This window comes from Coffea arabica, chromosome 3e, assembly GCF_036785885.1.
Source record: "Coffea arabica cultivar ET-39 chromosome 3e, Coffea Arabica ET-39 HiFi, whole genome shotgun sequence".
NCBI lineage: Eukaryota > Viridiplantae > Streptophyta > Magnoliopsida > Gentianales > Rubiaceae > Coffea > Coffea arabica.
The window spans coordinates 16608221-16680309 of record NC_092315.1 but is presented as its reverse complement, the minus strand read 5'-3'; the positions used below and the strand labels follow the sequence as shown (position 1 = coordinate 16680309).

General features: G+C 34.9%; 1 protein-coding gene, 1 long non-coding RNA gene and 1 pseudogene across 3 annotated transcripts; 1 reads left to right on the top strand and 2 right to left on the bottom strand.

Annotated features, from left to right (window-relative positions):
* Window positions 1-12998: 12998 nt before the first annotated feature.
* On the bottom strand, window positions 12999-15883 carry LOC140038674 (auxin response factor 2A-like; annotated as a pseudogene).
* A 27723-nt stretch (window positions 15884-43606) lies between these two features.
* Window positions 43607-45043, top strand: LOC140004617 (uncharacterized). Its single transcript, XM_072044746.1, has 2 exons — window positions 43607-43744; window positions 44257-45043. The coding sequence occupies exons 1-2, from the start codon at window positions 43660-43662 to the stop codon at window positions 44772-44774; spliced, it is 603 nt and encodes a 200-aa protein (XP_071900847.1). The 5' UTR covers window positions 43607-43659; the 3' UTR covers window positions 44775-45043.
* Window positions 45044-60277: 15234 nt separating this feature from the next.
* Window positions 60278-71018, bottom strand: LOC140004616 (uncharacterized). Of its 2 annotated transcripts, XR_011812679.1 has the most exons (4): window positions 69737-71018; window positions 65681-65728; window positions 61124-61179; window positions 60278-60554 (listed from the first exon to the last, which is right to left on the bottom strand). It is a non-coding gene; the product is annotated as an uncharacterized lncRNA (long non-coding RNA). The 2 variants fall into 2 exon arrangements; XR_011812680.1 differs by lacking the exon at window positions 65681-65728.
* Between the last annotated feature and the right edge of the window lie 1071 nt (window positions 71019-72089).

Here is a 72089-nt window from a genome sequence, read left to right as displayed (position 1 = left end):
ACCTCTGAGAAGAGGTTTAGATAGATCGACCAAAGCTAACACTTTCAAATGTCTACCCTCCTTCCCTCCAGATTGTGGGACTAAAACCTCCTTAACATCAATAAAAACTCCTCCTATCTTTTTTCCAACCTCCTTAGAAAGCCAGTGAACTGGTAAGTTCCAGAGTTGCACCCACAGAGGTGCTGTCATGAAGGCTTTGTAATCCTCTTCTATACCTTCTACCCATCTTTTCAGGACTAACATCTGATTGTCTATAACCCAAGGCCCCCCTTCTACTATTCTGTGCTGATCATCAGGATTTTGCACGTTGAACTGGAACACGTTAGGTCCCAGTTCCACCACGGACAGATTCCTGGGGTACCCCCAGGCCACAGCCACAAAGTTTTTAATTCCAGTGAAATTAATAACTTTTTCTCCTATAACTCGACCAATAAAGCTGTTCTCACAAGCTTTCACCCCCGTATGAAAGTCCTCCAGCTCCAACGTCGGTCCTAGTAGCTCATTCCCTTCAAGGGAAAATTTCTGTAGGAGCTCCGTCAAATCTCCCTCCATGGTACAGACCAGCAATTTCACGTGGTATAACCACCCACACTCAGGAAAACCCAACGCAAAGCAGACAGCAAAGGGACCCAAAAAAACAAAGGATAAGAGTGGACCAAAAAGCTAAACAGAAAAAAGGTTTCAGCAAAGAAAATAGACAAATAGAGAAGAATAATGATCTCTGCTCACTTGTGCCGCATACGCAAGACAAAGGAAAGAAAGAACACTGACTCTCTTTTGTCCAGGCATTAGCAAAACATCAGTTGGTAGTGGCGCTTGATCTTCTGCCCTTCATGCACTGACTAGCTGTAGCTGATCTACGTACCTTTAACCTTGAATCCAAAGACCCTCATAGTTGATTATTGATCGATGGTTTCCTAGATGTAAATTTGCGGGAATGTGGAATTTTGAAACTATTTGAAAAGTGCTGACTTCCCACCAAAGAGGTGAGAGGGCTCTTAACCCAAGAGAGAGCACAACTACTTTAGAGTGAGAAAACCTCTACTATAGTGAGAGGATTATCTTAACTTTTTATCGACTGTTCTATCATTCTCTCTTATCTGAAACCGATAGAATATATTCTCTAGCTAATACAGTATTCTCATGCTTCTTTCCATGGTCAGCAGCTATAGAAAAAAATGTATGTCTAATAATTACTTGTTAATCATGAAATTCCTTAACTATAAAAGACAAGAGATGTACTTGCCTCTCATTTCTAATTCCATAAGTTCATATGGGTTCTTCATAGAAGAAGGATCAATGATAATCTCTTTATCACAAGGAGTATCATTTCATTTTCTTTTATAGACTTGTTTAATTCCATGGTACCATCTAGATTGACCATGAGGAAATAATAGAGGATATTGTAAAGGATCATAATAAGCATAATAATGCTGGACCTTGTGGCTGGTATTTGAGTGGCTATACACTAGAATGTAGGCTCGCCTTTCAACTAATTCATCAGCACTTTCAATCCATATTGCACCAACTTGAGAGGTAGAAGGAAGATTTTAAACACGTTGATCTAGCCCAGGATAACAAATAAGCACAATATTATGTTTTTCAAGGTTTGGAACATCTCTCAGATCTTTGAAGAACCTAGCATATCCATAAGCAGCTTTAAAGTGCTCTCATGCAGTTTGTCAGAAGCAGCAACCCTCTTTACTAATTCTTCATCAATATCAAAAAAATAGAGATGAATTCCACAAGGTCTATCCCCTCTCTGTGATAAACTATTGAGAAAATGATAAACATGGTCCTGAACATGACAAGTATAAATTCCTTGCGTATTCTTTGTCAATTTTGGATCATACTTCGCAGCAAATAAAGTGAAGGACAAGTTATTATTATAAGTATGGGACATTTTTCTAAAATGCTCACATTCTTCATCAGTCCCTATAAATAGTTGTTTTAGAGCATAAGGCATTGGAGGAGCAACTATAGAGATTTCCCCTTGTGAACAGCACAAGCTTGGAGGTTCCAGATGAAACCTCTTCGCTCCACATAATCAGGAGCATCAGGAAGCAATAAAGATTCTCTAGGAATTTCTTCAATTCTAGAGACATTTGAGCAACCATGTCTACCATTTGTTCCTGCAATTTACTCTATGTATCGGGTACAATGGGTAGGAGAAAATCTTAAACGAACTTAACATAAACGAAACATGGAAAAAAAATCTAAAATGGCATCAGCAATCACATTTTTTTGAATGGACTGGATATCTGGAACCGCAAATCTTAATAAGGTAGCAATAAGACAGAATTATCCTAGAGGAGAGGGAGAAAATTTTTTAAGGATGAGACATTGAACAGGAAAGGCAAGACAATTGGTGTGTATAATAATATCTATGCCTTGAGAAGCACCAGAAGACTGGAGATTGAATGTAATAGAAGAAGAAACACAGTCTTTTGACAAGTTGCTCAGAGATGGACCATTCAAAGAACCTAGAGTTTTAGAATTTAAGTTCTGTGTAGTTTCAAAGATGTTAGCTGTACCTTTACATTGTGTACTAGAGGTTTGTTCGTTCTTATCAGAAATTGCAATGTTAACCTCTGGAACGTGAGATCATGCCTTGGACAAAGCATTTGCATGCCTCCACTTACAAGGCTGGTCATTAAGCAAGGAATCAAAAGATACATGTTCTTTTTCTTTTTTTTTCTCCTTTTTCTAGCATTAGTCTCTATCTGACATTTACGACGCCGAGCTCTCTGATTGAATGGAGTCGCTGCAACGCGTATAAATAGACATCCTTATTTATATCAGAGTAGCGTATGAAGGACAATGATACTAAATGCTGATTAACAAAAGAAAGAAAACATGAATTGCTGAACGTAGTAATATCTCTACCTCGAGGATTGCTCAAAGACCAGGGATCGAATGGAATAGAAGAGGAAACATAATAGTCTTTCGACAAACAATTTAAAGATGGAGTGTTCAAAGAGTTAAGGATTGTAGATTTCAAGTCCTTCAAAGATTCAAACATGTTATTTACTTTTTCATTTTGAGAATCACGCTTTTGTTCGTTCTCATTGAAGGCTATAATATTATCTGAAAGGTCAGGCAAGACTTCTCGACGAATGTGCGGAAAAGGCTAATGATTAGAAGAAGGCTGAATGTTAGCCCAAAGGTGAGAAGACACAGTGTTTTTGACTTTTATTTTTCCAACACTAGATTCTGGATGACTTTTTCTATCATGAACTCTGTCATCCAGTGGAGCTACTGCAATGCACAAAAATAGATGGCCTCAATTGTAAATAGCATAGGAAAAGTGAAGCCATTAAAAGACACTGAGCCAATGCAGTGCTAAATAAAGTAACGGACACAGAATAGATGGGTAAAATACCACAATGGAATATATACCTTGAGGAGTAAAACCGCATTGTACTAAATGTGGCATGACAACAGCAGAAGGACCACTACTACAAGCACTGGGGCATGCAGGTGCACTGATGGACATAGAGTCCATTGAGTCTTGAACAAGAAGACTATCATGATGAGAAATATGATCCTAACTACTCCGTAGCTTGATATTTCCCTCAGGAGTAGAACCAGGAAAAAAGACACCAGTTTCTATGCAACCAAACGGCATCTCATGAACATAAGAGTGCGAGGATTTCTCTTTCTATTTTTTTTTTCAAAAGCCTGGCTTCATGCCTCCGACGTGAAAGTGCAGCCTTCTCATTCTGTGGCATTTCAGCATACCGTTTCCGACGAATAGCATTTCTATCCATTTGACTTAAATAACTAAGAACCACCAATGCCAAAAAATCAACGAACGGCAATTTACAACAGGCAAAAAAAAAACTATAATAAAATCACTGCAAAGAAGGAAAAAAAAACAACATATACCAACTGCGAAAAAGAACAACACAACATATACGATACAAGGAAATAAAAAAAAATATGCATTCATTCCAGCTTTACTGTAAAAAACTAAGAAGGCAAAAGAACAAAGAATAATTTTTTCATAACATATACGATACAAGGGAAAAAAAACATCCATTCATTCCAGCTTTACTGCAAAAAACTAAGAAGGAAAAAGACCAAAGGGAATTTTTTTTTAAAATAGCCATCCACGGCAACTATTACACGTGAGCAAACAACTATTACACAGATGAGATGCTTCTATACGAAGCAAGAATGGAAGAGCAAAAATGGCAACTAAACAAAGGATGTACAACAGAAGGAATAAGCAAAGAAGACAAAAAAAAAAAAAAATAAGCATCTGACCTGCAACGGAATTCCTGTCCCAACACATGACAAAGAATCAGCTCCAAAAAAGGATCCTCTCAAGAAGCAAAGGCCGGCAAATTCTACAGAGAAAAGCACATCACACGGATGTAAAACAGGCAATCAGAAGAATAGAAAGAAAACCTAAAAATAGAAACAAAAAAGCAGGAAGTTTTAAATGAGCTCACCACAAGTCCCAAAGCAAATACCCAGTAGCATTTACAAAGAAATGGAAGAAATACTTGAAGTTAGTTTACAAAAAAAAAAAGACAATGGTACAACAATGCATAGATAACAACAGTCCAGAACACATAAATCTGTAACAGGAAACTGACCAAGGGTATTTTCGTGAGGAAGACAAGATGAAGAGAAAAGAGGCCTTGAAAAGAACAGAGTACGAAGCAAAAGAGCAAATGAAACGAAGAGGAGAAATAGTACAATGTAGACTAAAAGCAAGCCTGCTATCGGTAGCAAGGCAAGATAAAAAAGGAAAAAAAAACACTAAACACACTAGGAATCATCATAATGTCTGCAAAATCCAGGATGCAAGACATCGGCAGAGCTCCTAACATCGTACGAACAAGAAGGAAAATCAGCAGCAAAGTCAAAGGAGGAAGTATAGTTTTAAAACTTCTACAGTAGGCCGGAAACTTTTTGACATCTATAACCCAAGAACAGAACTAATTCAACTCGTAAAAAAAGAACATAAATAAACATGCCAACCAAGGGCAAATAAGTTACCGATGACCCATCACATTCAGCCCAATAACCACTCCAATTTTCATGACAATTCATCACCAAAAGCCTGACATTAGGTAACGTGGAAAAGGGGTGAATTCTTAGTTTGTGATGGAAAAAAAAAAGAATTCTACAACGAGGGCGTTTCCTGGAGGGGTTTCTGTAAATGGGGGTCTTCGCATTCTGAAAATGCGAGCTCAGTGAGCTCGCATTCTGAAAATGCGAGCTCAATTGGAGCTCGCATTTCGGAAATCCGAGCTCAGTGAGCTCCCACTACCCAGCTCCCACTGTCCATAGACGACTAGAGTTCAACCGCTAGGAATCCAGAAGCATTAAAAGTATATTCAATTCCTACTTGCTGTTGTTAGTGAAGATGTCCCCCGGACTGCAGGCCAAATGGCATGCCAGGAAATGGAACCTAACTCAACACTAACAGGATACAAAATGGAGTCGGGAAGATATTATAAGTCGCGCAGGAGAGTGCATGAGTGACAAGTGTTCGTTTTATTAAGGAGAGATGAATATCAAACACTACTGCATGCATGCCACTTGTGTCCCCTTTGCCCTTTTTGACAAATGAATACATCAGCTCCAATCGCATATTTGCAGCTCTGCAGAGTCATATAGTGTACCCCGGCCGGAACAGAAGTTCCATTCTTTTCTGTGATCGAGAGACTCTGTAGTTTTTTTGTTGCTTTTTCTCCTACCTCTCTTTCGTGTGTACTTAATAACATCAATTATAATAATGCGTCTCCAGATTCCCGACTCCATACACTGGTAGTGTGTACATAGAACCGGGGGTTGGAACGCCCGCTGATCTATCATTATACTAAAATGAGCTACATACACCACCCCATTCCATGCTATGAACAGCTTGGGGAAAAGTGAGATTTATTAGTTGAATTGTTAGGAGCCTGGCCTGATTTATTAGTACATGAATTAGCCAGCTAGCATATCCATAAGCAGCTTTAAAGTGCTCTCATGCAGTTTGTCAGAAGCAGCAACCCTCTTTACTAATTCTTCATCAATATCAAAAAAATAGAGATGAATTCCACAAGGTCTATCCCCTCTCTGTGATAAACTATTGAGAAAATGATAAACATGGTCCTGAACATGACAAGTATAAATTCCTTGCGTATTCTTTGTCAATTTTGGATCATACTTCGCAGCAAATAAAGTGAAGGACAAGTTATTATTATAAGTATGGGACATTTTTCTAAAATGCTCACATTCTTCATCAGTCCCTATAAATAGTTGTTTTAGAGCATAAGGCATTGGAGGAGCAACTATAGAGATTTCCCCTTGTGAACAGCACAAGCTTGGAGGTTCCAGATGAAACCTCTTCGCTCCACATAATCAGGAGCATCAGGAAGCAATAAAGATTCTCTAGGAATTTCTTCAATTCTAGAGACATTTGAGCAACCATGTCTACCATTTGTTCCTGCAATTTACTCTATGTATCGGGTACAATGGGTAGGAGAAAATCTTAAACGAACTTAACATAAACGAAACATGGAAAAAAAATCTAAAATGGCATCAGCAATCACATTTTTTTGAATGGACTGGATATCTGGAACCGCAAATCTTAATAAGGTAGCAATAAGACAGAATTATCCTAGAGGAGAGGGAGAAAATTTTTTAAGGATGAGACATTGAACAGGAAAGGCAAGACAATTGGTGTGTATAATAATATCTATGCCTTGAGAAGCACCAGAAGACTGGAGATTGAATGTAATAGAAGAAGAAACACAGTCTTTTGACAAGTTGCTCAGAGATGGACCATTCAAAGAACCTAGAGTTTTAGAATTTAAGTTCTGTGTAGTTTCAAAGATGTTAGCTGTACCTTTACATTGTGTACTAGAGGTTTGTTCGTTCTTATCAGAAATTGCAATGTTAACCTCTGGAACGTGAGATCATGCCTTGGACAAAGCATTTGCATGCCTCCACTTACAAGGCTGGTCATTAAGCAAGGAATCAAAAGATACATGTTCTTTTTCTTTTTTTTTTTCCTTTTTCTAGCATTAGTCTCTATCTGACATTTACGACGCCGAGCTCTCTGATTGAATGGAGTCGCTGCAACGCGTATAAATAGACATCCTTATTTATATCAGAGTAGCGTATGAAGGACAATGATACTAAATGCTGATTAACAAAAGAAAGAAAACATGAATTGCTGAACGTAGTAATATCTCTACCTCGAGGATTGCTCAAAGACCAGGGATCGAATGGAATAGAAGAGGAAACATAATAGTCTCCTGAGCTCGCATTTCACGAATGCGAAGACCCCCCGACAGAATTCCTCGCCACAATCACCCCTTTTGTAGAATTTTTTTAAAATTCATCACAAACTTAGAAATTTCTCCGTGGAAAAGAGGAAAAAAGCAAGCCCAATCACAGATTGTTTGAACAAAAAGAACAATTACTATTATTATAATGATTACTCTCTTCAGTGGATTGCATGCAAGCAAAAATACTCGGCAGCTCACAAACGCACTTGGCAGCCCAACTTATCCTGTCAAGTGCATAGCTCATGAAGAACGACAACTTTTCAGCGAATCAAGAAGCAATACGTCAGCAGCAACCACACATCTTCGGACAAGTTCCTAAGCACTTAGTGTATATGTGGTTAAATGAACTGGGATTGGTCCCTATCTTGACCTGTAAGTCCTTTGCACCTTTGCCAACAAGGGTATAGCCTTGAATTCGATTGAAAACAAGCAACTGCCGTATGACAAATAATTTTTATTTGATCCTTATGTATCTAATAGAAGTATTATCATTACGTTTTTGATGTTGTTGCGTGTCCTCAAGTATATAGAATAATTTTTTTAACATTTTTTGTTGGCATGTTAAATCAAGGCTCAAAATTAAAAATTTTCATCTTATTATTTAGTAGTGTTTTAGTCAAATTAGGGTTTTAGTAATTCTATTGGAATCAAGTTATTGTAGTTTTATTGTTTAAGAATTAGTATCTTATTAGGAAATTTTTTATGATTATAAGACTTGCTTATCAAGTCATCTAGTTTATAAATAGGGAATCATATTATTGTGTTTAGTTGAGAATAGTGAAAGACTTGAGAGCCTTGTTATTATAGTGCGTGATTAACTTATTATTGTTGATATTTATACCTCTTCTCCCATACATTTTTATATGTGTTAAATTGACTCTCCATATACATTGATTTAACGAAATATATCTCCTGTATATCTCCCATATATTTTTGTTAGAATTTTGTGGATTCTACATTTTTTTTAGTATAGATGAGAGAAATCGAACTCGAAACTTTTTACTTACACTCCCTCCGTACCACTCAATCCATCTCCCCTCATGTTTATATAATAACTTATTGACATGGTTACATTGAATTATCTTATATAATATATGTGTGTGTGTGTTGTTCTTGTTTTGATCAATAAATCAAATATTGTTGGTTTTTGACCAAAATAAATCATATAAGTAACAATAATTTCTTTAACAAAATTTAACAAAGAAATTAACAAAAATTTCATACCTCAATATTATATTAAAAAATGCAAATAATTTATACCAGAAAAAGTTAATTTGGCATGGGTTGAGGCGTGGACTAGATTGCTCTATTTGAAACGATTCGCACCCCTACGGAGTATCTTCTGGTGTAGTAGGTTTCAGCACATCGCCTCTAGGATATAACAGCTCACCCTATCTCACTGTAGTCTACTCCAATTTACACTATTGGAGTAAGACGGAAACCTCACACAATACTGTTCTTTGCTCTATAAAATCCAATTATAGTGAGAGAAAGAAAAGTAGAAAATAGTTTAGAGATGGCTAAGTATATATTAGGTTTGGTTGATAGATACCTTTATTTGTAGGTTAAGAAATTATGAGTATTAAAATATTAACATTAAGAGGAATAAACACATCATATTTTAGCTACAAATTGAAATGTCTAGATTTATTGTATAACGGAAAAAAATTCACTAAATAAATTCATAATCCTAATCATTACATAGGTCACACAATTCAAGACATAAATCTTATTTGAAAGACATAAGTTACACTTTTGAATGGTTTTATTTGTAGTTGAAAATTCATTTAACATTGTAATTTATTGTGTTTGAATTCAAAATAAATATGTGATATTTTTTATTAAAATATCCAACAAATATAATATGGATAAAAATCAAATTTTTTTGGATAGAAAAAGCCTATAATATTAATGGATTAGTGAGTCAATATAAAGAGCGGACAGAACAAAACGTGGGGAAGAATCCCCCGGATGATAGAATCATCAACCGAACTAAGATACTCTGCCTTCTCATGGGCAACAAAATTAATACCACCATGCACCCAACTAACTTTCCGATTGGAAAAATTTCGCAATGCATTTGTTACATCAGCAATTAAAACTTCTATAGCTTTTGGCCATTAATTGTCTTATGTTTAGATTTAATATTTACTTTTATCAGTTCTTTTCAGCTTATACACTATATTCAACAGACAGGTCTTTTTGAAATCAATTATAAACCAAACGAATAACGAATCACTGAGAAGATTGACTTCGTTGAAAATATTTGTATTGCTTAATTAAGCTTAGGATTAATTCCACTTTGCACCCTTTAACTTTGGCTTGACTCTTACTTACATCCTTAAACTTTCAAAGTGGGAATATTTAACTCCCTAAACTATAAAATCCGTCTCACTTGAGTAGAATCCTTGATGGAATATACAAAACTAACAAAATAATTGGCATATTTCATTAACTTGTTATTGTAACTTTAAAAAATCAAATTTATTAGGGACATAAATGTAAATTTAGAGATTCCAAAGAATATTCTCTTAAAATTTTTGAAATTAAGTAACTTTTCTATTGGGTTATTATCACTTTACCCCTTAAACTATATCATTACTATCAATTTACCCCATCATGTTATCTTTTGGTCATTTTACCTCATAGGTAATTCAATTTAGCATGTTAATAAATTTTTAACAAAAATACTCTTTTATTTTATAATATTACTACATTGTTACTATCACCTTATCCCTTTAAATTATAGTGATATAATCACTTTACTCTCTAATATTATTTTCTAGATATTTTATCCTATCGTTAATCTAGAAAGTATGTTCAAAATTTTTTAAATGTATTTACCTTTTTATATATAATTAAAAATAAAAAAGTTGGAATAATTATTTTTCCTTTTTTTTCACTCTAAGATTCCTAAAATATAAAAATAAAAGAGTTTTCTCAAATTTCTTTTTTTCACACTTATTAATACTTTGAAAAGAAAAGGAGATAGGATAGAAGGAAACAGAAAATTAGATTTTACAAAGAAAGAAACTAAGGAAAAATCTAATATTATTGTATTACTTTAATGTTCTCGAGATTTTGATTGGAATTGGATAGTAAACAGAAAAATAAAGTAATTTTAAAATAATAAAAATATTGAATTCTTTCTTATTTGTATTTAAAAAAAAAAAGAATTGAGCTCTCTCTCTCTCTCTCCTCCTTCTCCCCTATTCTTCTATATATTTTTCAATATTAATGAGATTTTCAAAAAGAAAGAAATTAATGTTTTGACTTTTTTTTATACTGAAAAGGAGAAGAGCCACTCTAAATTTTTTATTATTTTTATTATACAAAATAGAGGGTACTATTTTCTAAAATTTTTTAACTTGCTAAATTGGTTTAATAGTGGGATAAATTGCCTAAAAGTAAATCTAAGGAGTAAATTGATAATGAGGTTATAGTTTATGGGGGTAAAATGGTAATAATTTTAAAGGTTAAACATATTTTATCACTTGAATTAATAAACTTTGTTAAGTTTGACACTTAGTCTTGGGGATAAAATGATCATAAAATAACGTTCAAGAGAAAAATTGATAGTGACACCAAACATTAAGAAGGTAAAGTGATAATAACTCTTTTCTATTTCTTTGTTTTCTTTCCCTTTCTTCCTTCTCCATTTTTTCCTTTCCTTTTCTTCCTGTTTTCCAAATCCAGATCTACCTTCAAATCAACCAGCACCTGTTCTTCCCCTTGGTACCCTCAATTTTCAATTTTCGGCTTTATTAGTTTTAAGGCTCAGCATCGACAGCCTGACCAGGATATCCACCCTAGCCGCCGCCACCACTTCCTCCCTAGTTAGCCACGACCAGGATACCAACCTCCTCCAAGGTTCCCTACTTGGTCTCCTCCTCCAGGATCCCCATAGTCGGGAGGAGTCACAAAGTGTCTTGGCTGCATTGAGGATAATAAAGCATACACGTTCATTGATGTAATCTGGGAATGACCTTGTCAAATAAACTCATCTGGGCCCAGGGATCATAAAATTTGAAATTCTAGATTTTGTACTAATGTGTTGCATGTGTTTTGTTTTAAAGAATACCAAATCGATAACATTATATTCAGGTCAAAAATTTGTCTTTTGACGTGTAAGTCCAAATCGGTGATTTTTTAGATGTCCCTGAATTATTTAAACACTACCTATTAATAGGTAACTTAATCCCAATCAGAGTTAGTAACTATCACAACCCAAGTCCCATGCCAGTAAAGGGCTGTACACTTAAATGAAAACCTTGTGGAAGGTGTATTTAAACTTTAAACTAAAGTAGGCCTTAGCATTGTTTCTTAACAATCCAAAGGTTGACATGTACAAATAAATTTAGTACATAATTGCAAATTTGAAATTTTATGGTCCTGAATTTAGGTTAATATATGTCAGAGAATAAATGTCTTACGGTTGTTAACTGATGTGGGAGTCTCAGCCAATTCCCTAACAGCCACCTGTGAGGAAATTGTTAGAACTACAGCCAAGGAGATGCAAAAGAAAAGAGGTGCCTTGGTACCCATTTTTGCTCGAGGAAAATTTATGTATTGAAAACTGACTTTGTGAAGGATGAGGGATGAGAAAGCTGGTAATAGATTGATCTCTATATATAGAAAAATCTATGCCGCTTTCCCGTCAAAAGGGTCGGCTGGGGAGCACACGGGATCCTCAGTGTCACTTTTCCTATGGCAATTCAGTGTCACTTCTATATTTATGCCAAGTGCCCTATTTATTTAATTTGTCATGTGTTGTTTATTTAAATTTCTTCTACCATCACGTGATAAGTGGATAGGCACTGGATTTGGCACAGAGTAGTGGCATAGAAGATCCCAACTGGGGAGTGAGCCCACGATGTAGTTGGCCGTTGAAGATACTATTGCTGTAATTGATGCAATTAAAGTCCACATTAGCATAAATTGCAGCCCCTTTACGGGAAGTAAGAGAAATAGAGATGGATACAAAGAGCATTTGCTCTACTTTCTTGCAAGGCTGAAGGGATAGAACTTGAGCATTATGAAGACAAATAAGATCCATGTGTTATATCCATCAATATGTCCTTAATCTAATTTATTCACTGAATTTGAAGTTAAAGATATAAGCCTATGATCTCTAAATAAGTAGACATATACATAAGTAAAATTCTGCATCGAAAGAATAACATAGTTGGCTAAAAGTTGAATTTGAAATTAGCTACTATGACCCACAACCTCCTGTGAACATAAGCAAAATAAGCCACAACCTCCTATTTATCGAGAAATCTTTATCCCCTTGTGTCTTCCTTCAAGCGTGAACATTGGCTTCAGATGTCAACATTTTTTTGTTCCAAACTAAATCACATCATTATAAAAAAAAATAAGGTCAAGAATTAAAGCTAGAATCTCTACTTTATAGCTACAAATCTTCCATAAGATGTCCCTCAAAAGGTGCGAAATATTGGAGAGGAAATCAAGTTATGCAAGTTGTAGCAACCATTGTTGACTGGAATTTCTTCGAAAATCCCTCAAATTTCTGGCCGAATTCTGGAAGGGATCCTCCCCTATTTCACCAAAACTTTCTACCTCAAATCCCTTCAGGAATCCCTCCAAAATTCCGGCTGGATTCTTGAATCAGAACAATAAAAGCAAAAACCTACCTTCCCTGGTAAGAACAGAAGAATCAGGAGATTATGGCAAAATGTTTGGTCAAGACCTTTATAGCCTAGGCACCGGAAGAGGATTAAGCGCAGGTTCAATTTTCCAGGGTGAAACCCTATCAGGCCGAAGAATAGTTGAAGTTTCATCCCATCTCACCTTAAAGAAAAGGTTACCATTTCAGCTCCATCACAAAAAACAAAAATGAGACAAAATGAAGTTCAAAGATACTACCTTCAGGCACCTCCACTTTGATTCTGGCCACCTTTTTGGATCAGCTTCTTCAGTACCAACAATAGCTCCAGTAAATCTCTGCTCTGGAGCCTGAGCCTCTTCACCTTCAAATCGTATTTTAAACCTCATTCCAATGGAGTAGCTGTTTTTCACAGACTTCATATACTGGTCAAAAGGAACAATAAACTCAGAGGGGCTCGTCCTGTAGACGACAAATAGAGAAGGAAAACCAGTCAGATTCTCAAGCAAATGCAATTCCACTAGCATCCAAAACCATTCATCAATCATGTTGCTTTAACATATAAAGGTGCATGTTGTGAAACATTCTAATCTTTGGCTTTGTCAGTAGACAACTTGAAACAGAGAGTGATACAAGTGACATGCCTAGGTTTATAATAAACTGTAAGCATTGTTTTAGTTTGAATGGCATGCCAAGCTTTTGCAAGCAGACCAAGATGCATGCTGAGACTGGACATGACTGACGATGGAGCATTTCCTTGCTGTCTCTTGGTTCGTCTCACCCCAACGCGGAGCTCCCCATTTTCACCTCTAAATATGCAATATTAATCAATTTGAAAAAAAAATAATTCTTGTGTAGAGGACGATAAGAATTTTGGGATGATAGCAAACCTGAGAAATATGAAGACATCCCCTGCAACAAGCCTTTTTGAACTAGCAAAAACACTCCCAACTGCTCTGAAGGTGGTGGCTTCGTGGTTGACCTGGAAATCAACAGAAAATGCTTTTCTAATCTGATGTAATACAACACGGTAAAATGGTCTACAGTCCAAAATGTGCCAAGTTTCTACATTATACCACGAAAGATATGTCTAAACCGCCACTCATTTCCATGCAAATCTTTGGCCACCAGTTCTTGATTAGGAGGGTGTTGAGACATGTCCTGTCATAGACAACCAAATAGATATACGCATTACAACCCCCAATTCCCGGAAAAGTACTAACAAACAATAAAACACTTCAAGCCTTGTAAAAGCACTCACTAGCATGGTTCAAAGTCATGGTCGCGGTCGCGGTCGCGGTCGCGGTCACGGCCCGGAACGTTCCATATCGGTCTCGGCATATCGGTTGCGATCTCGGTGAGACACAAATTTTAAAGTATTTAATATTCTAAAAATTGTTAATAATATAAAAAAGTATGCTAAATAAAAATAATTAAAAAATAGCAAAAGAAACGGCCAAGTCAATCCGTCGCGGTATATCTCGGCTGATTTCTCGTCTTGACTCGGGATAACTCGGAATGAGTCGGTGTGACTCGGCCGAGTCAATCCGTCGCGGTGACGACTCGGCCGATTTCTCGGCGAGTCAAGTATTTCGATATCGTTTCGTCACGGTATCGTATCAGTAGGGGTCGAGACGGTAACGACTCGGCCGAGACTTCGAACCATGCTCACCAGTGGTGGCAGACATTCATCAGCATGTCGTCTCAGCACTGAAAATCCACCATGAGTACTTGTATCAGATGCAGGAAAAGTCTTACAAAAAGAATGCAAATGGAACCTCAACGGAGGGGGTGGCACTGGCTCTTTCTTCACAGCATTCTCATCTTGCTGCCATTGACCATATAAAAAAAATTGAAAATTCCAAGAAAATAACCAATTCCAAGACAAGGTAAACATGCAATGAACATGGTTCCATATGGAGACTCACATCTGGCTCAGGCATCAGAGTAACTAGCGCAAACACCTCATCAGTGTCCGGTTCAGCCTGCATATGTTCATACATTTTACATCCAGTTATAAACCACACACACAAGTGACAAGTAGAACCTCAAAATTAACAGCTGATGACCTGATGGTCGAACTTGAAATACCTTTAATTGAACATTAATCACACGACAAAGGATCTTCCAAGGCAGATTATAAACAGGCATCGCCTGGTCTGCAACCTGATTAGTTGACGCTTCAACCTAAAGAGAGGAACAAAACCCATGACAAGTCGGCCTCCATATACAGCAGTACATTCACCCAAAAAAATACAAAAAGGACAATAAAGTTTCCGAAATATTCCCCCCTTTGAGCTGACACCAAGTATGATACGTAAAAAGTTACCAAAAATTAACAAAAAAAAAAAAAAATTCTATCTTTCAAAGCAGTGAAGCATAATAGGCTTGTAAATGAAGATAGGACATAAAAATGAAGAAACCCAGGAAAATTTTGTATGAATCTGAAAACAAAAATTGCTGATAAAGCATTTAGATAGATAAATGTAAATGCACGAAGACAAAAAAAAATGAAGAAACCTATGAAAAACTTGCATGAATCTGAAAATGAACATTAACGATAAAGCATTTGAATAAAAAAAATTAATTAAGAAAACCTGTTCTATGTGGCCTTGAGGAAAATAGTACACAAGCTCTTTCTGACGAGGCACTGTCACCAACGGCCCAGCACATGCCCGCCAAAGCTCCGTATACAGAGCCGTCTCAGCATCAACTGACATGGTAAAACAGCCCAAAATTAGAATCCACAAGAATCAGACCCGAAAATGACTTAGAAAAACGAAAACTCACGCCAGAAATGAGAGCAAAACTTCATGAATTACCTTTTACGGCACCGGAAACACTTTTAGCCACTTCCGGTTGCCCTCTTGGGCCATCACTTGGCTCAGTATATCCCTTGGTCGACACCTCTGAAGCAACCATTTCTACACCCTACTCGTTAACACAGATCTCTCATCCAAAAACCCCCACCAAGAAAACACTCAAAACACGAGCAAAAACTGCAAAAGCCAAAAAAAAATATATATATATATATTCCAGTCAAGGCCACCAAAACACTATCACTCAACTCAAACTCATAAACCCACAAAAATTCATCAACAAACCCACGAAAATTCTCCAAAAGACCACAAAGTTCTTTTAAGTTTTTCTCCCTTAATTCACCAGCTACCAAGAGTTCCAAAGAATTCACCTCAGAAGCAGCTCCAAGAATCTCAGAACTTCACAGCAGTGAGAAACCCGAGAAATTTATGAGAAATTTAGCTAAATATTAGAGAGAAAAAAATGAGGAGAGAGAGGAGGATAGAAATGAGAGAGCAAAGTTTCATGTAAGTGATGTGGAGAGCAGGAGAACAGATCAGAGGAGAGGAATACATATATAATCGAGTCGGCTCGTGAACTAACCAACTTAATATTTTTTAGCTCAAATTTGAACTTGAGTTCGATTTAATCAATTTGAACTTGACTCAAATTCGATATTGACCAAACTCGAGTCGACGTCGAGTTCGAACTCGAACTGCTCGCAAGCGACTTGATTTGTTTGCAACCCTAGTCCATGCCACCACCTCATTAATTTACCACCACCAGAATTGTAGCAGGATTCATCTCGCCCGATTCGTCGTTGTCTCGTTTTCCATTTTCTTGCATCACTTGAGATTCTCCCCTGGTAGTAGGTAATAGTTATCAATTCCAACACGTACACTGGCATTTACATGCCCATAGTTTCATTAAACTAGATATGGGGTAGAGACGATCATCAGGCGGACCATCCTTAAGCAATCCTCTCACAAAGGTGCATGAGAGGATTGCAATGGACCATGTGTAATGGGAGCAATAGTAAAAGAAAATGATGCCGTTTCACTAAGTGAGCAGGGAAACAAATAAAAAAAACATATGAGGAGCTAACGGGCTCCGTTAAAAAACCTCAGCTTCCATTCTAAAAATTTCCACTCAAATTAATGAGGCTCGACTATTCTTATGAAATCTTCAAACGAAATAGACTTTTGGTTTCCCTCCAAAAACTTATCTTGTGAGCATTCCTTCACAATTTTAGAGTATCGATAGAATAATATCCCTGTCCCAAATTGAAAAGTTTCAGATGAGAGCTTTTTGGAGTAAGTGTTGCAGAAACATGGTGTCACCAGTCAATGTACCGAGGGAATACAAGAAGTAACTGCTACGGGATAAGAATTTTTCATAAAAGCTACAAAAGGTGAAAGTTGGTGAGAGTTGAAGCAGAGATACACTCAATCGAATTGGAGTAAACCCCATAGGTAAGAATATTGCAAACTCATTGCAATATTTAGCTTGTTTTGTGACTTAAGAGGGATGAACTTACTTGCATGGTTTTGTTTGTACAACTTATTTAAGATGGTGTGACATGAATAATGAAATTGAAACTATGGCAGAAACTCCTAAACAAGGAAACCATATGGGTAACACAAGTTAGATACACTAAGAGCCAACTTTGGGAGAGGTATGCGCTGGAAACTTATGCATGCCAAGTGTTTGTAAATTTGACTTAATAGACGAATTAAATAACTTAGGAAGTTTATAGGCATATAAAATAATAGGGAGAGTACGAAGGTAATTGTCACTTGCTTTTTTGTTTTTTTATTCTTGTCGCGGGATAATAGTGACACCGTACAATTTAGATTGTATTACTAACTGTATATGGGCGCTCACATCATAGTAAACTAACACATACAAAGATAAAAGACAAGCAAACTGAGTCATTGTAAATTACATGAATGAAATAGGAAGTACAACAAAGAGGGATTCCTTCAAGATTACAAGGTATCTGAATGCTTGTGGTTAGCTGTACTTCTTGATCACAAATACTTTTTTGAGATAAAATACTGACGATTGAGAAATACACTCATGTATCTCTTAAGAGGGATTCTTCTAGGATTACGAGGTTTTTGAGTAATTGTGGCTAGTTATACTTCTTGATAGTAAATATTTTTTGAGATAGGCTAATGATGGTTAAGAAATACTCTTATGTATCTCTAATTAAGTGGGTTCTAACATGGTTTGGTATCTATATGCATAGAGAATCACATTGGAGCGAGAAATGAAAAAAGAAATAAGGGGTACAAGGGGGGAGGGAATTGCACACTTTATTAATTAAACATTGTTGGTTAGTACCTCATGTTAGAAATTTGGTACCTATTAGAATTAATTAAAAGGATTTCTTCTAAACTTAGTATGAGTATAGATTGTAGCTATATGTGTTACGTTATGTACATATTGTTTAGTTGGACTTACCTAGTGAAAGAAATTAGTTACAATTCAGTGTTCCTTGACATCATGTTGGAGAAGTAATATTTTATGTGAATAAATAGTGATCATGGAGTAAAACTGTTATGGTGTTGTAAATTAGTATTTCACTAATGCAATGATGTTAAAACCATGTTTGTCTAAATGACAATAGAAGGAAAATTTATAAAAGGATGGGAAGGAGAGGGAAGGAGGATGTGCACACAATATTAAATAGTAACTATTGTTATCTCATGCTTCTAACATTGTACCTTTTTGTAGAATAGTAGTATAATAAATGAAATGCATTTCTTGAAACTAGATGGGTATGAGTATAGATTGTAATTTGTATCTAGTAGGTCAAATGACATATTGTTTAGACTGCCTTTCTTATAGTGTGAAAAAATGGTTACTAGTTATCTTAATTAGTATGCATGCACATCTTGTTACATAACTATTACATTATATGACAGAACAGTGACAGTGTAGAAATACTTTGACGTGGTCATAAATGTACAATCAACTAGAATAATGATGTTAAATCAGGTCCAAGAGATTGATAATGGAAACCTTGTATGGAAAGAAATCTAGACATTAATAAGTATATATTAGTAATTTTTTACTCTTGTTTATAAGTTGGAACCTCGACTAACTGTATCAATCTAATAATTGAAGCCCACAGTATGAGAGTTGATTGGCATGAGTCTTTGTTTTAATGTCTATATGTTAGGCTGAATATACTTGTTGTTCAAAATGTTTTACTCATAATTGAATCTGCTATGACGTTATTCTTAGAACTAGTTTATCTTGATTTAGGAATGTTGAGAGAACATCTTATGTAATTGAAATGTAATTGTTTATCAAAATGTTGGTGCAGATGGCATGAATGAGATTGAGCAGTTCAACTATGAAAGAATCTAGAGAAGAAAAAGGTGACAAACTAAGTAATAGCAAACTTGAGGCACCATCAAAATCTTTGAATACATAAGTTGTCAATGTTTTTATGTTGCACCAATATGTTGGTAGGATAGTGAGATGTAATTGTTTGACTAATTGCAATTATGAGTTGTGGAATTGGTCTCGCTCTGTATTAATTTGCATAGATAAGAATATATGAAATTTTAGCCAAACTGATATGTGTTGAACAAGGTAAATAGCCTTTACAATTTGCATGAGTAGAGGCAAGATGGCAGGAAAAAGGACAGAGAAGAATCCAAGTGACAAGGAAGAAATATAAATAGGGGAACTACTGAGTTTGCAAAACCAATCCCATCATTTATAATTAGAAAGGAAAAGAAGAAATCAACTTGAGAAGAAGAAATGGAGCAAGTGAAACTCAATTAACAGAATTGTACAACTCTTTTACCTTCTTTTTACAGATTTTTGTTATCACAACATTTGTAAATTTCGATTTCGATTTATAGAAAATGTTGTGCAGTTGTAGGTAAGAATCCTTGTAGATATCATTATAATCTTCGTAGATTTTTGTTCAATTTGTAGATTCGTTCAAAGCATTGTATATATCTATTAGAATTGTTGTACATATTATTATAACTAGAGTGTACATTTGACTAATTTTTTTGTTTAATTTTTAGAAATATTTGTATATAATAAAATTATCTAACAAAGAGGCACTTTGTTATGTTTATAAACTTAACAAACTTCTCCATTCTTCATTTTAAGTCACACATCATCCCTCTTTATATATATGTTATTTTTATTTGCATCATACCTAATAAGCCCAAGAATATTTATTCAAAAGGCAATTAAATGATAAAAGTATGCCAAAATTGACATCCCAACCAACCCAAAGCTATTTGTTCAAAGAGCAATTAAATGATAGAAATATGCCAAAATTGACATCCCAACCACTTTTCTAAGACTTTTAGTTTGGGGTTTGATAAAAATGGAAACGAGTTACACTATGGTTGGGTGTTACAAATTTGTTTATGGGTAATTACTGCTTTTTGATATTGTAATATATTGACAACTAAAATCTTACCTAAAGCCAGCACTTTCATAATAGTGGTAGATGACTAGTTAAATTTTTGTTCAATCAGCATGTATATAACTTATAAGTAACCAAATGTCACTAGTTTTCATCAATGTGAAACAAAAATCTTTATTTTCTTAAATATATCATAAAATGGACTAAACAATTTGTAAGACATTAGCAATGGAAAGTCAATAAATACCAACATGGGGTACAACATCGGTATGTTACTAATTAGCAATAGAATGTAAATTTTTTTTTTACTAGTCGATAGAATAGAAGTTATTGCTTTGGATATATTCTAAAACATATCGAGCTAACAATAAAAAATTAACAACAAATAGTACTTAAATACTAACTAAATGTACAATACTTATAAATAGAATCTAAAATTAGCAATTTAACCTTTTTTTCTCTTGGACATTGTAAAATAGATTGAACATGTGGTAATGCATTAAGAACTAAATGTAAGTACATTCTAATGAGTGTTACGAGTCTGGCACAATTAAACTATCTAGTTATCCAATCTAATGTTTTTGCTCCTCCAACATTAATTAATATCCATTGCTTTGTCAAAAGAAGCTATCTTTGCCCATGACATGCTGCAAAGTAAGGTGAATAAGATATAATGTGTTAACAATTACAAACAAGGCTAATCAGACCCCAATTTGTACACCTATATGAACTCTATGTAACCAAAGAACAACTATACATTAAATTCATTCTTACATTATGTGTATTCATGTGACAGTGTGTAAGGGCTAATAACCAATTACAAATTCAAACAATAGACTAACTTTTGTAAATTTATGACCATGTAAGCATACATAACATATAGCATTATTCTATACCCACTAACAAAGTGTACACTCTACAGAGAAATGCTAATATCAACTATACCAAAGTTTGTAGAATACATTCCAACTTGTGTAACTACTTTTTGCTACGCTATATCTAATCTCCCTTTTATATATATACATGGTCAAGTTACTAACACCTAATATGATATACATTTTTGTAAACTGATTGTACCTCATAGATCACCCCGTGTAAGGTACTCACTGAAAAATAAGGACTACTCATACAAGTAAAATTATACATCTGCTATAGGGAGATGCACAAATTGATCAAATGGCCAATAACTATTCCAAATTTATGTGTACCATTGCACTACCTTTTATAGATATACACAGTCAAGTAACTAACATCTAACATAATGTATATTTTTGTAAATTGATTGTATCTCACAAATCACCCCACGTAAGGTGCTTATAGGCAAATTAATATTAGTCATACAAATAAAATTACACACCCACTACAAATTGCAAAGAGATGCACAAGAGGGTTAAAGCACCAATAATCATTCCAAATGTATGCATACCATTGCACTATGCATATGGCTACGATGATTAATTGCAATATGCATGTGAACAAATAACTGCATGTTCAACAATTTCTTTGCATTGTACTTGGTCGGTAACATGGTGTACATTATTTCAACCAGATTGTACATTCACTAAGTATTTATATACATGCTACTTATTGAAGTAAACTACATATCTACTAAATATTTAATGCACTCTCATAAGCACTAATGGTTAATTTAATAGGCGATTGGAACAAATAACCATCTAGTAAAAGCTTTTGATATAATGTTATTGATGAATAACATATTGTACATTCTGGTAAATATGGTGTACATCACACACCTTATCTAGGCCAATAACCATTTCAAAGTTATACATACCATTGCACTACCTTTTATAGATATGCACAGTCAAGTAACTAATACCTAACATGATGTGTATTTTTATAAACTGATTGTACCTCATAGATTACCCCGTATAAGGTGCTTATAAGCAAATTATTATAACTCATACAAGGAAAATTACACATCTACTACAGCCTGTAAGGAGATGTACAAGTTGATCAAAGCACCAATAACCATTCCAAAGGTATGCATACCATTGCACTATCTTTTACAGATATACACATTCAAGTAACTAATACCTAAGATGATGTTGGCAGAGTGGGCATTGTATGTGAGTGATGGTCACATAGTGTCACAGTTGTGCACAATAGGTTTCCGATAATGTACATGTTATTAGATGATACTTATGATGTATAGTCATAAGTGTAAGATTATGAGTCAGGCATTGCAGTGTTGTAATCCCTATTTCATTTGTGTAATTTATAATGACTCAGTTTGCTTATCTTTTATCTTTGTATGTGTCAATCTACCGTGATGTGAGCGCCCATATACAGTCAGTAATACAGTCTAAACTATACGGTGTCACTACTATCCTGCAACAAGAATAAAAAAAAAAAAACAAGTAACAATTACCTTCATACTCTCCCTGTTATTTTATATGCCTATAAATTTTCTAAGTCATTTAATTGGTTTACTGAGTCAAATTTACAAACACTTGGTGTGCATAAGTTTCCTGTGCATACCTCCCCCAAGTTGGCTTTTAGTGTATCTAACTTGTGTTACCCATACGATTTCCTTGTTTACGAGTTTCTGCCAGAGTTCCAATTTCATTATTCATATCACACCGTCTTAAACAAGTTGTACAAACAAAACCATGCAAGTAAGTTCATCCCCCTTTAGTCACAAAACAAGCCAAATATTGCGATGAGTTTGCAATATTCTTATCTATGGGGCTTAGTCCAATTCGATTGAGTCTATCTTTGCTTCAGATCTCACCAATTTTCACCTTTTTGTAGCCTTTATGAAAAATTCTTGTATGCAGCAATTACTTCTTGTGTTCCCTCGATACATTGACTGGTGACACTATGTTTTTGCAACATTCTTCCAAAAACCTCTCATCTAAAACTTCTCAATTTGGGGCAGGAATATTATTCTGTCGATGCTTTGAAATTGTGAAGGAATGTTCAAAAGATAAGTTTTTCGAGGGAGAACAAAAGTTTATTTCATTTGAAGATTTCAGAAGAATAATCGTACCTCATTAATTTCGGCGGGAATTTTTGGAATGGAAGCTGAGGTTTTTTAACGGAGCCCACTAGCCTCTCATATTTTTTTTTAAATTTTTTCCCTACACACTTAGGGAAACAGTGTCGTTTTCTTTTACTACTATTCCCATTATACGTGGTCCATTGCAGTCCTCTCATTCCTTTTTGTGAGAGGATTGCTGAGGGACGGTCCGCCTGATGACCGTCCCTGCCTCATATCCCATTAAACCACTTAGTAGAAAATTGAATGAGTTGAAATGGCATTTCAATTGGTACACTCCCCTGTATTAGGTTAATTTCTTTGTTTATTGTTGAAAGAAAAAAATCAAAAGAATATTGAAATTATGCCAACCAGACTTAGGGCAAAAAAAAATTTTTTTAACTATTGGGTCGCTAGGCTGACTAGGCCTAACAACCAGTTGGGAATTTCCCTGAAAAACCGTTAGGCTGTCAACCCAACAACCTGCTTGAAATTTTTTTTAAAAAAAATTGTTGCCCGGCAGCCAGTTAGAAACCTTTCTAACATTCTACTGCCCCCAAACGTAATATTAGCTTGCTTCCAATACCAAATGGTGAAAGTTAGAAATTTTTATGGGATAATTTCAGAAACCTCACTTGAGGTTTCTGATTGTTTCACTTAGCATCCTCAAATTAAAAAAAATCTCACTTGGTTCTCCCACTTTAAACTTTTTTGTAATATTTAAAATTCATTTCAAAATATTATATTAAAAATCTCATTTTGGGAGAGAGAATACAATTTCATTTCAAATTTGCTTTTTTCTTGTCATTTCTTAATTGTCATAATACACCAAATTTATTGCTTAAATTTTATAAGTTGATCGATATAGTTCTTTAATGAAAATTTAATATTTGATAACATGATAAAAAACTCTTTAACAATTTTTGTGTCATTGGTTCGGACAAAAAATGTAAATTACTTAAAATTATGAATGATTACAATACTCTTAAAAATAACTTGCAATAATTTATAACCATAAGAATAACTTTTTGGACTAACTAAAAAAATAAAAAAAATTATATATAAATTTTAACATGTTGTATCTTTTTAGTTGTCAAGCCATCGATTTAGACAAAAAATATTTTAAATTTCAAAAATATGTAAATGATTTATGAATTAACTCGAAACACTTTACAATAAAGAAAATATTATCTATGTAACTTGTAAAACTTTCAATAAGATTTTAAATATATACTCTTGGCATTTAAAAAAACTATATTTTGTTAGCAAAATATATTATTTTGACTATATTTAAAACTTTATATAGTTTTTTGAAATGCCAAGAGTATATGTTTAAAACTGTATTGAAGTTTTTACAAGTTGCAAAGATAATATTTTCTTTATTGTAAAGTGTTTCGAGTTAATTTATAAATCATTTACATATTTTTGAATTTTTGAATTTCTTTTTGTCTAAATCGATGGCTTGACAACTAAAAAGATACAACATGTTAAAATTTATATATAAATTTTTTTAGTTAGTCCAAAAAGTTATTCTTATGGTTATAAATTATTGCAAGTTATTTTTAAGAGTACTGTAATCATTCATAATTTTAAGTAATTTACATTTTTTGTCCGAACCAATGACACAAAAATTGTTAAAGAGTTTTTTATCATGTTATCAAATATTAAATTTCATTAAAGAACTATATCGATCAACTTATAAAATTTAAGCAATAAATTTGGTGTATTATGACAATTAAGAAATGACAAGAAAAAAGCAAATTTGAAATGAAATTGTATTCTCTCTCCCAAAATGAGATTTTTAATATAATATTTTGAAATGAATTTTAAATATTACAAAAAAGTTTAAAGTGGGAGAACCAAGTGGGATTTTTTTTAATTTGAGGATGCTAAGTGAAACAATCAGAAACCTCAAGTGAGGTTTCTGAAATTATCCCATAAAAATTTCTAACTTTGATTATTTGATATTGGAAGCAAGCTAATTGTATTTTGGGGGCAGTAGAATGTTGACAGGTTTCTAACTGGCTGCCAAGCACACTAAGCCTGGCAGCCCAACAATTTTAAAATTTTTTTTTTGAGCCGCTGATAGTCCGGCAGCTTTTCAGGAATATTTCTAGCTAGCTGTCGGGCCTAATCAGCCGGGCAACCCAATAGTTTTTAAAAAAAAGAAAATTTTGGCCTTGCCTGCCGGACTAATTAATATCAGCCCGACAGACATAATTTTACACCACTTCCCTGTCTAGTCAAAATTTTTGTGATTTTTTTTCAGCAATAAAAAAAGAAATTAGCCCATTTTATTTTGCTTGCGTCTATAAAAATCCAGTCGAGTTGTTTCTAGCTTAATGCACATGTCCACGACAAATTCCTGGAGCAGTCTTCTAGCAAGAAGAAGAATAGATTGGCTTCCACATCTTATTTGTAACTTGTAGGCATAGTATTCTTGACATGAAACTTTTTTCATGTATTCTTCAGTAACATCTGTATGGTTATTATGATACTTAGTTAATATACTATGATTGAGCAAAATAGAAATACAATATATTTTAGAATTGGTGAAATACCTGGTTCTTCATTAGCATGAACATCATCAGGAGACATAGATGTTGAAAATTTTGGGGATGAATTATCATGTCTGGTTGAAGCATCGAGATCAATCTTATGGCCCGTCGTGCCATAGATTGATACGCGGATTCTAAGGAGCAACATTGGATGGATTTTTTTTTGAAAGCAGTCATAGTCTAAGGAATTGGCCAATAAAATGAGGGCAGAACTTCTACTAAGGAGTTGTTGACAGTGTATTGGCTGGGTGAAGGCGGTCACTTCGGATCGCCTTATCCGAAGTGGTGTCTCATGGCCGTGGTTCTTTCTGCCACCTCGGCTTGGCCTCTGCGACATCTTATGGGCCTCGGCCTTTATGACCCAGATGGCCGTCTTATCTCGGTCGCACGTGGGTAATGTCTGCTGGCCTGACATATCATTAAGAGCCACCACTTTAATTGAGGCCACAAGGACCCTTTATTGGGAATATGCAGGACCACCTGACAAAGTGTCTGAACCACTGCCCCCTGTCAGGAACAGAGGCCGCAGGTGCAGAGCAGAGCCGTAATCCTTAGGAAGCGGGACCTAGTGGTTTAAACCCACTGTCCTCTCCTCCAACTCTCGCCTATAAATATCCTTACCCACACAGCAAGTAAGACTACTGTTGCATTCCTATTGTTCATTACTCTTTATTCTCTCTCTATACTGACTTGACCGTCGGAATGATCCCAGGGAACAAAGCCTCGCCTCTCACTTCGGAAAAGCCCTCCTGTCTCTAAATTTCACTTCACCAAGAGGGAGAGCTGGATTAGGTCAGCTCGGCTATCTAACCAGAAATTAGCTCCTCATGGGGAAACAAGAGCAAGTGAAGTAGGACAGCATGTTATTCTCCCAGCATCTTTCATAGGAGGACCAAGAGATATGCGCCGGAGATACCTTGACTCCATGGCATTAGTTCAAAGATTTGGCAAACCTATCTCTCATGTCACAACGCTGGAGATCGATCCCATTTGCAAAGAAGCAAAAGGTTTGTAAAAATGGTAAGTCAAAACTATTTATACAATAATACATAACCTAATAAGTTTAAGCTTCTCATACTATTTTTCCCATAGGTTGAAAAGCTCACCAGAAGCAAAAAACTTGGAATACCTATCAATGAAAAAACAAATTCAACAAACCACAGAAGTTGCCCTCCATGACATCATACAGAAAAGAGAAACACTAGAGGAGGTAAAAAAATATTTCATCATGAATTCAGATCTAATACATAAATACCTAAACCTATGCACTTGTAGAATATGAATTATTATTTCAAAGCAACTGTGGATTCAATTGAAAATAAATCAAGACCATGGCATGATGCATGTTAGCAATGTACAAGATCAGTCCTTAAAACACAAGATGGTGTAGAATGCCTCAATTGCACAAATGTCACATCAATTCCCAAGTAATATTTTCTATGACACAAAAAAATCAATTAAATGACAAAATTATTTTCCATCAACATGAAGACAAAGAAGAAAGCCAAAATTTCAACAAAAAGAAAAACAAACACTGTAGAGGATGATGAAGATGAAGTATCAATCATAGAAGATGACACAAAATTATCTCAATATCTCAAAAACTCAACTGTCAAAAAAAAATGCAACCAATGACAACAATCTCAAGAAGAAGATAAAAATGGATAATCGTTAGATACATTTTCATATCATTATGTATTTAATTACTAGTTTCATATTGGTGATTGTTTTCAGCATGTTTCAAGACATTTCCTTAATTAAGAAAAAATTGATAGCAGTTTGTAGTTCAATTTTATTTATGTCCATATACAACAAAACATTCCAAATTTATAGAGAAAAGGCAAATATGAAGACCGCAAAATTACAAGTGCAACACACATGCACCTATCTAGTCATTAAAAATGGCTTTACCAAATGTTCAACGGTTCAAACCTTTCTCAATGAAATCTATTTTGAATACACAAAATTGATGCAAAAGAAAGAAAGAAAAAAAAAAAGGAAACCAATGGAACACACAAAGTTGACTAATGGTTCGGATCTTAACATATTCAGACGTGTGTGATAACAAAAATAAAGTATTTTAATTAATTAAGTGATATTAAATTTTCTAAATAAAACTTATTCCAAGTTATCACATAATGTGATATACACTCAAATGGATTAGACTTAATACTTAACGATTTAGTAACTTAACATATTCATATTTTAGCGTAAGTAACTTAACGATTCAGTTTTCATACTTCAATTTATCAAACATGCCCTAAGTTCTATGCCTTTAGCAACCTATTTATCCATTGACGGTTAGCCGCTGGTTCGAATATATGCCAGCCCATGCCTGATTTAGCATAATATCAAGGTCTATAATATTGTATTGGAAAAGCCGACTTCTTGGATCGAGACCTAAAACTTTACGCCGTTCAACTTTAATTATGATCATTTGTCGTGCATAAGACTCTTCGTTTTCTTAAATATTTTCTCATTTTGTTGTATTGAAACATAAACAACAGTAAGTTGCACCCTACTATTGTAATTGCTGGGGAATGGGGAGGGCTCAATTTGGCCACGTAAAATTTGGAAGGAAAGAACCCATCTCTAGGCCAGTGAACTATTGCATCCTGTAAGTATTAACCTTTTACGAAGACTACTAAGACCGAAGTAAATGCTATAGAATTGTTACTTTCAGGACAAATTTACCATACATTTCCAAACGCTCGATTTTAACCCTATACTAGTTTTGGTATCAATTCCATAAACTCTATTGGCAAGGCAGAGTTTATTTTTCTCTGCATCATATCATCTTCTGCTAATGCCTGGTAGTGCTATGTAAGGGGGTAGGGGAATGAGCCAGTGCAGCCTGTATTTAATAGGAGGCAAGATATTTGCAAAAACCAAAAACATCATCCAAGTTCAACATATTTGATGGATCTAAAGATTTAACAAGAAAAGAAATGGAAAAGAGATTCATATGGCCTACATATATGATCAGCATGCCAACCTGGAAATAAAGAGCATTGTTGGCCTGCATTGAGGTCAACATGTAGACATTCTCTTGCTAGTTTGTGAATGGATATCAGAATCTTTTCAATTTCTCGATTGGGATACAGAAGTCTTTGTCTAGCATGTCTCTCAGTTCTATCTCTTTAGGCTTTGAAGACATTAGGTGAGCAATCAAGTCAGCAGGATGCTTTCCTTTGATTACTTCCATTGTTAGCACCCCAAAGCTATAAACGTCACACTTTTCGTTAACTTTCATTGTGTAGGCAAATTCTGCAAGAGAAAGTAGGAAAATAATTTTTCATGATATGTGATCAGACTTGAATTTACTAGTTAACCGGTTAATGAAAGGAAAAAAAAAGCTTTATTAGCTGGTGCAACATATCCATATGTGCCTACAAGAGAACTCCAATTAGAAGTCTTTTTGCAGACACTTGGAAGTGCCAAAATCTGAAACGTGAGCCTCGTATTCTGGATCAAGCAAAATGTTGTTGCTTGTTATGTCCCGATGCACAATTGCTGGTGAACAATCATGATGCATGTAAGATAAAGCATGAGCGACTCCTTGGATGATTTTCAACCTCTTTTGCCAGTCTAGTTTCTTAGCTCCTTCTTCCATGCTCAAGATTTTGGCCAAGCTTCCTCTTTCAAAGTATTCATAAACCAAAATCGAATGCTGAGCATTTGAGCAGAAGCCAAAGAGTTTCACAATGTTGCGATGCTTGATTTCTGTCAAGGCCCTGATTTCATTCAAGAAACGTCTATCCTTTGCCACATTAGGCATGTTGTGAAGTCTCTTTACAGCTACTACATCACCTGATGGAAGCTGTGCTCTGTAAACACTTCCATAACCTCCTTTCCCAATAGAAAATATTTCACTGAACTCTTCTGTAGACTTCAAGATTTCTTTATACAATTCTTTGCCATCAAAAGCACATATGGCAAATAATCCGCCCTTCTTCACCTCTATGTCTTCCGCTCTTGAATATTTTTTTATTTGATCATGCAATATAACAATGCCAGAGAATGCACCTAGAAGTATGAAAGATCCCAGTAGAGGTATTACAATTATGAGAACAAGTTCCTTCCTTTTATCCTTGACGTGCTTTCTAATCAAAGGGAAACTTTCACACGCTCGTAACCCTGTAATATTGCCACACAAAGCTTCATTTCCCTTTACTTCTTCTAATGTTAAATTCACAAAGGCTCTACCACTCGGAACATTGCCACACAAAGCTTCATTTTGTCTTGGATCCAGATAATTAGTTAATTTGGTAATCTATTGTCAATTAGAGCATTAAATCCGTAATTGTTTAATTACCTTGATATAGTGACAACTGACATGATTGGCTTTGTATCAGGGAAATACGCGAGCTAATCTAAAATAACTCTGGTAGTGTGTTATTTGGTTAGAATAGGGTCCTCTAAATGTAAGGCGATTGGAGAATTAAATCTTACGGGCGTACCTAGGATTATTTTCCAATTAGGGCAGTGGTTAACGGGCGTACCTTAATCACCGACACAGTAAGGAGGGGTTGACTGTCATCGCTTGTTTGACAGTTATAACCTATTTATTAGTAAATAATTGGAATTAGTTTTACATTGATGATCAATTAGGTGAACCATTGCTGAAGTTATTTCTTGGTTAGATTCTTAATTATCACTCATTTGATTTTAGTAGATTGTTATTTAATTTTTAGTTGCTTCTTAGATTTTCTTTGTTTGTCATTTTCTGCACAAAAACACCCCCTCGTTACTGTGAATTTGAAAAGAAACAGTTACACCCAATCCCTGTGGATTCGACCTTGCTTACCACTATTTACAAAAATTAACTTTAGTTGAGCAGGTTTTTATTATTGCACAGGCCAGACAACCTATCAATTTTTGGCGCCGTTGCCGGGGACTGGTGCCAAATTAATTTATTTCTTTTTGAGTTCATCTTGTTTTTATTTTTTATTTATTTTTCTCTTATTTTTTTATATAGTTTATGGCTGCTAACATTCCGTATTTTGATGATAGACTGGACTTTATTCCTGATTGGGGTTATGAGACACGTGTTTTTCCTAATAATCGATTGGCTGCTGCAAATTGTGAAACTTATTTTGCCTCAGTTTATTCAACCGACACATGCCTCGTATTTCAAGATAACCTAAGTGTTCCAACAGATACTTTTAGAGATTTTTCACCTCGATTTCAAACGTGGTATAACCTTTATTCAAACAGGTATGATCAAGGATGGTGAAAAATTTTCAATTTTAATTATGCAACCGGGCCAATGAATTTTCAACAAGAAGAGTCTCAACAACCATCATCCGTGTCAGGTATGTCTCTTGAAGAAATGATTTAATTACTAGCCGCTAATACATATCGAACTCAGCAGGAGACACAAGCGATGGCGAATCAAGTGCAACTATTGATATCCGGGATGGCAGATCAAATACATTTATTGACATCTAGAATAACGCGATTAGTTTCTAACCTTGAAGAATTACCCTCACAAACCAATATCAACCTTGAAGAAGATGAGAGTGCAATTATCCGGTCAAATGACATGGAACTGCAAGAGTTTCAAGGAAACGGATCTAAAGATGCAGTTGAAAAGGAAGCTGAAGTGCAAGAAATGAGACCCCAGTATCAACTCGTCCAAGTGAATGAATCCAGTGAACAATCTCCAAATGCGGTGACATCTCCTCCAGTCCTTAATCAATGTTCTCTTGACTCTTATTCTTCAATTCATGTTAATAAAATTGACTTTATTATACCAGAAAATTTTGAATTCAATGATAGGAATGAATTAAGGGTAGCGATGGCAAGATATCTTGGACCAATAAATGCACGTGAGGGGGGAGTGAATGGAGAATGGAAATTATTGTTGACTTGTTTGGCGCCATTTACTAGTCCATGGAAGCCCGTAACTCGTGTGCTCAAGGATTATTCTATTTACGAGGATTATCAGGACTATATAAAGGATGAAACATTAAGACGAGCCACAAGATTTTATTCTCCATGAATAAAACATGATAATGTCTAACTAAAGACGTTAAAGAAAGGCGCTCATTGGGAGGTAACCCAATTTCTCTTAGTTATTTGTTCATTTTTTGTTTGTTAGTTTAAATATGTTTTTCCTTGGATTTGACTGATTTATGGTTTCAATTTTCGTTTTTGATGATTCGTAGGTGTCTCTCCGACTTGACGCGCCCGCGCCAAATCGTATGGAGAACTCACGGTCAGAACGGTTCTTACCCTCATGACGTGCCCGTATCAAGTCACCTGGAGAGCTCCTTATTCCTTGCCCTCATGACATGCCCACGTCATGTTCGCGGGAAAAGTAAGTATTCAAAAAGCTCAAGAACGGTTATTGATTTTCTGTTAATCTCTACTTTTGAATTTTAGAAATAAAATTTGCCAATAATAATGAAACAAAAAAACTTTCAAAAAAAAAGAATAAATAAAAATTAATTTAAAAAATTTTTTGTTTCACCGTAGCTTAGATTTTCAAAGTACAAATTTTTAACCAAAGAAAAAAAATTTCTCTTTCTTTTTTTTCTTCTTTTCTTCTTTCTTTCCTTCTTTTCTTTTTTTCTTTCTATCTTTCTTTCCTTTCTTCCTTCTTCCCCGCTGCTTTCCCTTTTCCCCTTTTGCTTTCTTCTTCGCTCGACATCCCTAGCAACCGTCGTGTCTCGCCATCCGCCTCCTTCACACCACCAACGCATCACTCCGCCTTGCGCAGCCATGGACCTCCGTCAGCTCACCTCGATTCGCACGCCGCCCCTCCAGTCCAACCCACCTCGACGACACGCGCTCAAGACCAGGTCACGTGCCACCAGCTTCACTTCGCCAACGCCGCCGCCGTCCAGCCCCGAGCTCCACCTCACGATCGTGCCCACCACTGCAGTAGCTCTAGCTACACTGCTGCCCCTCCTTTTTCCCTCACTCTGCCTCTCAGCCACACGCTGCGCACAGCCGCAGCCAGACAGCCACGCTGCTTTTGAGCTCAGCCCCCTGCCCACGCCGCCACCAACTCGCTCCCACTTCTCTGCAACAGCCCCTGTGCACCACCAGTCACCGCCTTCGCCATACCCACACTCCACCCACGGTCACGTCTCTCTCTCTCCTTCTCTCTATCACCACGGTGGAGGTACCATTACGCCTATTACCTGCCTGTTTTGAATATCCTTTGCTGGGTTTCCTTATTGGCCTCACTAAAGGACTCCTCTGCTGGAATTTAGTGGCGTCAGTTTCTTGGGTTGTCCGTTTGATTTAACTCCTCCCTGTGAGTACACCAGAGGTACTGATTGCGGTGTTGCTTTAAATTTCTTAATCCTATGTGCTTGACTGCGTATTTGACTTTTGAGTTTTAGTACTTGAATTGTTTCTCGAATTCTAAATGGTGGTTGCTGGAATTGCCTGTTGCTTGGCTCTATTGCTAATTTTGGTCGTTTGAATTGGGTAATTGATTGTCCACTTGGTGACATTTGTTGAGTTTCACTTGCTTAAATTGGTTGAATTCACTACTCTGTTGGGGTCCCTGTGGATATCACTTGAGTTCTGTTTTGTTAGTTTCTGTCTTGTGCCCCTTGAAGTTCCGTTAGTTGGGTATTTTTTTGTGCCTGTTTGTTGAATTGGGGGGCTACTGTGCCCCTTCCTTTGCTTTTTGGTGATCAGTTGTGTCAAATTCATTTGCTTGGGGTAATCTGCCCATCAATTTTAATTACTCAAGTCTTTGGAGTAGTTGTTGCACATTTGGACTGCTTTGTTTCTACATCTGACTGAATTGGGACCACAAGTGCTTATCTATTGCATTTGCTACATGTGTTGGAGTATTTGTATAACCTGTGGGTGATTGAATTGTGCATTTTGTTCATTGAGCTGGCTTTTTATTTGTTATTGCTTTGAATTGCCTGCTTCCATTATTTGTTGGCACCTGTAGTCTCTTGTTGTTTGGAGTGATAACTGCCACCCATGGTGAAGCCACGATCCTCCTCTGGTATTGCTTGACTTTTCTAATTTTTGGTTAACTTTTTTAGGTATAGGGAATGATTGTTGGCATTTTTCATGTGAATTGGTCCGGTTATTAACCTTAGTTCTCCATGTTTGAAAATGAGGGTAGTTGATGCAAATTTTCTTTTGGTTTTTGTGTTATATTGAGTTTTTGTGTTATTTGGTTGTTAATAAGAGTGACTGTACTCCTCTAGTTGTTACTACTGAGTAACCAGGGATTTTCACCAAAAGTGTCGATTCTCGCGTCAAGAGATAGTGATTTCTATGAGTACGTGGTCACCTAGCGATAGGAGTTGAGTAACAGGGCTCCTTCATCTGACAAATGTTGGAGTTCGCGTCAAAAGGCTCTAATGGCTAGAGACTAAGTCTTTTGCTATTCTCAAAAGAAGAAAAGAAAGAGAGAAAATAGAAAAGTGTGATAATTTTCCCTATTACCTGACTCGATGTGGATTAATTGTTGGATTCTACTCACTTTTAGTATTTTGCATTTATTTCAGGAAGTAGAACGAAAATATGATAACAAGTGCCGATTTGACAGAAGAGGAATCCAAATAATAGAACTTATCCCAGGGGTATTTTTGGAAAAGGGAAACTTATCCCCATTTTAGTAATTACTGCAAAGGCATGGATGAAGGCAAGGCTTCCTTTTTGCTGGTGGGGGCCGCCGCACAATAGTTAGGCATTAGAGAGGATTGCAATTAGATAGGAATGGAAACGGATGCTTTTGAGTAGGACTCCTCCTGCGCATGGCAGGAGCAACTAAGAGTTGTTTTCTTTAACTTTTTGCTGGGATCTCTTTTTTATATTTTTCTTTCCTACGCATGTCAGAGGAGGGCAGCTTAGCCTTTGACTTTTCTTTTCGTCTTTAGTTGCTCTTCCGTAGGAGTAGACAAGGGATGAGTTAAATCCCTTTGTCTAGTCAAGGAACAACGGAAGTTTTGATTTACCTAAAAATTATGAGATCGATTTAATTTTATCTTTTCTTTTATTTATTGGTATTCGCATATTCTTTAATTTCAGTACTTATGGTTTTTTAATTAATCGGTTGTCTTGGATCCAGATAATTAGTTAATTTGGTAATCTATTATCAATTAGATCATTAAATCCGTAATTGTTTAATTGCCTTGATATAGTGACAACTGACATGATTGGCTTTGTGTCAGGAAAATACGCGGGCTAATCTAAAATAACCCTGGTAGTGTGTTATTTGGTTAGAATAGGGCTCCTCTAAACGTAAGGCAATTGGAGAATTAAATCTTACAGACATACCTAGGATTATTTTCCAATTAGGGCAGTGATTAACGGGCGTACCTTAATCACTGACACAGTAAGGAGAGATTGACTGTCATCGCTTGTTTGACAGTTATAACCTATTTATTAGTAAATAATTGGAATTAGCTTTGCATCGATGATCAATTAGGTGAACCATTGCTGAAGTTATTTCTTGGCTAGATTCTTAATTATCACTCATTTGATTTTAGTAGATTGTTATTTAATTTTTAGTAGCTTCTTAGATTTTCTTTGTTTGTCATCTTCTGCACAAAAACACCCCCCGGTTACTGTAAATTTGAAAAGAAACAGTTATACCCAGTCCCTGTGGATTCGACCTTGCTTACCACTATTTACAAAATTAACTTTAGTTGAGCAGGTTTTTATTATTACACAAGCCTGACAACCTGTCAGCCTCTAGGCAAATTCAGCATTTTTACATTCTACTGATTTAGGGCATCTTCAATTATCAGTTTCAACTCCATGGTATAATATAGATATTACCTCTAATAGTTGTACGCACTTACACAACAAATACGGATTGTGAAATTAATTGTATAAGTTTGATATTTTGTAGGTTTTGGGATATAATTTTCACGTTTAGGAAAAAAAAAATATGTTAGTAAGTAATAATGTGATGCCCCTTGTCCCACGTTGGAAGTGGGAGAGGAAAAGGATTGATATTATATAAGATTTGGTCTCATAAGTTACTAGTTATTTGGAATAACCATTTTGGGACAGTGAATTTCGATACAAAAATTATTTGGGCCAACCATGGGCTTGGATGGTGACAAATAACTTACTAGAAGCTAGGTATATTTATGTTTAGAAGTCCTGAAAGCAGAGCAGTTCAGAATCTTGATAATGGTAAACTTTTTTAAATCTTAGTTTTTTTGTCTTAAATTTTTTCAAATAAAGGAAGGATGGAATTTAAGCAGTATAGGGGTTGAAGAGGAATTTGAATTCAAAATCTCTAATTTCTAAACTTTTCACTAAGCAATCGTCAAAACCAAAAAAAAAATAATAATAATAAGTTAAAAAAAAATTGAGCACCTTGTGGTCAATGCTAGGTCCTGTTCGAAGATTTATTCCTTTGGTTTGTCATCATCTCCCTCTATTGAAATCTAAGTACCCTTGGTTGACAATTTGTTTCCCTGAGCAGCCATCAACGCTTTTATATAGTATTAGATTAGATTAGATTGTCAATGCACCATCAATATCCTTAAATATAATAGCTTAAGTATAGTAATCAAAATACTTTTAGTAATCTGTATGATTATTTTTCATCCTTTAATGTTTTAGTTTTAGGAAGATCACAAATGCTGCGTATAAAGCACGCCATAGGCTAAATTAAGGTAAATTAAGTACATTGCTAAAATGGAGAGCATTGCTAAATTAAGTACTTTAAGATAAAGACTTAGTGTCTGTTTGATAACATAAAAAAGTGCTGAAACTGAATTCATTCAGACATTCAGATATTTTGAGTGTTTGATAAATAAAAATTTTTCTGCTGAACTTATTAAGTGGTGCTGAATTTGTATGTATTTTTTTCAGCACAAGAATTGTAACTGAATGCTTAATTTGATAAGAAACAAGAGATTTACTTCAACTACTTTATCTTATCTACCAAATCTATCATTGTTTGTTAATTACATTCAAAATCCTTATTGAATTAAATAATTTAATATTTTCTATCCAAAATCCTTATCTAATTAAACAACCTGACATTCTCTATCTAATGACTTTCTACTTCTATTTTCTTTCTATTTAATGATTTTTTTTTACAATTTTTCCATGCTCCTCACATTTGTCTACTCCTTATCTTTTTCCATCTTTCTACTCTTTCATAATTTTGTCATTTTTTTACTCCCAATTTTTTTTATTGCTACGTACTCACCGATCTCAAATTCATTTTTTCCAAGGTAAGTGACATTGATTATTTGTTGTTTTGCTTCAACATTTTTCCATTGAAGTAATTAAATTTCTATATAATTTGGTGTGAATTTAAAACTTGTTTATTGCAGCTTCCTTTTGCTTATATTTAGACTTTTCTTATCAAACTCTGATTTAAAAATATATTTGCACCGATATTTGGACTTTTCCATAATATATTTCTTCTTTTATATTACTTTGATTTAAAAATAAATATTGGCATTTTCATACCTAACAATTTTAAGCTAATTAAATCATATGTTCTATTTCCTTTTTGGATTGAAAGATAGAAGGGCAAAATTGTACAATTTAGTTTATTAAGCATTAAGTTATAAATGTTTATCAAACAGTATAAATATGTTCAGCATTAAGATTCAGATATTCATATATCTCTTTTCAGTGCTTAATATTCAGCAAATTAATTATTTCAGTATTCAGAATTCAGAATTCAGAATTCAGAGTTCAGATTCAGTTTTATCAAACGGAGCCTTAAGCAGCAAGATCCATTTGATGTCAGCTGCTTCAATATCCACCTCAAAATAAATTAGCCTTTGTTCTAGATTTGACTTAATGCTAAGTCCCTTCACCATTCTTAGTAATAATTCAATTCTGCCTCAATTTTCTTCTGATCTTCAAGGTAAATGTACGATAAATTTCAAAATATATCCCAAATATATGAATTTCTTGAAACCATCCTTCAATCTCACTAGCTGCTCAACAAAATGTTCCAAAAACACAAATATATTAATGAATTTGGAGTTTATTCGAAGAATTGACGAGAACAACAGGGCTCCTTAGATTTAACAATTTCAAATAACCCCAAGCTAGAATTTTTCATATATTCAAACAAGAAATTGGAAAAATGTGACTAGCTTGCAACGAGTACTACATCTCAAGACAAGGGATCTTTTCAGTCACTCTTTTATTGTATCGAAGACCTACTTGCATCTATGAATAAGCAATACTGAGTGATTTTAGATGTGAAGTTGATTCCATGTGGTAGGACAACTTTGGTTTTCAAAAATAAGGGCAGTCCAATTCACTCAATACAAAAAAAAAAAATTTAAATGATAATATTCAAAGGAACGTCTATCTTACCTAAAAAAACAAACAAACAAAAAAAAAATAAAAAGGAGATTGATATCCTATCCAGTATCCAGAGATTGAACAATAGCCACATTATCTTATAATTCTTAATGATCATTAGCTGAACTATCAACTTTATCAGTCAAGAAAGGCTGTAACTTGTACAAGGACAATAAATTCTTTATTCCGGCGTCCGGAGACTTGAGATGTGGACGCTTCATTAGTCAATAATAAAGTGTGGAATTCGACGAATTCTTAGCTCGTTCAAGATAACAGAGAAGATTCACTCTTGTACAAGCAACAGGAACAGCTACTTAAACTATTGGATAATTTCATAAACCTTGGCTGAAGTTTTGGACAATTTCAGTATCCCTCTTATTTTCAATATTACGCTGACCATTCTTACTTTAACTAATGTAGTAACCAATTCAGCCCATATCAGTAAAAGAAATGGAATAAATTGACAAGAAATGGTGTCATCACATTTTGTTCCACATTTACCCTTATAGACCCTAAAAGAAATATTGTAACATAGGACAAATTTTACTTCGTACCTTCGAACTTGAATCACTTTTCTATTCTCTTACTCTAAACTTTAATTTTGGACGCTTTCCATGTGATTGGTGGCAACAGCACAACAGAGCTCTTCTTAAGTCTCTGATCGTTAGTGTCACATGACCATTGCTAATTATGCTATTGCTTTTGAATGGAAATAGCATAAAAATCTTGGTGAATGAACAAATTGAATAGACCATTTTGCAGAGCCAGTGAAATATTCCGAAGCCGTGAAGCACAGTGATAAGCTACAAATTATAGTAATTTATATTTTGCGCAGCTGGCTAGCTTGGCAGAAATGGGTTCCGAACAGGGGTCCAAGCTCTACAATGGCGCAGAGCTTCCGACGAGAAAGATGTGAGGGATTTCGTCTGCCGATCCTGGAAGCTTGGACTGGTCTCTAGCTCAGCAAAAGAGAAGAGAGAGTGAGCTCCAATTTCTGCAGGTTAGGAGACAGATTTGAATGCCGTAATTAGGAGCTCTGCCTTTTTTTCAGATTGAGTACCTCGCATTCGAGAAATGCGAGGTACCTCGGCTCGCATTTGGCGCATACGAGCTTACTTCGTTGTTTTTACTTTTTCCCAAAACCTTTCTCTTTTTTCCTGAAACACTGACCTCGCATTTGTGAAATGCGAAGTCTTTGAACTCGCGTTTCACAAATGTGAAGACCATAATCCTAGAATTAGTTTCAAAAATTACCCCCTTGTAGAACAACTTTTTTTTTCCATCACAATTTAAGAATTTACTCTGATTTTTGAGCATCGAAACAAGTTCGCGGCTAGAGTTAGAGCCGGTCTTCGGGCCGAACTTTATTGGAAATCCCATTCAAACTCGATTTTTGGTAAGTTTTCAAGACCTATTCCTACCACATTTCGGATGCAACTTTGAGAGACTATAAATAGGACATTCTAGGATATTTTTAGGTTAGAAAGCATTTAGATTACATTAGTTCATCCTTTTTATATCTTCTTTTCTTGAGAGATTACAAAGGAAGTGTTGAAGAATCAAAGAGAAAGTTCAAGATGGAGATTGGAGCAGGGAAAAATTGAGAAGTTTTCTTTACTTTTAACTTCTTATTTTGTCTTTCATTTGAATTCTTGGATTTATCTATGAATATGTTGAACTAATTTATATCTAGACTTAAGATTTTGTGAAGGAGATTTGATTATTTGTTCTAGATAAATTATTCAATTTTTCTTTGATTTATCTATCTTGCCTTTATTACATATTTATGTTTGGCCACTATAGATATGCTTTTAGGGTTTGTATTGAATTGAGAAGCGATATACAACCATATATTAGATAAATAAACTTACTTAACCTAATTATGAATGTGGGTTAGGATTTGTATGGCATAATCGTATCACCTAAAATCTTAAAGGGTTTAATTAAATACCTATGATCTCGAGAGCAATGTGAGATTTCATTAGACACAATTTAGATGTATCGAGAGATAATTAAAATACCTTTACGTGATACGTCTTTGACTTGTTAAGAAAATAATTGGATAATGATTCCAATTATGAATCAAAATTTGAAACTCTTGTCTTTTGCTAATTGTTTTCTCACCTATATCTTATTTGATTTGATTATTGATAAGTGCATAGTTTACGTGTTTTTAGTGTATTTTATTAGTTAGTTTTGGTGTGTTTTAATTAGTTTTATAGTTAATTAACTAAGATTCTAGTGAAAATATGCATTTAGGGGTTTAAGTGTTAAAAATTGCATTTCGATGGATTTTTATGGTGAAAACTTCATGTTTTTGTAGGTTTAATGATTCAATCATCAAATGACATAAATTGAGAAGAGAATTGGATGATTGATGATGGTTTTAAGTGATAAAAAGAGAATATGAAGTGCAAGAGATGAAATGCAATCAAGTTCTAAAGAAAAGGAGTTTCACAGCTTTGACACCTTGTGGTATTTTGGCGATATCTTGGGCGACAATGATCGGATTGAGGTGATTCTTATACCATTTTGAAGACAAGAGAAAGATCTACAATTGGTATGAAGACATTGAAGTCCAGTTCGGTGGTTTTCATAGTCAAAAGGTCGAAATATTGAAGTACATTTTCTATGGTTGAAGCTGAAACAAGTTTCTGACCAATCAAGGGTAATTTCCTCATTTATCAGTCCACGGAGCTCCAAATTAGGTGATTTTTGATGCATTGGAAAGCTAATTCAAAGAGATAAAACTTTAATGTTTTACATAAGAGCTAGTTCAGCCTCTAACATTGAGAAAATATCAGTTGAAGTGGATAAAAAATAGAGCAATCGATCCGAACCCGGATCCAATACGATCCGAGCCCTCGTCTGATCTTCTGGACAAGTGGATCCGAGGCGATAGGATACAGGCTCAGATCCACTGTAGCAGGGCTCGGATCCCAATGAATAGTGAAAATAAAAATGAAGAAAAATGCGATCCGAGGGGCTATTTTGAGCGATCTGAGCTCGGATCGCTACTTTCGGCTCCGTAACTGGCTCTGCAATTTGTGCTCTTTTCACACAAGCATTTTGACCAATTTATCTGCAAGAAATCCGGCTGAAACTGAGCATGCAAGTATGGAGAAGTCAAGAAACATCTTTTGGTGATTCCATGAAGCAATTACATCAACTTTAACAGCTCACCATAAACTAGAATTCCTCTATAAAGAGAAGCCTTGAAGAACATTTTCATAACTTTGGGAGGTTAGAGAAACTCCACAAAAATGTAGTTCTCACTAGTTTTTCTTAGTTCAATTAGTTTAGTAGTTGAGTATAGAGTAGTATAGTTCATCCTACTTGTTTATTAGCTAGGCAAAGATGTAGATGGAGATGAAGAAGGCAAGGGAAGAGCACATGTGACAAGGGTTACTTTTCTTTCCAACTCTTTATCTTTTGTACTTGATTCCAAGTTTAGTTAATATACAAGTTCTAGATTTTATGTTTTTTATGTGTCTTTAAAGTTTATGCCTTGGGTTTGGTTGAACTTTCTATGATTGTTAGTGTTTATTATTTGGTTATTTGATTGCTATTATTTGAGCAAGTTATTTAGCACTTTAACTCTTTAAATCATGATTAATCTGGTACTATTAATTGTGATTATATAAGGTGTTGTTTCTGCAATGAAAATTGAGATTTAACACTAGTTCAAGAAGTGCTAAACATAGGAAGTATACTCACGAAAGTAGAGGTTCACCTATGTGGTTTTGGTGATTAATTTCATGTAATTTCACTGAAGAAATGAACTTGTAACTAATTTCATAACCATGAGAGCAGGTATGGATTAGTTATGAGTATAATTGATTCACTACGAAAGTAGGTTTCATATGCATGAGAAAATTACACCATAACTAGCCTAGATAGCAGTATTCAATGATCCAAGTATAGCACTTGTATGAGTAGTTAGCGATACCACAACCTAAGGAGCTTTCATTTGTTATTTTCTTGCATAAGTTCAGTAGGTTTTACTTGTTATAATTCATTAATAGTCTAAATAATAAAAAAGCTTTAGTAATACCAGTAATTGTTCGCTCTTCCTTGTGGGATCGACCCGATATACCCTAAACTACTAGTTGACTTGTATATTTGCAGTGAACGGGTGTAATTCGGTTTTTTTTTTAAACTTGCACGTATATAAAATACCCATCAATTATTTATTTAATTTCGTAATTAGTGATTAAAAACCCTCTAAATTTAAATTTTATTATTTTTATTAGAGTAATTAAAGTAGGAAAAATTAACTCATTCCTATATGTTTGACCCTGGAGTACTCCAAGTGAATTATTATTTCGATCAACCTTATACAGTTATAGAAATTCATCGACCACATAGCAACTAAAAAAAAATTAACGCACAATAATGTCATGAGCACAGTTCCCATCTTAGTTGTTCAACATTCACGGTGGATTTCAATTAGTGGTAAACAGATAAAGGCATCGAAAATAGTAATCTAATTACTAGATAATTGAATTTGTACTACAGCATATTTCTATTTTCTACTGCAAAAACTTAACTAATTTAAGACAATGTAGTCCAAGCTAATTGAAGATTAATTTCCCTAAAAAATGTTCATGATAAAAACTCGACAAAGAGATAATACAACAACTTACTTTTGGAGGTGATCTTATAAGGTCCTTATTAACAAACTAATTAGCCAGCCTTTTTTTTTTGGGATAGTACATGACAAAATGAGGAGTGAATCAGTCACTTAGCATCTAAAATTTTCCCTCCATATAATTAGTTCAACCTGATTTAAGACTAAAATTTTTACTATAGGAATGTTCGTGATTCAGCAATGAAACACCATATAAACTTATTTTGGGAGATTTGTCCTAGAAGACAAAAAATGAGCAACCAATCAGAGAGTCGTACTTACATATCAAAATCGATACAGTCTACTTAATTCACCAGCTATGTATATTTCATCCATTTTCACATAATAGAAAGAACAATAATGCATGGCATTATCCATCATAAATTGCTCATATAACATCAAGATATCATGGTGTGGACCTCAAATGACTCGTCATGTCCACTGGCTACATTTTAAACATTTCTTATGGCCAGAATGTTCATCTTATCAACTTAACGAGTTTATTCATGGTACCATACCATTCAATTAAAAAAGTTTCCACCTTTTACCTTTTATAGATGTCAAGGAATATAGCTGATAACGCACTTTTGGCAGCAATCTTCCTTCACCCAATTAAAGATTTTCGGAGCTTAAAGTTCAGCTCCGAAAGCTCGTCTCCAAGGCTTACCAACCAACAGAGAAATTACTTTTAGTAAAGTTGTTAAATTTTGGCACCAGGTTTTGATGGTATCTTGGTAAGATTGGAAGATTATATTGTGCTTCTAAAAATCTTGAAAAAAGCTATTTTAGTGAGGGCATTATGGTCAATTTGCCCCTGATGAGATTAACATTAGGTCCGATCAACATCAGAAGGGAGCTCAATGTATTATTGGATATAACAAGGGTGCTAGTGAAATTATGAAAACCCTCAAGGGAGGTTTTTGAAATTAACCCTAAAATATTCATTCCACGCAAGGCATGGTGTTCCCCTCCTAGTTCCTATAAATAGGGCTGCAACTCAATGCACTTATCACTCGATATCAATAATTTAGCACATTATTTACATTTTGAGTGAGGTTGTGATCAAATGGCATCTTCAAAAAATTTGCTCTTTCTTATTGGTGTTCTCTTTGCACTTGTGCTCCATATTTCCTCTGATGCAACAGCTGCAGGTGCCTAGTCCTTTTTTTTTTTTTTTTTTCCTTTCTTCCTTTTTTTTTTTGGCTGCACCTAAATACTTAAATGAATGGAGATTTGGAGACTCATTATTGGGATGTGAATTTTTATGGAAGGCTATTTGTATATTATCAAGCAAGTCATATTAATGTGCTAATATCTTTTTCAGTGTTTAGCAAAAGTAAATTGGGTTGCTTCTATCAATGGTTAGTGGCACATCTAATTTTTCATGCATCCTTATAGTATTGCTGTAAGGATACACGTTCCATAGTGTCGCACCAAAGGTTAAACTAACGTCGAAAACCAAACTAAATGCTTCTAATTATAATTTAAAGCAAAATAATTCATATCCAAGTCGCACCATCTTATATGCCTAGACTGTTTTGTTTAATCCATAGTATTCTTTTCTTTGCATATATCTTGCAAATTTTCAGCCTAGCCAGTCACCTAACGTTCGCAGCTTAAGATAAAGCTCCAAATATTTATGTCTCCTTGTGTCTTGAAACAGATCAGAAGAGCGTGAATACCACTGGTGTCCACGATGCCAGTTCAGGCGAGGTTCATCAGGATAGCATAAGCGAAGATCGTTGCAGACATGGTTGCTGCCACTGGTACCATGGACGCTGCCAAAGATGCTGTCAAACTGCCGAGGAGACCCCTGAAGCCACATCTGGAGATGAGGATACCGTAACCGCAGATCGTTGCAGACATGGTTGCTGCCGCTGGTACCATGGACATTGCCAAAGATGCTGTCCACCTGCTGAGGAGACCCCTGAACATCGTTGCAGACATGGTTGCTGCCGCTGGTACCATGGACATTGCCAAAGATGCTGTCCACCTGCTGAGGAGACCCCTGAACATCGGTGCAGACATGGTTGCTGCCACTGGTACCATGGACATTGCCAAAGATGCTGTCCACCTGCTGAGGAGACTTGCAGACATGGTTGCTGCCACTGGTACCATGGACATTGCCAAAGATGCTGTCAACCTACTGAAGCTACATCCGGAGATGAGGTCAAAAATTAATGCTAAATAAATAAGGGCGTGACACAGGATCCATGACACCTATATTATTACCTTAATATGTTATGTTGTGTTTGCTTTTAATGGTTGATTTCCTATGTGTGTAAAAGACTTATGCGGCTTCTCTTTGAATTGGTGTAGAATCAACAGGGGAAGCATGTAATGAGTACTCAGTTCGAGTGCTCTCTTCTTATGTTGTTGTCGTGTTGAATAAATAAATCTATTTGATCATCTACTACAATTGATGATCTCTATCTCAGTTACATCATAAACTTCTGTACCTTGGACCTGCTAGAATTAGTGTGATTGATACAAGACGTGCAGAATGTTCAATATATGTATATATGTGCTTCTTCATCGTGCCATGCCATTACAATGTGAAAGAATTCAGCATCGACGGAGTGAAACGTACCCAATCCTGCTCCTGAGAAAGGAAACAAAGTCCCTCAAAAATGGATATTTTGGATGCCATCAAGATTTTGAATTGAATGCCATTTGGAGATCTGAATGTTGTTTTTTTTTTTTTTTATACGAATTTTATCTTCGTTCAAGATTTTTTTGGTGGAAATGCTTCATTTATACGAATTTTCCTAGTTAGTAAAGGCTTCTATTACACTTGTACAATACACATTTAAAAGTATACCACAATAAAAGCTTGTGTAGTTCATATATTTCAAAAATATTCATACTTTTCAACTAAACTATAAAAATACGTAATAAATTCTTGATACATTATACTTTACGAACTATACTTTAAATTTTAAAAATATTTAATACTATCACTTATTAATAACTCCACATGTTAATTTGTCTCCCAATTCAATAAATTATAGTAGCTAATTCTCAAAGCTATTCGACACCAAAATTCCCTTACTTGTTCACCTCCTAGTGGATTATTATTAATTACATTGCATTTATTTCCTAAGCAAGAGTTTTGTAACCCCTCATATTAAATCTCAATGATTGATTTTAACGGTTACCAAGGCGTCTAGTAATTGGTTTGCTATTAATTTGAACTAGACATTTATTAGGTCTAGTACAATTTATTCCTTCTTATCACTTAGTTCATAAACCTTATGAATCGTTAAAACCAGCCCTAACATTAGCTAACAAGACTTCTAGCATTTCGGGTTTTGCTTAGAAATCAGTCTGATAGTTTAACTTGCTTCGTCCAGCTTTATGAGTTGCTTTTTTTTTTTTTCCATATTTGACATTTCATCTGACTTTAATATGGGGACCAAGTTAGTATTGTTGACATTTCATATCTAAGACCAAGTTAGTATTGTTGACATTTCATCTGACTTAATTAGTATTGTTGACATTTCATATCTAAGACTTCTTAATTAATTGATTTGTTATAAGAACTATAACGTATGCGTGTTTTGTAAGCTTTCATGTTTTTTTTTTTTAATTCTTGTGGACCAGCAACGGATAGTTTCTTCTAGTACCAAGCTTCCTTTGAAGTTCTTTATTATTATTAGTTTTTTTGCGTGTCCAAATGTAAATTAAAAGAACCAACAACATTGAACAAGTCTATATCTAGTAAAGATAGATATAAAGAGGGATACTATATCACTGCAACAGAAAAGGGATTTGGCGAGGAGCAAAAGTCCACGCCAAAAGTTTTGACTTCCTTGCCAATTAATTTCAGCGAGAAAAATGCTTCCTCGCCAAGTTTCTTGCTAGATGCTCGTCGCTAAAAGTTATTAGTGAGGATGCTGCTGCTTTTCTCGCTAATGAAACAGATCAATAGCAAGGGTTGACCTCCTCACTAATAGCTCAAATACTATGGCGAGAAAACTTTTCTCACCACTAAAGTTAAAAACTCCCCACAAAAACCAGTAGTTCCTTGCAAATAGTCAAGGTGTTTTGCTAGGAAAAATGGCGCTTCCTCGCCAATAGTATAGAATTAGCAAGGAGTCTTTTGACAAATCTGCAATGCCCCGCGTACCAGGAAAACATTTTAGGCCAGGAAAGTTTTCTCTCTAATAAGTGATAATTGATTATTGCCTAACTGTTTGGTGGGAAAATGTTCCTCTCCAATGCTGTTATGAACATTTCTTAATCCCATTTTAGCATGCTAATCTTAATTCTCTGAGCAAATTACTGGGTGGTTTTATTAGAAAATTTAGCTGTAAATAGCTTCAATTTGGCTTCTCATGTGTCTGTTGTACATTTTTCAGGTTCTTATAGGTATCAAATTGTTTGGCAAAATTTTTTTTTTTAATGAATCATGACCAACGTAGCTACTCATTAAATTTAAACTCATAAGCCCTGCTATTTGATAGCTTTTTGGAATATCACTTGGTGCCAACAAACCCCATTTTGCTACTTTGATAAACATTCAATAGAAAACATACAAAAGCTTTGGTTAGCTAAAAATAATTGCTAGCAAAGTAATACATTAACATCCAGCTCTTTCAACATCTTGAGCCATACAATAGGAAGTGCTTGAAATCAATTGGCAATTCAAATTTTTTTTAGCTCATTAACCATCCAAGAAATCGCAACTTCAATAAGTCATTACAAAAGAAGATTTCATCAAGAGAACACCACAAAAAGGAGAAGCAGAAAAAAAATATAAGAGAGAGAGAGAGAGTTAAACTAGTCATATGGACACATATTTGTCACCTCAGTATTTCCGATTCCTTAATTCAGTCTAGTTATCTTGGAACTCTATCGGCAATCCATGGAACATTTTTTGAATGACAATATGCTGTTGCAACCTTCTGATGAAAACTTCAAAGGTTCTATGATAGGTTGTATTTTTGTCATTAATTCTATGATTATTTTCCTCGTTTATATTACCAAATATTATATTAATTGCTTGATTCTACTTATATTTGGTATTTTGTGTCAATTGTAGGAAGGTGGAGCAAAAAGTAATAAAAGAGGTGATTTTTCAAGAGTTTTTCAATTCAAGATGGAGTTTACGAGGAGTATTGGATGAAAATTAGGAAACTACCACTTTTTATTAGATGTCTTATTAGGGAACAATTAGCATTAGTTGGAGAAGTTTCCTTTTGCAATTAGAATTCTATTTTTAGTTGGCCAATGGACAGCCGAAGTAGTAGACTTCAATTAGGAAACAAAGAGAGAAAAAAAGGCCGGAATCCCTCGTGATTACTACCTTGGAGGGAACAAGTAAAAGGAGACGGCCGCTGGTCTCTTATTTAGTGAGTCTTTAGGGAAAAACCAATGGTTATCGATGGAGTCATGCGGATATCCCCTGAGAATGTGTAGCTAAATCTTTGTTTTCTAGTCGAATGTCAATTTGAGGACTTTGTTCCAAACATCTGTGAGATCGAATTATTTTACTTATTTCTTTTATTCATTGGTATTTGTGCATTTTCTGATTTAACTTCTTATGCTTGTTATGTTATTTGAATGTCAAGTGCTTGATATTCGAATTAATCTAATAATCTTCTGCCAGATTAATTGATTGAATCCGTAATTGTTCAATTGATTAATACCAGTGGCAACTAGCATAATTGGTTTCATGTTAGGAAAACGTATGATCTAACTTAAACGAACCGTCATAGCGTGTTTGTTAGTTAGGGTTGGGTTTTTCTAATTCTTATTGCAATCGAGAAATTAAATCCTATAGTCGTACCTAGGATTATTTCTCGATTAGGGAAATAGTTAATGGTCGTACCTTAACTATCGAAAAAAAAAGTAAGGAAACACTGGTTGTTTATCGCGTGTATGATAACTATAACCAATCTATTAATTAGTAATTGAATTATCTTTGCATTGATGATCAGTTGAATGGACCGTGTCTGAAAAGTTGCACATTTGGCTAGAGTTGTATTGGTTATTGATTAATTCCTGTTTATTTCTATTAGTTGTTTCATTAGTTGATTAATTAATTATTTTATATTTTCCAAAAATCCCCCATACTTCAGACTCTGGAAGAAATGAATTATCTCCAGTCCCTATGGATTCGACCCTGCTCACCGCTATGTACAAATTTGTATTTTTTTTTGAGTAGGTAATTATTATTACACAGGTACGACACCTGTCATTCTATAACTGTATACAGAGTCATCTTTTCAAAGATTTCCCATGCTGCAAAATGTCTATGAGCTTTATTTCATCTTCCTCCCCTATAAATTTTCTGATTCCAATCTGCCTAAGATGTTCAACAAAGTGTATTGGGAAAACTGTTTGGAAAAGTAGATTCCAAGTCCTTGTATATGCAAAGTCCTCCTTACACAACTTTACATATTGAGAAGATAAAAAATTGCAAAACATAATAATACTTGAAATTAGTGAGAATATATCCAAAAAAAACAAAATATTAATACCTGAAATCAAGTTTTACAATCAGTGCACAAAAAGCACCTAAACCCAAATGGCCCATGTTTTGGAATAGACCAAGTTTAGTTCAACTGCAGAAATTCCTAGTACAATGGAATAGCAACTTCAACTTCAGTAAATTGCAAGCTGGTATTATGATTCTATGAATCCTGAAATCTCCCCCAAGTCCTCTTGCCTCCAACACTAAGTATGTACACAGACGCTGACCTGTTCTATATACTTGTAGGTAAATTCAGATCAGACAGCATTCAATAGAACTGCCTTGATTTGGCTCCATATCAGCACTACTGCTCTTTAAATGTAACTTGATTAAGCTGCACAAAAGGGAAGATTAAATTAGATGGAGAAATTTTACTGATTGCATATGAAATAGGGGCTAAAACCGACTAGGAAAAGCAGAGAAGTTTCTTAAATAAATAGGTATTTCTGGGCGTCTGTGGCTATGTTCTTTTGCTATTCAAGTAGAAATAAGGAAATGAAGATTTGAAATCAGAGTTCTTCACCTGCTTCCCGTATTGTTTTTATCTCTTTCACATTAGTTGCTTTAAAGAATTAAAGAAAAGTAGCATAAACATTACTCTTGCGTATATATTTTTTCCTTGTTTCACTCTTACATGACAAGGGTACAAAACCTAATTGAGGGTAAAGGATAAACATGTCCAAATGGAACACTATTGGAAGGACTGTCCTCAATGCCTAAACATTGAGGTAGTTTGCTAGGAGTTCTAGAGTCTAGACATAAGATTTGTAGCAAACCGAAAAAAGCAACCAAATGAACGTGTTTCTCGATCTTCGGGCATCATTTAGCATTCGGATCCTAGCTAGCAAAGACAGTAGTAAATCAACTAATATATCTTGTTGATTGCACTGCATTGGACATGCGCCAAGCTAAAAGTTTTTTTCTTTTATTTAGCTTCTTCAATCAAATGAATGAGTATCTGATTTGCAATTTGATTTCAGCACTATTCAGGTTGTGGATCATCATCGAATGTGGAACTACAGAAAAGTAATTCAAGCAGTTGACTATTGAACCACACCGCTCTCTGCTCAAAAGTCTTCGGTGCTCTATTTTGAACATGAAGCAGTAATTGGTCCAATAAAGAAACTTCCTCGCCAGATCTGCCAAATAACCCCCCCCCCAAAAAAAACACACTCCGACTTCCCCTTCCGGCCATCAACGCCTCCATTGCTCATTCCCACCACATGCTCTAATGTCATTCCCTTCCTAGAAAGTTGTTCACAGGGAAAAGAGCGAGAAGAAAAAATACTATCTATCTTAATAAAAGGTCGAAAGCAGGTACTACTAGTTTTTTGTTTTTACACCAAACCAGCAATTGGTGGATTGGAGAATCAATAATAGCGTGTGTGGATCCACCGAGTTTCTTATAGCTGATAATAATTAATAAAAGAAAGAAAATCCAAGCTCAGAAGCTGCTCCTCATTATCTTTCTCACATGAGGGTATCTTAACCTCCCCCAGACCCAGACCATTTTCATCCCCATCCAATTGATTTCAGAAACCAATATATTACACATACCCACTAACCCTACTTAAGTACTAGTGTGATGTATATCACTCAAACCCCCACCTAAAATTGACGGCACCACCAAATCCTCCCCCCACGCGAACTCCGCAGGACACCCAGATCCGTGATAAAAAGGGAGGAGAGAATTTAGTTGCCGATCATTTGAGTCAATTGCCTATTGTCAAGGATGATTTTATATTGAGGAAAACTTTTGTGAATGAGCAACTATTTTCTATTAATCCCTCTCTTCCTTGGTATGCGGATATTATTCCTTTCTTTTTTTTTTTTTTACAGAAACGTTAGGAAATATATTAATTTCAAACCAAGCTATACAAACTTGAGCAACGGCCCAAAAGGATATTATTCATTTCTTGACCACTAATCAATTACTTGCACATTGGTCAAAAACAAAATGAGATAAGCTCAGACGTGATGCTAAGTATTACTTATGGAAAGACCCCTATTTATAGAGGCAATGTGCAGATCAAATACTGCGCAGATGTGTAAGTAAGAGTGAATTTAATTCTATTTTAATATTTTATCACTCTTATGCATGTGGAGGCCATTTTAGATCACAAAGAGTAGCTTGTAAAGTAGTGGAAAGCGATTTTTATTAGCCCACAATTTTCAAAGATACATACTTGTTTTGTAAGTCATGTGATAGATGCCAAAGGATAAGAAATATTTGTCATAAAAATTAGATACTAAAAACCCTTATGATTTTTTGTGAAATTTTTTATGCATGGGGTATTGATTTTATGGGTCCATTTCCTTCGTCTTTTGGTTTCCTTTACATCTTGTTGGCCATAGATTATGTGTCCAAGTAGATAAAAATAAAAGCCACCCGAACTAATGATTCTAAAGTGGTTGTAGATTTCATTCAATCACATATTTTTGTTCATTTTGGGGTATCACGAATTATAGTAAGTCATCGAGAAAAACACTTTTGCAATAAAATGATGGCGGCTATATTTCGTAAATATGGAGTGACTCATAAGGTATTTAGTTCTTATCACCCCCAAACGAATGGTCAAGCGGAGATTTTGAATAGGGAAATTAAATAAATATTGGAGAAGATGGTTCGCTCCGATAGGAAGGATTGGAGTTCACAATTGAACGATGTACTCTAGATTGATAGGACAGTCTATAAGAATCCTATAGGTATATCTCCCTATAGGTTGGTATTTGAGAAGTCGTGTCATTTACCGGTTGAGCTCGAGCACAAAGCATATTGGGGGATCAAGAAATGCAACATGGATCTTGATGAGGTTGCAGTCCACAGAAAACTTCAATTACAAGAATTGGAAGAGTTGAGGAATGAAACTTACGAGAATGCAACACTATATAAAGAGAAGATTAAGGTTTTTCGTGACCAATAAGTTGCAAGGAAATCATTTGTAGTTGGGCAAAGAGTTCTTCTCTATCAATCTCATCTAAAGCTCTTTCTAGGTAAGTTGCGCTCTCGTTGGGCTGGTCCATTTGTTGTGATTAATATTTTTCACTATAGTGCAGTGGAAATTCAGAGTATGCAGATAGATAAGAAATTTGTGGTTAATGGTCAATGTTTTAAATCCTATTATGAAAGTGTTTCAATGGAGAAGGTGGAGATAATAAATCTTGAAGATCCCACTTATGCTACTTGAACAATATTCGACCATCTCTAATCAAAGACGTTAAACCAAGACGCTTATTGGGAGGCAATCAAATTCTTTTTTTATTGTTTGTTCACTAATATTATGTGTTTCACTATGTTTATCTTATGTTTTTCAAATTTGGCATTTATTTTTTGTTTTTAATGTTTTTTTGGTTAGAAGACTTTTTCCCAACAAAACGTGCCCACGCGTTAAGGGTATGTGGTAATGCACAACTATCCAATTCCATCATCAGAAAACTATGGACCAACATGACGTGCCCACGTCTTGAGGGTATGTTGTAACTCATAATTAGCCAACTTTATCATAAAAAGTCAATAAGACGTGCCCACGTCTTGTCCTAGCAAGGGAAAAAAAACAAATTGAACCCAAAAGAATTTTTTTTCTCTTCTTTTTTTTTTCTTTCCTTTTTTTTTATTCTTTCCTTTGTCTTTTCCCTTTTCTATTTCTTTTCCTTTCCTTCTTTCTTTCTTTCTTCTTTCTTTTTTTCTTTCTTTATTTCGCTCTTTCTTTTCCTTAGCTGCACCGCCAAAACTCTACTTGCTGCTTGCCCGCAGTTCATCGCCCACCGTCCACTGTTGTCGCAGTTCGCTAGTTTGTCTCTACTACCGTTGCTGTCATCGCCGTTCGTCAAAGCCTATCACTGGTTTTGCCATCGCCCGTCTCTAGTTTTGCCGTCGCTCGCTACTGTGCCATTCACCGCTGCTCGCGCCGCCATGAACGTCTATCCTCTGCCTACGATAGCCATCGTTCCGCACTTGAAGGACAAGAAGGGGAAAGGATACAATTGAAGAAAGAGAAGCTTTTACACTGAATATGAAGAGTTGGGGTAGGGTGGGATGGGGTGGAGGAGCAAAACTTGGACACATACAAGGCTAGAGAGGGCCAATTTTGATTTTAAACATATCATTAGGTGGCAAAAAATAATTTTGGTAAGGATCCGCTTCAAAACATAATAATGTTCCAATGAGAGCTGAAAAATAAATCAAATTACTTGAAACTCAAATCGAGTTCGATTTAATAAGAATTCATTTGAACTAAGTTTTATCAATTACTCAAACCAAACTTAAGTAGCATTTTGTGTTCGGTAAATTATCAAACTCGGTTTGAACTCGACTCTATTAGCATAAAAGTGAAATTTAAACATAATAAAGTTTAACATACTCGACCTCAACTTGAATTTGATTCGATAAAAGTTCGTTTAAATTTAGTTATGTAAATAAACAAGTCAATGTTCATCACGATTTCAAATTATTTAAAAATAATAAAATAAACTTGAACATTAAGATGTTGATTTGATTATGCTAATTCATTTCCCTAATTCCAATGTCAAGAATTAAGAGTTTCAAAATCTTAGGGTTGACCGGCCCACCCACCACCCCATTCCCCACGTTGGTGCATCGTGATGAGAAAGAGACGAGGCAATACATCTTTATACCTTAAAGGCTGGGATAAGGTCCTCACCGTGACTTAAAAAGTCCTTTGGACCTTTGCCAACCAGGACACAACCTCAAATTTGATTGAAAACAAACACATTGCCGTATCCCAAAAACCTTTTTTCCTTGATCCTTATCTAACAGTATTATCATTAACTTTTTGAGGTTGTTGTGCGTCCTTGCTTATATAATAACTTATTGATATGGTTACATCGAATTATTTAAAGTATATAATAGTTTTCCTTATTTTGATCAATAGATCAATGTGGATAAAGTTAAATCAATTAGAAAATGTGTTATCATTCAATTTGCAGGGTTTACAATGACAAAATTATGAAAGTTTGTACAAATGGAGGAACATGGTCCATTTTTGTTTTTGTCTTTGTTTTTCTTTTTGTATATAACTAAAATAAATTCTAGTGGCTAAGGTTGAGGTATCAAGAATTAAAAATTTTAGGTTAGAGTCCCACTACCTCCTCCCTACTTCTTATGTACCACCCTTCCCCTTCTAGAAAATAATGTTTGGAAGATATTGATGGAGGACAAGAAGGGAAAATGAGACAATTGAACAGAGGGAAGCTTTGGCAATGAATATGATGGGGTGGGATAGGGAAGAGGAGCAATACTTGGATGCATGCACGACTAGTGAGGGCCAATTTTGATTTTAAACATAATGTCAAGTAGCAAAAACCAATTTTGCTAACAATCCACTTGAAAAGAAATACTGTTGCAATAAGGGTTAAAAGACAAATCAAGTTATTTGATGTTCAAATTGAATTGGATTTGGTAAGAACTCATTCGAACTTGATTTTATTAATTACTCAAACCAAACTTAAATGATATTTTTTATTTGGTAAATTGTCAAACTCGAATTGAACCTAACTTTATCATAAAAAGTTTAGCTTACCTAAACTTAACTTAAGTCTGATTCGATAAAAATTCATTTAAGTTCAATTTCGTTAATAAACAAGCTAATGTTAGTGCAATTTCAAATATATCAAAAATAATAAAATAAACTTGAACATTAGAATATATGCTTGATTAATTAGATTCATTTATCCCCTAATTTCACTGTCAAGAAATAAGGTTTTCAAAAGTTTAGCAGATGGTTGCCCACCCACCACCCTGTTCCCCTCGTTAGCATATCATGATATGAAAGAGACGAGGCAATATATCTTTATATCTTAAAGACTAGGATAGGTTCTCATCTTGACCAAAAGTCCTTGGCACCTCTAAAAATTATATGGGTAAAATATCAAAAAACTCCTTTTGTTTTGTTGAATGTTCATTTAGCTTTATTTTGGAAACCTATATTGTAACTCCTTATGGTTTCAACTACATAGAAAATTGAATGGTAAGCATCCAATCTAAAAGTTGTATATGAAATATCAATATTGCCCTTGCTATATGTGAAATGCTTTTTATTCAATTTTCAATTTAGCCAAAATCACAGAAAATTATAATAGAGTTTTGTAAATTCGAGGGAGTTAAATTGAACATTCAGCAAATCATAGGACTTCATTTATAGGATGACGATATTGACATTTCACATTGAACCGTTAGACTGGATGCTTTCTGTTCAATTTGCAATTTAGCTGAAACCACAGGGAGCTAGTGTAGATTTCTAAATTAGAGGGAGTTATATTAAACATTTGACAAATCACAGGGAGTTTTTTTATATTTTACCCAAAATATATGTATATGTTATTCTTATTTTGATCAGTAGAACAATAGATAAAAATCAAATGTATTTTTTTGATAGAAACGGGCCTATAATAAAATTAATGAATTGATGAGTCCATATAAAGAGTGGACAGTACAAAATGTGGGCAAGAAATGAAGAATCCCCCTAGATGATAGAATCATCAATTGAACTAGCATGCTTTGCATCTCAAGGGCAACAATGTTAATAACCCCAGCCACCCAACTAACTTTCCAGGTGGAAAAATTTTGCAATGCATTTGTTACATGAGCAATTGATTGCTGAAACTTCTATGTCTTGGACATACTTCAATATTTCGGTTGAGTTTTTGACTGCAATGTAAAATTTTAGATTTCATCAATATCATCAGCCCTAAACTTTCTCTTAAACCGCGGCAGCTATGGTTTGAGAGAAATTGCTAGGTCGTGAATCTAAGTTACATAAACAAAATTTCTTTTGACCATTAATTTTTTATGTTTAGATTTAATATTTGGTTTTATTAGTTTTTTTCAGCTTATTCAACAGACAGGTATATAGGAGTGACGGCCTTATTGAAAATCAATAATAAACCAAACGAATAACGAACCAAATAGAAGATTGTATTGCTTAATATTTGTATTGCTTAATTAAGCTTGCCCAAAAACAGAAAAAGGGCACAACGTCATTTGATAATGATCAACTGATTTATAAACCAACCAAAAACTGCCCTTGGTTTTGCTGTCAATTTGAACTAATAACATTACTCATTTTTTGGCCATCACATCCAAAAAAAAAAAGAAAAGAAAAAATCACATACTTGGAATAGTGAACACTGCTTGATGACTAATCCTGCTTTTATTTGTATTTCACACTACAAAGTATGCATGTTATTATAGTAAGCCTATTTAAGCATTATTAGTTCTAAGGCTTAGCATCCACAGCCTGACCAGGATATCCACCATAGTCGCCGCCGCCACTTCCTCCATAGCTTCCATACCAACCTCCTCCAAGGTTCCCTCCTTGGCCTCCTCCTCCAGGATCCCCATAGTCAGGAGGAGTCACAAATGACTTGGCTGCATTGAGGATAATAAACCTTGTCAAATAAACTAGGAAAGACCTTGTCAAATAAACTCATCTGGGGACTGGGATCACACAATTGGAAATTTTAGATTTTGGACTAATGTGTTGCATGCTTTTTGTTTTAAAGAATACTAAATCGATTTTATTATATTCAGGTCAAAAAATTGTCTTTTGACGTGTAAGTCAAAATCAGTGATTTTTTAGATGTCCCTAAAATTGTTTAAACACTGCCTATTAATAGGTAACTTAATCCCAACCAGAATTAGTAACGATCACAACCTATTAATAGGTAACATAAGAGCAGTTAGGAGCAAAGAAAAACAAATTGAGGACATTGGATAAGAGAATAAATGGCTTACAATTGCTAGCTGACGTGGAAGTCTCAGCCAATTCCCTAGCAGCCACCTGTGAGGTCATTGTTAGAACTATAGCCAAGGAGATGCAAAAGAAAAGAAGTTTCTTGGAACCCATTTTTGCTCAAGAAAAATTTATGCACTGAAAACTGGTTTTGTGAAGGATGAGAAAGCTGGTAAAGATTGATCCCTACTTGTAGGAAAATCTATGCCACATTGCTATCAAAATTGTCCCGAAGTCGGCCCACAATGCAGTTGAATCTGGCACAAAGCCCGCCCCTTTATGGAAAGTAAAGGAATAGAGATGTATACAAAGAGCATTATGAAGAAAAATAAGATCCATGTGTTACATCCATCAATACGTCCTTAATCTAATTTATTCATTGAATTTGAAGTTAAAGATTTGAAAGTCTTTGATCTCTAAATAAGAAGAATAACTGCATTAGTTATCAAACGTGACGATTGTTATCAAAACAACACTTTTAAACAGTTAAATTTTCTTTTAATTAATCTTAAGAGAATGAACAATTGAAAAAGTATAAAAAGAGGGTAGCACCTACAACTTGCAATCCACATACTCCTATATTAGTTATCATAAAAGTAAAACTTACATCTAAAATATTCAAAATAATCGAGTTGACTCAAGTAGCTCGACTTGAGTTTAATTTGATAAAAACTTATTTAAGTTTTAAAAAATTCAAACTACTTTAACTCAACTCGAGTTTGATTCGATAAAAACTTATTTAAATTTGAAGTGACAAATAAATAAGTCAAAATTAAACACGATTTATAAACAAATAAATTTGAATATTAAAATATTCTAGTTGATTAGACTCATTTACGCCTAAACTCCAATGTCAAGGGGAATTTCAAAATCTTAGGGGCATCCCTACGTTGAGGCATAGTGATAAGAACGAGGTAATGCGTCCTCATGTCTTGAAAGACTAGGACATTTCCGTATCTTGATGCAGAAGTCCACTGGACCTTTGCCAACAAGGCCGAACCTCAAATTTGTTTAAAAACAAGCATGGGTACTGTATCCTAACATTATTTTTGCTACCTTTTTTTTGGTCGACACGATAAATTTTACATCTACTTTTACTCCTACTCTACATTAAGTAGGAGAGGCGGATTTAAGGGGGTCAAAGGAGAACTCGAAGGGACTGAACTACCACCGGATCAAGACACCCATTGGTGAATTTTTTCAAGTGCAACTGCAATCACACATTATGATTTTCCAACTTATTTTGCAGAATTTGTCTACACAATCAAAGTTAACGAAAAGTGTGATGTTTATAGTTTTGGGGTCCTGACAATGGAAATAATCAAAGGAAAGCATCCTGGAGACTTGACTGCTAATCTGATGTCTTCAAATCTTGAAGATGTAGAACTGAAAGACTTGCTTGACCAAAGACTTCTATATCCCAATCAAGAAACTGAAAAGATCCTAATATCCATTTTCAAACTAGCAAGAGAATGTCTACATGCTGATCCTCAATGTAGGCCAACAATGCTCTTTATTTCCAGGCTGATATCAACTCGCGAACCATCTAAGTAACTTCTTTGTGATTAACCGTGGCCATAATATGAGGTTAGAATGAGTACGGTTTTTGGTAGTATGATAAATTAAATACGCCAATACTACAACCAGATCAATATCACGCGAAGAAGCCGAATTTATCCATTCAACCAATCCACAAGATGAGAAGCGAGATCAGAGTCCTCCAGCTACATGATTTTGCCAGATGCCTCTAGCCCAACTGCAAACGCCCAGTGCTCTTCAATCCTTGTCAACAATTAGTTTAAAAATGGGAGATAAATCAAATTCAAACCTTTGGTTTTAGTACATTCCAAATCAAATTCAAACCTTTGGTTTTAGTACATTCCTTCAGGACCATGGTTTTACAATGACATCATAAATATGTCATAAATAATTAATATGTTATTTTTAGTATCATATAGGCTACTAAAATGAATCTTGTGAATCCATATGCAGTTCATCAGTGTGTTAGAATTAGAATACTTTGGTTCATCATCGATGAACCTAGCTTAAAATTTGAAACAACATGAAATATAGATTGAATAAATCTATTTTGACAATGACAACAAATCCAAAAGCAATGAAGACAATTACATTGTACCAAACATGAGGCAAAAAGAAAAAGAAAAAACAAATAAAAGAACCAACTTTAGTTTAACACTATAAACAAAAATAATAATAATCGTTCAAAACATCCCTCATATATTGTAAAATGATTTTTTTTCATCTCTCACTTTTAAAATATAATTTTATGTTCCTTACAAATTCACATTGATCAAATTTGATTCCTAACTAAATTTCCGACTAGTTTATGTTCCTAGTTTTTTGCATGTGATTATTTTTTAGGGCTAAAATTATCATATCAAAATTTACATAATCCGATCTATAGTCCCTTACATTTCACAAAATGAAATATTCCGTCCCTTACATTTCACAAAATAAATTTTTTCATCCTTCATTGACCATGTGTATGAATAGTTTTTTTTTTTTTTTAAATCCATGTATATATCTATTTGATTTTACCTGAACAGTACGACTAGCATGTAATATATTGTCACGCCCCGAGCCCGCACGTGCTCGTCATATGACATCCGCCGTACTCCCAAGTCTCACTCAGGAATACAAGGCTACATTAACTAATTTAACTTGACAATACTAAATAATTTAAACAATTAAAGTGCTCGTCATATGACATCCGCCGTACTCCCAAGTCTCACTCAGGAATACAAGGCTACATTAACTAATTTAACTTGACAATACTAAATAATTTAAACAATTAAAGTGCGGTTCGAATTACATATAAAAGGAAGTCCACGAATGTTCAAGGCGTTCGTACATTTATTCTCCAATTAAAACAGCGGAAACAAAAAGAAATAGCATAACATGAGAAGTAGCTAGACTGCCAACTTCTATGCACCTAAACTAGTAAAAGTTATTCTCAGGGTCTTCTATGTAAACCAATTCATACTCTTCCGAATCTGCAAAAATGGTAAGAAGTGGGTTGAGCGACACATCGCTCAGTAGGTAATATTTACCCCTCTGTTGGACCATGCCCTCTTAACTTTATAAATACATAATATATATAAGTACAACTCAAATCGTTTGCATATCATTCACATCCATAATTTTGAAAGTAACATCATTTATAAAACAATCAATAATAAAGAATGACAAGGAATATAAAAGCACTTCATTGATAACCATACTTGGAAAATCATAACGTCATAAATCACTTTGCAACAATTTATATGCATCTTCATATCTAATCATGTATCATCCATAAAACATCACATATCCTGTGACGACCCCACTTTCCCCTAAGGCGAACCAGAGGGTTGGCGGGCCGTCTGCCTAGCTCTCGCCAGGACTCACACAAGCAATCTAGCCCAAATCCTTCCGAAGAATAAACTAAATCCTCATTTAACTTCAAAGATAACAACATTTATAAGATAGCCAATCGACGGCTCTTAAACACTTCGTGCGTTACTTACAAGGATTAAAGCCATACCACACAAATACGTTCATACAAGCCGGATACCAGACTTAGGGTTACACTTTTCCAGCTTCAAGTGGCAACCAAAAATAAAAGGTACAGTGCTTAACGTAGAATTCATTACAAACCAAAATTTAAATTCAAGTTGTTCAAGTACATTCATAGGAAATATAAGCTGCTCAAATGCTTTCAAACTTCCCATCCTGTAAGGAAAACAAATAAACGTGGAGTGAGCTAAAGCTCAGTGGTGCCCAGACATGCAATCATATAAACGAATAGCAAATAATAGCTTCAAACTTATATTCACAAGTAGGAAAGCGTATAACAGCACAGGGTAGGATACATGGGCTCTCAGGAGCCATTTTCCTTGCGCTCGATCAAAATTACCCGCAGTTGACCCTCCATCAACTTTCACCATCTAAAGTCCATGTAGATTCATTATTTTTTTATATATATATAGACTAGTCGAGGGATTCACCCAGCGACGTGGCGTCCAGCATGAGGTTATTATAGACTAGTCGAGGGATTCACCCAGCGACGTGGCGTCCAGCATGAGGTTATTATAGACTAGTCGAGGGATTCACCCAGCGACGTGGCGTCCAGCATGAGCTAGTGCGATAATATTTCAAGTAAGTCACCACTCGAAAGAGCTAGTGCGATAAAGTACACACTGCCCACTTCGATGGATCAGAAAACCATTTTTCCAATTATCACATATCAAATCAAGAAAGCACTTTAATCAAGTAGGCATAGAACAAGCAGGGACACTCACCAAGAGTGAAGTTCAAAGGTCAAGCCGGGAATCGTAGTCCAAGTCCTCGCTAAATCCTAGAAATCCAAGTTTTAAGAGCTATAAGTTTTACTAAGCAAACTCTTGACTTCAAACATATAAAAGATTATCTTGTATTAAACTAGTTTATTTCCCTGAAACAAATCAATAAATTTCTTAAACATCAAGACTAGTAAGGAATAAAGTGCTTCATGTGGTTTCTTTAAAGATATTTTCTTTCAAGGGTGCAAACTAGAACCAAAGTGGTTCAGACGGGTTTTCCTTGTCGAATAAGTTTTCTATGCCTTTTATTTGCAATTACTTAAATCCAGTATATTTTTTTTCCCAAATTTCCTTTAAAACAACTGGTCAAGAATAGTTTTAAGAAAACTTAAGGTTTAAGAGTTGGATACAAATACTCCCTAAAGGTAATAAAGCTAGTTTAAGCAAAATAAAAGAATTAACTAGTCGGCAAGGTTTTGAAAGTCCCAATATCTAACGTTCTAATAATACTACACTAAACTCGAATTCTATCACTTGATATTAAAGCGGAATATTTCCACAAAATTTGATTTTGAAAGTATTCAAGTTCAAGAATAATCAAAACGGTCTTCACAAATTCAGCTCATTTGCACAATGGATTCCCAAGTCACCAAGATAGAAACATTACAAACCAAATATCAATTTCACTAGGGCTTCGTCAATCATTAGCCCTAGGTCTCAACAACTCCAGTACAATTAAAATTCAACAAAGTAAGTCCAAGGTACCAAAGCAATCCCAATCATACACCATGGACCTTTCAAATACACTTCAACCAACCTCTTGAACAAATTCACCAAAAATTAAATTATTGCAAAACTACTCAAATGGTCAAGAGCTTCATCAATCATTAGCTCTTGACAACCAATACACACTTTCAAATACCAATTCATTCAAAACAAGAACAAAAACTACAACCAACTTGAGATCCAAATGATTCCAAGAATCTAAAATATCCATTAAACTTTCCACTTTTACTTGCTAGAATCACTATACATATAGATTATAATCTGTCCAAACCAAGCTAAAGTAAATAATACACAAATCCAGCAAATAAACTCACCAAAAGTCCCAACCAGTTCGGTCATGCTGGAAAATATTTTCCTTCAAAAATTGCTTTAGTTCATGTTCCACAAATCAAACAATTATGAAAATTATACTGTTGTAGAATAGATTTTTAATACTATCACATCCCAGAAGACACTTTTCAGAGATTCAAATCACAAATAGGCCAAATATTCGATCCAAGTCAAGAATTCAGTTTCCTGAGGAAACAGGACAGCCTACTTTGAGGAATTACGGACAGCAGTACACATGGAGGAAAAATATGAAATTTCTACAAAACAAAGGTCCATGACTGTAGTTTCAAATGCCACTGACGGCACCTCAATCGGATTTTCCTACACCAAGATATAAGCATTTTACTGAGACTGGTCAGAGAAATCCGAAAATCTGGAAACTCATTTTTCACTTGTGAAAAACTCCTTTTTCTCTTTTAAAACCATAAGACTCTTATTCAAACCATCCATACATTTAAGTATGACATTCATACCAGCATATACCAAAGCAAATAACGCTTAATTCCAATAAATTATTCCACCAAAAAGTCCCCATAAATCTGTCATCAGCTAAGATAAAATTTTCCAGCAATTGATAGTTTAATTATATAGCTTTTGTTCCTTGTTTTCTTCAATTCTTACCTCAGCTCAACATGCAAAAGGTGATTAGCAAGCCTCAAGCAAATCTTAAACATCCAATACGAAAATCTGAATTGAAATTCGAAAACAAAACTAATTAAATGCTCACTTCCTTCTCTCGACCAAGCTGGAATATTTTGCAGCAGAAAATTTCCCTCGGTTTCAATCCACAATTCAACTTTTCCTCAGATTTTCTTCCATTAAGCTTCACTTAATACTTAAAGCTAACAATCTATATGCAATTCATAACAAAATTTTCCATTTGACAGCAATTACAAATGCAAACAAACATGAAGTCTCTCGGCTATTCCAGAAAATTTCCAGCAGCTAAGTTAGACGCAAATCTGGATTTTTTTCCAGCTAGAACTTTATATATTTTTCTCTCAAAGCTAACATGCATGACCAATCCATGTATTTACTATCACTCCTAGTTCAATTTAAGTTCGGACATCAACAACATTCAACCACAAATCCAGAATTTTGTTCACTACTCTCGGATGAGCTTGCATGCAGCAAATTCCTGTTTCATTTTTTTTTTATCTTCTAGCATAATCCGGCTAATTAGCTTCATGCATGGTTCAAACATCTTGTTTTCAGTTAATTAAACACATTTTTAATCTCAGATTACCTCAGATGAACTAATTAAAAGCTGACATTTCTAGATTAAGCTCTCGGCAACTTCAATTCTTTCCAAACCAGATTTCTTAAGTCTCAATTCCTCATCTAACCTCACAAACCCACATGCATGCGTATAGACAGCTTCATCAACCCGTAAACAATTTATCTAAGTCCAGAATTTACCTTAGCCTGAAGCCTAAAACACACAGCTAGCAGCTGCAACAATTCTCTCTCTCGGCTGTCCAGAAAAAAAATGCAGACCGCTAGTTCTCTCTTCCTCTCTCCCTTGCTCTGGCTTGCGGCTGGATGAAGGAACTCTGGTCTCAAGCTCTGCACCAGCTCACAGATGGAAGACAGACCGAATCACAAGTCCCTCTCTTCCCTCTCTGGTTTACGGACAGAAAAGAAAAGAAACAGGAAGCTCGGCTCACTCTCTCTCCCGTCGTTAATTCCTATGTAGCTGCTCTCTCTCTTGCTCTCGGTCTAAGGTAAAGGAAGAGGTGAGGTGCGGTTGTGGAGAGGGATTGCAGTGGTTTCGGTGGAGTTGTGCAGAGAAGGAATTTGGAAATTGCGGTTTGTGTTGGTGAAATAGAATGAATGGTATTGTGGTGCCGTGGTTTGTGAGAATGGTTTGCGTGTAAGAATTGGTTGCGTACAGAATTGGTAATAGCAAATGTGATTTGATTTGCGGTCAGACGTCTTGTTTGGTTTGCATGGAAAGGTAAGGGTATTTTAGTCTTTTCACTTTGCTCCCTAATCTCAACTTAATTTCTCAATTCCAACTTAATTCTAAAAATTATCCCCAAGTGTGATTTGAACGCCTAATTATATCCTAATATACCTAAACCATTTTTATCGAATAATTATCAATTACACTTTAATAGTAAAGTTCCTAACATTATTTATCGATTAAATTAGTTATTAGAATTTCCAATTATTATTCCTCAAGAATTAGAGTTATTTTAACTCGAAATTTATTGGTTTAGTAATATAAAGTCAAGTGAAATAATAATTTAATCCAAGGGTGTCAATTTGTACTTAAAATCATTTTTACGCACTTATTATGAAAACAAAGAAAGATAAGGATATATTTATCGAAATTTTCACACCTTAAGTATGTTTAGTATATTAGTATCATATTTATCTAAAATTCATTGGTTTTTATCTTAACGCGGAAATTCTTATTAACATTTAACATTAGCAACTAATTAGAATTAATCATAGGAATTTAAACAATTTATTTTAAGATAGTAACTCTATCGACTCAAGTACCATTAATTTAGTATAAAGGAATTAAGTATTCTTACATTTTATATTAAGGCGAAAAAATTTAATCTAACTCTAAAGATATTAATTTAGTCTAGCAAAACCAAGAAATTTCATAACTTAGGAAAATTTTATTATTTTTCACATAAACTTGTTTTTACGTACTTAATTGCAAACAAGTAAAAATAATGCTAGAAATTATTAAGGAATAAAAGAAATGAAATTAAAATATGCACTGGCTTATATATATTTTTCAGGGTTCTCACATATCCATTCATAGATCATTTCAAAATAGTTCATAAATCATTTCATATCGTTCATAAATCTTCTTTCAGTTCAGCTCATAACAAGTAAATATAATGACCGACTACTGAGTACTCAGCCTAGAGATTTTACCCCTTCTAGGTGGGCGACCAATAAGTTTCATGACTACCGATTGGTCTTATTTCAATCTTGGGTCAATCGGCTGGGCTTTATACCAGGCTACCATGACTTTCTCAATTAGTCAATCGGCTGGGCTTTATACCAGGCTACCATGACTTTATCCATTGGTCAATCGGCTGGACTCTATATCAGGCTACCATGACCTCACCAATCGGCTGGGCTTTATACCAGGCTACCATGGTGATTAGACAGAACTATAGTCCCTACCGTCTATTCCATGACTGCTCTGAGCTTTACTTGTCAAAATTCATTTCATATATTGTATACATAAATCTTTGCTTTCATAAAAGATTCATCTCATTTTGTATATAAGAAACATATCAAACATTTCAAATAATTCACATGGTCCATTTTGTATAGTGAAGTATAGCTTTCATAAATATCCAAGTAAAACATTTAATCAAATACCTTTCAAGTCAATACAGCAAAATGTGACTGAAAATAAGAATTTCATTTTTGCACATTTGAAATCTCAGAAGGGTAAGTACCACCTACCTCGGTTTGGCTGCTCGAGTGGAACTACCTTCGGTCCTTATATTGCACCTATTAAACGCATAGGTTCCCTAATTAGTTGCTACTTCCTATAAATGCATAAATATACAACCTCTAAATAAGCATAAGATTCATACCTAGACCATTAAATGGACTCTAATAGCATCTCCCTCAAATTGGGTGATTTCCATTTTTAGAAAAGTTTCTATTTTTAGAAAGTTACTTAATTTGGAAAGTTTGCCTTTTGTAAAGCTTTATACTTAAAGGAAAATAATTATTCCTAATCACGTTTATTATCTTGACTATTATCTTAACATACATATTTATAATGTATAATTATTCATTATTATTATCGTCCTCGTCGTCGCTACTTTATTTTATTACCATATATATATGTATTTGTCAATTAGTTACTATTGTCTTTCGCTATTTCTACCTTTGTGCGTGTATAGGTGTTATTGTTATTTATGTATACACGTACATATATATATATATATATATCTATATTGGCCTATTACAATTAGTATTGACTTAGTTTATTTCACTTGTATTTATATTTTTATCTTCGTTTACATCCTTAATTTATTTCTTCCATGTCCATATTGTTATTACCCTTACTAATATTGCTTGTTAATTATTATTTTATTATTATTAGCATTATTATTAGCATTACTATTATTATGATTTTAAGCATTTCGTTTAGCAATTTAGAATTTATCTTACCTTATCTACTTGACTTAATACGGCTAGATTAAGATATTTTAGATTTTCATTTAAGTATATTGGACGTAATTAATCAAGTATAAGTTTAATAACTGAACTTTACTTCGAAAGCTATCTTTAAGTTGGGTTTTGAAATTTAGTTCCTATGCTAGTCCAAAAAGATAGTGCTAGTTTTATCTAATATTCAACTATTGGGCAACAATTAAACCTATACCATATATATATACCTATATATATATCTATATTTTCCAATTCTTAAAAAAACAAAAATTCTTTTCTCTTTTTTTTTTCCTCCTTTTGGGTTGGACCCATCGGCCAACCATCTTTGACCATTTCTTTCATTGGTTGACCGATGGTCAATCCTTTCATTGATGTCATTTGTGACTCCAGGACTTTATGCAGACTTTCTGCCGTCTCTTGTTGCTGGCCTATTGTCGCCAGCACATGCTGGCATATTTTTATTATTATTATTTTTTGTTTTCTGGTCTTGGGTTGGCCAAAAGGCCAACCTTTGTAATCCTTTTTCCCTGCCGCTAGTGATGGCGGCCTGCACGCCCCCTTCCTTTCCTTTTTTGTGTGCGGCGTTGCTACTGCAACGTCTAGCCAAGACAGAGCAGCAGCGGCTGCTGCTCTTCCCTTTTCCTTCTTCTTCTTCTTTTATTTTATTTTATATATTTTTTTTAAACAGATTCAATCACCCTATAATCTCAAGATTGAAATCAACCCCCTATTTCTATTAACCCAGATACGAATCTTATTAAACATATCTATCTACACCTACATAGCAATAATACATGTCCATAAAATTTCTAGAACAATTAATACATCTACTAAAACTCAAAAGAGAGGTTTTCTTGCGTGAACTCGAGACTTACAGGTTTAGGTGTCTAGTCGTCGGATCGATTGACGATGATGCTTGCTTCTCCTTCTCTACTCTCTGACGGCTCTTACTCTAAGGAGGCAGACGAAAGGAAGGTAAGGTTGGGGTTATTTTTCTGTCTAGGGTTTTAATAAAATCCTAAACCTAGCACTATTTATATTAGAACCCCTTATCCCATCCTACAGTTATTTTATTTTTTTATTTTTCCTTTTTACATGGTAACTTTATCTTTTTAATTAATTGATAAAATAATAAAATTGGTGCCAAAAGTCGTGGGTTTCACATTCTACCACCCTTACAAGAAGTTTCATCCCCGAAACTTGCATACCTTGATCAAAAAGATATGGGTGCCTATTCCGCACGTCTTCTTCTAACTCCTACGTTGCCTCTCGTGGTGTATGGTTCGTCCATTGTACCTTGACGTAGGGTATGATCCTTCTCCTCAGGACTTGATCCTTTCGATCTACGATTCTTAAAGGAACTTCGTCCACTGATAGGTTCTCCTTCACCTCGATAGGTTGGTCCTCCAAAATATGACTTGGGTTTGATACATACTTCCTCAGTTGGGAAACATGGAACACATTATGTATTCTTGACAAAACAGGTGGGAGAGCCAGTCGATATGCCAGAGGTCCAACTTTATCCAGTATTTCGTAAGGCCCTACATACCTCGAATTTAACTTGCGACTTCTTTCAAATCTCATCACTCCCTTGGTAGGGGATACCTTCAAATATACACATTTTCTCTTGGTTGAAACTCTAAAGGTCTCCTTTTGGAATTTGCCCAACTCTTATTTCGGTCCTGAGCTACTTTCAACCTTTCTCGAATGATCTTAATTTTCTCCAAAGTTCGTTCCTCCAAATCAGGACCAGTGATCAGCTTCTCACCTATTTCATCCCAATATAAGGGAAATCCACACTTTCGTCCATACAATGCCTCGAATGGTGCCATGCCGGTCTCGCTATGATAGCTATTGTTATATGAGAATTCCATTAGTTTTACTAACCTATCCCAATTATCCGAGAAGTCTAGAGCACAAGTTCTTAGCATATCTTCCAATGTCTGTACGATCCTTTCCGACTATCTATCCTTTTGGGGGTGTAAGGCGGTACTTAATCTCAGGTCAGTCCCCATAATATCTTGGTAGGTCGATCAAAAAAATCTAGACATGAATTTAGGGTCCTAATTCGACACTACTTTCACAATTCATTTTTAGACTAGATATCACATTCTCTCCCCCTTTTAAAGGTTTCGTCCTCGAAACCTACAAGACATAAACATTAAAATAAATTAACAATATTTCCAATGTTCTTGCAGTACATCTTGGAAATTATTCTTACAATGTCTAAATTGGATTTCATTAGGGTCAAGTAAAAATCAAAATAAAGAGTAGAGTATACCACCCTTGAATTGGTGACCTAATGAAATGAAATTTTTCTTATTTACCCTCCAAAACAAAGAAAAAGGTCAAGACATCACTTTAATTAATAAATAATCACAAGAAAATGAAAATAGACATGAGATTAAATCAATCAAAGCATTTAAATAAAAGTAAACAATCCATAGTCAACAAATTAAAACAAACAATGACTCAATTGAAAGAATTAAAAAAGTTTGAGGGGTCAAATCATTATTATTATAAATATTAAGATTCTAAATTAAAATAAATAAAATTAAAGGCTTAAGATGAAGTATACTAAAACCAAATGCTAAACTTCATAAAATGAATGAAAACCCATTAGCCAAAATTTCACTAAAAATCCAAATCAAAACTATAAATCTATCAAAAATTATTACACCTTCAAATTTATCCCCAAAATTCACTAAAAATCTATCCAAAAATCACATTAAGACATACCAAAGAAAAATAACATTTTGAAGGGGCAAAATTGATTAAATTTTCCAATTTTCTGGGCCATAGTCGAAAAGGGAAAAATTGAGGGGTTAGCATGCAATTTGTCTGAAATTTTCATGCAACTGATTCGAAGAATTCATCTTCTTCTTCACTGGTTTCTTGAGTTCCCATAGCAGGTCATCCAGGGTCGTCATATCATAAAGGGAAAGGAACCAAAACATTTATTTTAAGAGTACTAAAACCCATGTCAAAATCATTCTCACCCTCATAAAGGAAACCAAACATCAGATCGATTAACAGATTTTGGAACCAAAATGATAAGGGAAGAAAGAAAAAAGCAACAAAGAAGAAACAGAGATTCGTAGCCATAAGAAACATGGTTCTAGTTAAATTATTTACACCCATTGTTCTCCCCTTTTTGCACCAAAATCCAACAACACAGAAAAGACACCAGTTTCATGGCTCAGAACTCCCACCCAGATTCGTGAATAGAAAATACAAGGAGGAAGAAAAACAGAAGAACGCGACAACAAGCAAAGCAACAACGATTTTAATGCCTTTGCTGTAAACCCCATAATCTAGAAAAGATAGAAAGACTACCTTTAGCCTTTGTCGCTTATAAGGTTGAACAATCACGAGAACTCCTAGGCGAGACGTACAAACGCAAATGGATGAAGAGAATTTTGCCACAGAGATGCCCAGCGCTGGAAAAATTGCAAGTTGGAGCTCCAATCTAGCCACGTTGTAGGTGTTGTCAAGGAGTAATCACTGAACAAAAGTTGCTGCCTGACGTCCAAAAAAGGTGCAGAAGAAGGAATCTTGCTTTAAGGGTTGGAAGTTGGGTCGGAATTTGACCGGAAAATGGGCTGCCTCGCCAACCTGATCCCTGAAAATTTTCCTTTTTCCCTCGGTTTTCTCTTTTTTCCTTTGTTTCCTTTATTGCTCCGCTGCCCTCCTACTCTTCCTCAAACTCTCCCCAGATCCTCTTTCTTCCTTTTGTTTTTTTCCTCTTTCTTTCGCTCTTTCTTTCTTTTCTTTTCTTCCTTTCCCTCAACCCGTAGCCTCCCTCAATCTCTTTTTTTTTCCTTGTTTTTTTCTGTTCAGCCCGTCCCCTTCCTTTTTTTCTTTTCCTTGCTTCCTTTCCTTCTTTTTTCTTCTTTTTCTCTTTCTCTTCTTCCTCTCTTCCTCCTATTCTTTCTCCCGTTCCTCTCTTCTTCCCCTATCCCAGAAAACCCTCTTTTCTGTTTCTTTTCCTTGCCTTTCTTTTGTTTCTTATTTCTTCCCTGCCAACCCGAAGCCTCTCCTTGGCTTTTTTGTTTGTTTCTCCTACTCTCCACGGTCTCTTCCTCCTCCTTACCCTTCTTTGTTTTCTCTTTTTTCCCCGCCTGAAACCCTTCCGTTCCTTTCTTTCTCTTTTCTTTGCTGCTTTTTTTTCTCTTGCCCGTAACTCTCCCTTTCTTTGCTTTCTTTCTGTTTTTTTCTTTTTCCTTCCCAGATTTTCCCAAACTCCTGGTTTTTTCCCCCGAAGCTTTCCTTCTAGTTTTCCTCCTTTCTTCCCCCTATTGCCCGAGCTTCCTTCTTCCCTTTCCCATGCTTTTTTTTGTTTTTCCCAATTCCTCTCCTTCCTTCCTCTCCCTCTTTTCCTTCTTTGTTTTCCCAGCCGAAACCTTCCCTTGTTTCTGAAAACCCTCTCTCGATTTTTTCTTCCCTTTTTCCCGTAGCTACTCCTTTTTTGTTCCTTAGCCCCGTAGCTTCCTTTTCCTTTCTTTTTTGCTCTTTCTTTTAGCCTGTTGTTCTTTTCTTTTTCTTGCTTGGTTTCTCTTCCCCCTTCCCGTAGCTTCCTTTGTTTTTTCTTTTCCCTTTTGTTTTTTTTTTTTTCAAATTTTTCCTAAACTTTCAAGTATCCTATCCACCTATCCTTTAAATGATGTGGTGTCAAAGAAATAAAGAAACACTTGTCCATTGTCTCCCCCCATCTAGCTAATTTGCATGGCCTCCACTTGACCCTATTGCATGTGTGCCACATATTTTATATTTTATAATTTTCTTTTCAAAACTAATTTTTGACAAATAAAATGTTAATCTCTAATTACCTTACAAAATGTCATTTTATTTAGAAAAAAACTGAGTTTGAACAAGATAAAAATGAATTTTTACTGAGAATTTTCTTCTTCTTCTTCTTCTTCTTTTAGAAATTTCATAACAATAATAATAATAATGTTTTAAAAAGAATAATCAACCTAATTTGCTACTACCAAATAACCAACTAAAATATAGTAAAATAACATAAGAATAAGAATAAGAATAAACAAATAAATAAAAAAATAAAGCTAAAATTTAACTAAACCAAATTGAAAATTTGGTGTCTACAGTTTGCCCCTCTTTGTCTGAGTTTCGAAGAGATTCGAGACAAAAACGTAGACACCAAATACTTACCTGTAATTATTCTGTCGTGAGCTGAAATAAGCAAACATAAAAAAGTCCGTGGGATAAAAATCCTAACCTGCCATAACCTCGGTCAGTGGGATAAAAACTCGAGCCTGCCGAGGTTGGTGGAATAAAATTCAAACCTAACAAGATAAAAGTGATTAGTGGGATAAACCCAAACCTGCCGCAAAATTGATCAGTGAGATAATATCCAATCCTGCCATAATATCGATCAGTGGAATAATACCCGAGCCTGCCGTCAAATTAATCAGTGGAATAAAATCCGATCTTGCCATACCATCGGTCAGTGGGATAATACCCAATCCTGCCGTCAAATTGGTTAGTGGGATAATACGCGAACCTGCTATCAAATTAGTCAGTGAAATAAAATCTAATCCTGCCATACCATCGGTCAGTGGGATAATACCCGATCCTGCCATCAAATTGATCAGTGGGATAATATCTGATCCTGCTATACCATCGGTCAGTGGGATAATACTTGATCCTACCGTCAAATTGGTCAGTG

What these genes read in the sequence shown, in the direction of transcription:
- LOC140004617 (XM_072044746.1), top strand. Translation starts at nt 43,660, where the DNA reads ATGGCATCTTCAAAAAATTTGCTCTTTCTTATTGGTGTTCTCTTTGCA. An exon ending in CTCTGATGCAACAGCTGCAG is followed by an intron (nt 43,745 to 44,256) that starts GTGCCTAGTCCT and finishes GTCTTGAAACAG; the next exon opens with ATCAGAAGAGCGTGAATACC.